This window comes from Haliotis rufescens, unplaced genomic scaffold (assembly GCF_023055435.1).
Source record: "Haliotis rufescens isolate VD_foot unplaced genomic scaffold, xgHalRufe1.0.p SCAF_2, whole genome shotgun sequence".
Lineage (NCBI taxonomy): Eukaryota > Metazoa > Mollusca > Gastropoda > Lepetellida > Haliotidae > Haliotis > Haliotis rufescens.
Genome location: NW_025963890.1, coordinates 33,394,422 through 33,449,261, shown reverse-complemented (window position 1 = coordinate 33,449,261; position 54,840 = coordinate 33,394,422). Strand labels below are relative to the sequence as shown.

At 39.7% G+C, this 54,840-nt stretch overlaps 1 protein-coding gene and 1 long non-coding RNA gene across 3 annotated transcripts; one reads left to right on the top strand and one right to left on the bottom strand.

The window, feature by feature from the left end:
• The first annotated feature begins 5,433 nt into the window (after positions 1–5,433).
• Positions 5,434–51,075, top strand: LOC124117951 (protein SREK1IP1-like). 2 transcript variants are annotated; one of them, XR_006858402.2, is made up of 6 exons: positions 5,434–5,557; positions 15,140–15,208; positions 17,599–17,736; positions 26,469–26,550; positions 49,581–49,701; positions 50,042–51,075. XR_006858402.2 is itself a non-coding variant. In XM_046479977.1 (5 exons), the coding sequence occupies exons 1-5, from the start codon at positions 5,539–5,541 to the stop codon at positions 33,040–33,042; spliced, it is 555 nt and encodes a 184-aa protein (XP_046335933.1). In that variant the 5' UTR covers positions 5,434–5,538; the 3' UTR covers positions 33,043–34,588. The 2 variants fall into 2 exon arrangements, 1 of the variants encoding a protein (XP_046335933.1); XM_046479977.1 differs by lacking the exons at positions 49,581–49,701; positions 50,042–51,075 and adding an exon at positions 32,796–34,588.
• On the bottom strand, positions 50,674–52,106 carry LOC125382056. The gene is made up of 2 exons (XR_007222230.1): positions 51,885–52,106; positions 50,674–50,729 (listed from the first exon to the last, which is right to left on the bottom strand). It is a non-coding gene; the product is annotated as an uncharacterized LOC125382056 (long non-coding RNA).
• Between the last annotated feature and the right edge of the window lie 2,734 nt (positions 52,107–54,840).

Genomic DNA, 54,840 nt, shown 5'->3' with positions numbered 1-54,840 from the left:
TGATATTCCACACCTGCACATCCAGACTCGAGTATTTACAAGACCGCCATCATATAGCTGGAATATTGCTGAGTGCGGCGTTAAACAACAAACAAAATACATCTCACTCTTTGCCCACTCAACAGTAAACACGACAAAGTGATATGTCACTAGTGGGATCCTCCCCAAAGTCTTCCTGATGCCACTGAAAAAAAGGCAACTTAGATCATGGCAAACAGAAACATATCAGACCCGTATCTATATTTCTTTTTCTGTCACTGGTAACCGAATTGGCTGTAATCTTAAGACTCAAGGAATATTCATATAAAAGCTCTGTTTTGACGAATTGCAGCCAGCCTACAGGCAGTACTATGGTACTAAAACTGTCACACGATCACAGATATGGGTGATGGAATGGTACACAGCAGCGCAAGTGCTGCTCAACTTATCACAGTTGCATGGACACAGTTTTTAGCAATCACTGCAGCGCATGTTGGGCCATTTCTCTAAGTTAGTGGCACTGTGCTGTATAGGTAGATGTGTTTCGTCCCTGAAATGAAGATACATCAGAGTTGCTTAATATTCCAGAGTTCTCTTGTAGAAGTAGCTTTATTCAGATTTATACTTCGGGGACTACTCGTATATGTCCATGATGTTAGTCTAGGGTCAGCTCTGTACCTCGTGCGTTTCGTACTCACCACTGATGTCACTGCATAACATAAAGTTCTGGATGCCATTAATCACGCTCCAACTACAGGAAGATAAGACTGAGCCCATCACATTTGGGTCAAAACAACTACGGAAGGATGACAGTGGGAAAATAACACTTGCGGATGCACATGAAGTGCAGTTGGTAAACAATGTGAAGAGGCATATCGACAGCATTTACGTGCAGTTCGAACATCAGTCCTGCTAAGCACACGTACCTAACACCAGTGTTCAGAGAACTCCACTCGCTACCTACGAGAGTAAGAACTGATTTCTTACCCGTCTCAGTGGGTAAGTGAGCATGGTTTTACGCCACTATTAGCAATATCATGACGGGGACACCATAAATGGGCTTCCCACTTTGTACCCATGTGGGGAATCGAATCCGGCTCTTCGTCGTGACAAGCGAACGCTTTAACCACTAGGCTATCCCACCGCCCTGATTTCTAAGTACAGGAGACTCAATGTATTAGGAGCGGTCGGGTAGTCTAGTGGTTAAAGCGTTCGCTCGTCACGCTGAAGATCCGGGTACGATTCCCGACATGGGTACAATGTGTGAAGTCCATTTCTGGTGTCCCCCGCCGAGATATTGCTGGAATATTGCTAAAAGCGGCGTAAAACCAAACTCACTCACTCTTTCACTCACTCAATCAATCAATGTATTGCCTCCCTCGTATGTCACCGAGCGTCACTCTTCTATACCCGCCAACCAACTGTCAAGCTCATAAAAATCAGATCTGTGACCTTACCAACTCACCGTAGCTCCACGTCACACACTCAAGTCATTTAGATATACGCTGTATGGCATGTCATCGCTCAACTCCAGTTCTCCTCAACTTTCTTCTTGCAGTTGACATTTTCAAAAACGGACTTAGACGTGTTTGCGTGCATCTTCCTACCCCGGACAACAAGCACAGTCAAGCCGATGTAATTGTTGTGCCATCGACATGAACATGCTCTCCATTTATATGTGGTAATGCATCTTAAATATTGCTGACTGTGGCATAAGACAACAAATAAACCCAATCGGAAATATTAATTTACTTGGTCCAGAGGACATGTTACCACTGACATCTTACAGTGCGTGCATGTTATCAGCCTCTTGTTCAGCGGTTACTCTCCACGTTGATAGGACGATAGCATCGATGTCATGTATGAGATTAAGATGGAGGTGTTATCAGTCGGTGCAGACCAAAGGCATGTGTGTAGTTGGTGATACGGGTACACATTGCTGTTTCGTGTGTTGTACCCGACCTCAGCAGTTCCGCGTGTTTCGTGGTCAGCCAACACCTGAAATAAAACCTATGACACTAAGTGCTTCCAAACTGAGAGGTGCTTTGCATTGCATTACGTGGTAACAGGCTGTCCAAACACTTCATATATTTTGTGAGAGGGAATTCACCTATTGAACAAGAAGGTCCCAGTTCCAGTAAATTCAGAGACAAACGAACTGTGTTTTGAAATTTGAAGTCGGCTCACTGTAGAGCCGACACCTCTTATGTTTTATTTGGAACCGAACGCTTTAGCCATGACATTGAATCCAATAGGCCATGCTGTGCAAATATGCCACCGGTTGCGATGAAATTAAAACATATAAAGTTGGAAGGTTATTTGACAACTTCTTTTTTGAAAATCCATGTGTTTTAACCCGTTAGTTTGAACTAGTCAAGAATATAAGTATTTCCAAATTGACTTTGAGAAATATGTGTTACATTTATACCTGTGACCCCATTTGAAATGTTCTAAGAAAGAGGACCTATATGTACCCAATACTACCCATGTGTAATTACGTCTTCCAAAAGACTACTGTTAAAGCGTTATTGCCGTCATGGCAGACGGGAGATATACCTACTGTTTTGAAATTTGAGGTCGTCTCACCGTAGAAGCGATACCTCTTAATTTAAACAATCAGAATCAAACATTCTTCGGTGTGACCGCAGAATTCTGGCCTTTTCCGGAAGGGTTTCCCTGAACTTAGCAGACATGGGTGTGACACTATATTTCAGTAACACCAGAAGGGAGCGGTAACACAGGGGTCAGCTCCACCGTCATGGCAATGTGATCCTGAACTGTGCAGTGTTCATAATCCTTGCATAATACTAAACTGACGTCCAAAAGAAACTTTACCAACTGAAAATATAAATTTCAGACAAAGTATTTTATTTTTTTCGATGAAGTCTATCTCAAACACATAACCTAAAAACTATATCCTAATAGTGTATGAAGAAAATGTTAATCGTCTGTTACATGTTTGCGAGATAACACGCGAAAAAGTGAAAAACACGTGCACCACGGACAACTGCAAATGCACGTGCAGGTAAGGGTATAAAACGCTTGCAACAGCAAGTCAGACATCCACAGTGATAAAAAACACACAAAAGAAATGCCACGACTCACAGTCGAACAACGTGAACGAGCCTTGGGTATGGTACAGATGGGAGCCAACCACGCCCATATTGCACGAACCTTCGGTTGCTCCCGTGTTGCCGTTACCAACTTGATGCAACGTTACATACAGACAGGGCGGACCGCTGACAGGCCAAGAACAGGCAGACCCAGGGTGACCACGCCCCATGATGACCGGTACTTGCGTACCTTGCACCTCCGAAATCGCTTCCTGACAGTGACGTCATCGGCGACAAATGCCTTAGGTCACAGGGTTAGTCCACAGACAGTGGCCAGGAGACTCAGGGCTCGTGGAATCAGGGCTTTTAGACCATACAGAGGACAGCTATTGACAGCGCAACATCGTCGTCTGCGATTGAGATAGGCCCGGACTGTACGACGTTGGCAACGACGTGACTGACAGAGGGTTGTCTTCACTGACGAAAGTCGATTCTGTATGTTTAGGGCTGATGGAAGACAACGTGTTTACAGCCGAAGGGGTGAACGAACGGCGGCGTGTTGCGTGCAGGAGGTCGTACCATATGGTGGAGGGAGTGTCATGGTGTGGGGAGGGATCTGTGGGCAGGAGAGGACACCGCTGGTCATCGTTGACGGAAACATGACAGCTCAGCGGTACATAGACAACATTCTACGTCCAGTTGTCCTACCATTTCTCCAACAGCAGCCACGTGGTGTCATTTATCAGCATGACAACGCTAGAGCCCATACAACCAGAATTGTCACTAACTTCCTCGCAGCCAACAACGTCAACGTCCTGCCGTGGCCTGCACGCTCACCCGACATGTCCCCCATAGAACACCTCTGGGACTTGATGGATCGTCGTGTTCGACAACGACCACACTCTCCAGCCAACCGGCAAGAACTGATCTTGGCCCTCCAAGACGAATGGCGTCAAATCCCACGTGACCTCATCTGACGACTTTTTCTGTGCGTCGAAGAGTTTTTGCGTGTATTGAGGCATTTGGTGGTCACACACGCTACTAATGACTTGTTATTGAACGTGAGCGATTGTTTATGTACTCTGCCTATTGTCAATGATTCTGAAAGCTCGAGTTTTGTACCACACCCAACTTTGGGGGGCTCTGACGTCATTCTCGGTCGCGGTTTGATTGTCATTTTCAGTGTTGATTATGTTGATATATTGATCTTCTCAATACACTTTACTTCGTGCATGTATGTTTTGTTGTTTTTGAGCAAGAGTTATTTCAAACTCTGGTAAGTTTCTTTTGGACGTCAGTTTATTTAGATTAGTCACGATGACGTTTTGAACAGCTATTCCAACTTCTGCATCGTCATACTGTTTGCATAATACTCTATCAGATTACTCACGATACTGGAATAAAATGTCTATTATTCCAACTTCTGTGTTTTGTTCTCACTCGTGTGTCCATATACTTAGTAATAACACTGTTAAATCCAGCTGCCTGTGCAAGAGCTGAGAAGGGAACGAGTAGAGGTGTACAGGCTGCTAGAGTTGAGACGGGGACGAGGGGTATAGACTGCAAGAGCTGAGAAGGGGACGAGTAGAGGTGTACAGGCTGCTAGAGTTGAGACGGGGACGAGGGGTATACACTGCAAGAGCTGAGAAGGGAACGAGTAGAGGTGTACAGGCTGCTAGAGTTGAGACGGGGACGAGGGGTATACACTGCAAGAGCTGAGAAGGGGACTAGTAGAGGTGTACAGGCTGCTAGAGTTGAGACGGGGACGAGGGGTATAGACTGCAAGGGCTGAGAAGGGAACGAGTAGAGGTGTACAGGCTGCTAGAGTTGAGACGGGGACGAGGGGTATACACTGCAAGAGCTGAGAAGGGAACGAGTAGAGGTGTACAGGCTGCTAGAGTTGAGACGGGGACGAGGGGTATACACTGCAAGGGCTGAGAAGGGAACGAGTAGAGGTGTACAGGCTGCTAGAGTTGAGACGGGGACGAGGGGTATACACTGCAAGAGCTGAGAAGGGAACGAGTAGAGGTGTACAGGCTGCTAGAGTTGAGACGGGGACGAGGGGTATACACTGCAAGGGCTGAGAAGGGGACGAGTAGAGGTGTACAGGCTGCTAGAGTTGAGACGGGGACGAGGGGTATACACTGCAAGAGCTGAGAAGGGGACTAGTAGAGGTGTACAGGCTGCTAGAGAAGGAGGAGGAGAAATGAGTGTAACGTCGCGTCCACAATTTCCAAGCAGAAGGCGATATTGGTTATCAATAATGTTTTTGTCACTATTTAATTTTTTACATAACATAGGCCTTCTATGTGGGCCCATGATGAAAAAAACAACATATTAATTTCTGGTTTTATTAAAAATCCAGAAATCTTGTTTGTTTTCACGTCAGCCGTGTGAAGCTTTTAGTATAAACCGGTCGCCGTAGTTTTTGTATAAACCAGATTACAGTTCCGCTTCCGAGTAGGTCACAACATCAGAGAACCGTCTTCAGAAAGTTAAAAACAAGATGCAAAGTGACATTCAAGGTATCATTAGTTGGCCCGATCTCAACAAGTGTGGTCTTACTACCGATAGAAGTTTGCTCATACATTTTCAGTTGCGCGGTTCACACAGTTATACATAGTCTATGTGTTGAATGCTGAAATCAAGAATGAACAGATAGAATCATGGACGCTACCCTGAATAAAATATTATAGTGGGCTGTAGACAAAACGGGCTCATGTCAGAACGGCCTCAAAACTCAAAAGTCAAAATGGCCACAAACCCATAGTCAAAACGGCCACAAAAAAAAGTCGTAACGTCCACAAGTAAAAGGTCAAATAATAAATCAACAAAAAAATGAATAGCCTATCTGTGAGCAGGATGTGTACCGAGTACATGTTAGATGTTGTTACGCTATAATCTCTTCCAGTAGAGTTCCATTGTTGTTTTAACCAATCTCATCAAATTACTTTGATCTCTGTACTGACCAGTGTATAGAATCTAGTATGATTCTATATTATCACAGGCTCTATATAATCTATCTAACATTGTCTAATGCAAATCTAAGCATGATAGTCCAACACTTGATCGAATATAGGACCTGTTGCGGTATTTCACAGCTACTCGTAAGTATGTACCTATTTTATGATAGTTTCTGTGATGTTTTTGAAGTGGAATTACCCCTACCTCCATTCAAAATTTATTTGAAAAGAACCCATTTGTTAGGACGAAGTCTCTGGACCCAGCCTAGGTCTTATGCATACTGAGTATGCATAATCCCAAACAGGTAGTGATATAACACAATCCACATGTATCACACCACAAAGTAGCCATACCGTGATAATAGAGAGTTGCCCGCCCTTTAGTCGCTAATGACAGGTACTTTGTTTACCAAACTCGGTAAAGAAAATCAGCATTGGTCAATCCTGATTGATGTGTCATAAACGTTGAACAAAGAACATGAAACATTTTGTGTATGACATATTTAAATGGTCTGTAAGCGTGTGCCATTACAATCCTTTATAAATAAGCTACCGCAATAATATAGCCTACCAATCTGTTGTGAAAACATGAATATATACTGATGGAATAAGGAACACTTAGTTTTAGACAGTAAAATGATGTGCTATCATGCATTCCCAGCCTGGTGGGAAACAACACTCTCAACATTTGATTCCGACAAGTGTAGTGCTGACTGGGTGAACATGGTACCTGTTAAGTACTGTTGTTAATTGTTTTATATATACAATATGTATAACACAAATTATGTGACAATGATTAAGTTTGTCGTCAATATTTTCATTGTGGCCGTTGTGACTTTTTTGGGATGGCTGTTATGACTATGGGTTGTAGCCATTTTGACTTTTGTCTGTGGCCAGTTTGACTTTACCTTTTGGCGGCCGTTTTGACCCGCTCCCAACATACTAGTATTTAGTGTCTATAATCATGAGACCCGTGAAGATTTCAGGGTAGAATAGGTCTTCAGCAACCTATGCATGCCGTAAAAAGTGACTATGCTTGTCGTAAAAGGCATCTAACGGGATCGGGTGGTAAGGCTCATTGGCTTGGTTAATGCATGTCATCGATCCCAAATGCGTGGATTGAAGCTCATGATATTAATCACTGGATTGTCTGGTCCAGACTCAATTACTTACAGACCACCGTCATATAGCTGCAATATTGCTGACTAAGTGCGGTGTTAAACAACCAACGAACCAACTATAATCATGATGATAGAAAGAGAAACTGGATCACATGAAAATACATGACGGCAACAATGCAGTTTACTGGTTGCAGCTTATGTACTGCTCATAGGCACAGGCAGCCGCACTCAGTCGCTTAACAGGTCTTGCGTGCCTCTTCGATCCCCAGGGATAGTTGTGTTTGGTTAGGTTACCCCAAGTTCTATCCTGAGCCATTAGATCCCCTTTCCGAACAAGCACCTTTACAATCATTAGGGTTATGCATCCCTTTACCATGTTTACTATCCTGTGGGTTAGTTGTGAGGAAGGGTATGGATTATCTATATCTCTTAATGAATTAATCCAAAAGACCTACAATTTCAGGAAAATCTGTACCATGTGTACATTTGTCATCAAGTTTCGAGTTTTGCTGAGAAAATGGCTATTGCACATTAGGGCAACAATCATTTGGTAAATGAGCACTAAGTTTTTGTGATAGTGCCCGTATTGCTGTGGTAAAGTGTTGGCTCATTACCCTTGCGTAGCTTTCAACATGAGTTCGAAATCTCCACTTGGTGCTAATTAAAATCCGAAGAAAGTGCACTACTCCCACTAAACTGGTGGTTTCATATGCCTTATGTTGTTTCATATACTTGTTTCATATTCCTGGGTCATACAGTGTCCTATTTCTGCATAAGACAATGTTGCAAATGGATTTAAATCCATCTAGGACAGGAATGTCTGTTAGCACCTGACAATAAATGTTAACATGGTTAGTTTTAGGAGAATATACCAAGTGGTTCACATAATAGTAGGATTAGACATATGCCAAAAAAAAACAGTACCTCTCATTCCTATGTGGAAGTGGATACATGAGAATTGCACTTTTCGGGCACACTGCTTAGTATTACAATTAGCATCTAAGGCTAAGCTAGGCTAATGAGTTAATTAGCCAACACTTTTGTACTTTACCACAAGACCACAGGCACTATGACAAATACTTTGTGCTCATTTACCAAGTGAACAGCACCTGATTGTTACCCTTCATGTACATGCACAGTAGCCATTTTCTCTGCAAACTCAAAATTTGGTAAGAATATACAGATTTTCCTCAAATTACATTTGATTAATTAGTTAAGATAGATATCTAGCCCATACCCTAACTCACAATTGACACAACCGCTCATAAAGGGGTGCCTATTAATCCCTAAGGATTGCACAGGAGTGTTTGATTATCATTGGTGCCAAACCTATGGATTGTGAAGGGGTGTGCAGGTGTTACAAAATACCATTGCCAGACGCCCATGCCAAGTAAGGTTTAGATGTCGGGCGAGATATATATACTGAGCTGCAAAAGAAACATCACCATGGATAGATATATGAGGAACCTTATTTGTCCAAACCCTGAAAACATCCTTTGAAACATATTAAAAAGGTGAAACTTGGCAAAACTTATCATCAAGGTTGAAATTATAGTGTCAAATGTTCTTAAAGTGAAACACAACACTAGTCTCTGAGAAAATGACATCACAAGTCAGTATCTCGTGTGTCGGCCATATGCATTGATGACTGCTGTGCAACGTCAATACATGGAATGGATGAGGCGGTTGATGAAGGCCATAGGCACTGGCGCCCATACTCTGAGGAACGCCTGACGCAGTTCAGCTGCAGTTGTCAGCCTTGGTCGGACGTCATTCAGTCGTCTTTGAATCTCGTCCCACAGGTGCTCAATGGGATTTAAATAGGGACTGATGCTATTCTGATGGAGGAAGTCTCTTGTTGCTCTCGCAGTGTGGGCATGGGTGTTATCATGCTGAAACTCGTGGTTGCGGCGACGTGCCAAATGAGGTCTGGCGTGTGGTCTCAAGACTTGATCAATGTACCGAGCTGCTGTGACACCATTGCCTCTCCCTGGACTGATGTTCTGGAAGACCACAGGGCTGACCCTCTGTGCAAGACCAATTCCACCCCACACCATGATGCTTGGACCATCCCTTGAGTCTCTCTCAACAACACAAGCATCCGAGTAACGTTTCCCACGGCATCGCCAGACTCGCACAATCTGACGATCATGACGTCGGGTGGTGACCCTTGGTCTGCCACTACGTGGTCGGTCATCTGTACTTTGGTGGTCTGGTACCGTTGCTGGAGCCTGTATATGGTCCTTACGTGGACTTGAAATGCATTGGCTACTTGCTGGGCGGTTTGTCCAGCTTGCAATCATCCAAGGGCTTGGTGTTGCTGATTTCTTGTCAGTCTGTGCATGTGGTAGCAATCCAATAACGAATGAATGTTATCTGATTTGGGTGGATTTTTATAGGACAAGAAATGAGGGAATGCATGTGCTTTTCAATTTGCACGGAACTCACGTGCATCGGGTTACCATGGCCGTTGCCGTGATGCGTTTGGGTGATCGGTTTTATCTGCTTTGGGGTTTTTTCATCAAATTTAATTTTTCTGACAAGGTAGTGTTAAATTTTAGAAACTTTGACAAAAAATACCCAGATATCTAAATGACAACTTTTCATGCAATGTTACTTGGGGTGACATTTCTTTTGTGGTTCAGTATACGTTTTCAAGCATGCCCGTGGACAAGAAGAGCACACAAAATGAGCTGAGTCAAGTTTCACAAGAATGTAATCATGTTATGATATTTAATTGGCTAATATTTTGCTGGTGTCCCAGACTTGCAATCTAATTCACACAGTTTCACTAGTTAACCAATACAGTTTGATGTCAGGCAGATCAACAACAGGAACCTGGCTTGTTTCATTGATAAATAGTAGTAACACTTCCATGTATGGCACATGCTTCTTGGAAATTGTATGACTAACAGTTGACTACATTTCTTGGAATTTGTAATGCGAGGTAGGTCTAGCACCAACTTTTGTAACTTGGTTCGGCCTAGCTTTGATGAAATATTTTATTTGAATACACCAGTCACCATCGAGGCTCACACGCTCTTGATCGCGAACACGTTGTTGACACATAAGTCAAACTACAACAAATATGACTTTTAATGAGTCGAATTATGGCATTTATGATATATGTATCCATTCTCTGGCAACTCAAGGCGTCAATCTGACCATGGCTGCTGTAAATAACGGTGAGTTGGTCAATCTACTGATCACTTCAAACATGATTTCGCAGAAATGAATGTAAACAAATATTGAATGAAAATTTGAATAAAATAAATAAAGTATATTACAAACATAAGTCCAGATATACAATGAACACATTTTTAAAACCAGATAGTATGATAATGGGATTCAATTGCATGCTTCAGTTTGACTGGTATTCCCTGTTTTACGTGCTCGCGGTGATCAACTGATAGTGTTTTTTGCGATAGGGAAAAACATCGCGTCAGTGTAAAACTTGAGTTTATTAATTAAGTAAGTAAATTTTGGGAGCCGTGCGCTATAACCGAGTTAGCGCCATATTGAGGGGTGTAATTGAGGGAACACTGTATCTCTGGTTCTCAGTTCTGTAGATGTAACATTTTACTGAGTTTATTAGCTTGATTTTGGGGAAGTACCTTTTAAAATAGGGCAATTAAGAATGTTGGTCATAATTGGCCTTTGTCAAGGGGTGCTTGATTGGAGAGGGAATCCAAGGGCTATGGGTAGAGGTTGTATTACTACATTGTATTAGTAACATATTTTAAACAAAACTTGGCTCCAATTTTAATAAATTCATGTAATATTTTTATGTAAGATTGTTAAGAACAAATATATTTAATATAACTTTGTGGTGCTTAATTCTAAGGTAGGATGATAACACATTAGAAGAGAACTCTTTTTTTTAAATTTTTTTTTTTTATTGTTTTTAGAAACACGCACCTGTTACATAAATGGGCTTCCGCCCAGGGTAGCAGAAAGCCCATGACATAAAGCACAACTTATTAGTACATCTTACTTTGTTGTTTTTTTTACAGAAAATAACATACTTCTCACTCACACATTCACTCTTGTTTATATATCATATTGCAGTTTAGGAAAGTACATGGTCTCAAACATTAAATTCTTAAGTACAAAACTAAAATTAAATTGAAAGCTGCTCCTCATTTTCGAAAAGTTGATAATACAGCATCCAAGCACCATAGAATTTCTGTTGATTACCTGTCTTGAAAGCAATATCTTTTTCAATGTTGTATCGTGAAAAAGCTTCCTTTTTATAAACATGAAAATAAGGTTTTGTATTTTGGAATTTGCATCTATAAATATAGTATTTTGCAATTAGTAAAAGTAAATCAAACACTTTATCTGTTTTTATGTTCTCTTTAACTCCAAAAAGTATCAATTCTGCACAAAATGTCATATTATAAACATGAAAGCACTGGTCGATCCACAATGACACTTCATCCCAAAATTGTTTTATTACATCACATTCCCAAAACAAGTGAGTAATTGTTTCCTTTTCATTGTGACAGAAGGAGCACAAATCATTCTGAGCATAATTGAGTAAATACAGAAAAGTATTAGTGGTGAGAATTCTGTGGGTAATTTTGTATTGAAACCATCGCAGTTTGACATCCTGTGTTGTACTGAAAATTTTATTATAAATATTGTTCCAATTTAAGTTTTCAAATTGTAATTCCCACTTTTCCTGCCCTTTAGTTTTTACTTCTGTAGAAACCAATGAAAAATAAATATGTTTTGAACCGGACTTGGAACTACAAATAGTTTTTACCACACAGCGCTGATCCTCCACAGAATCTGTTGGAACTCTAACTAAATTTAGAGCTCCAAGGTATTGTTTAACGCTGCTAACAACACCATAAAACTCCAAATAGGATGAACAAATACCATACATATCATTAAATTCCTCATATGACAGAAACTCCTTATTGGCCTTGACCAAGTCTATAATTTGGGAGACGCCCTTCTCAAACCAGCATTTCAAGAAAAATGATTTCCTATTAATTTTAATATTAGGGTTATAAAAAATTGGTTCAGTTAAAAAACTACTGAAAGATTCCGGCTTGATTTTCTTATCAAGCACTATAAATGACTGAAAACAACTTTTCCAAAACTCATTACTTATCAAAGATAATTTTCTTTCAAAATACGTCACACCAAACTCACCAAGTTTACACAAATAAGGATATGTAGATTTAAATAGGTGCTTCCATTTTTGATCACCTGAGGACACAAGTCTCCTTATCCATGTGGCCTTAAGAGATGTTACATATGAAAAGATATTCACCATACCTAAGCCCCCTTGCTTAACAGGTTGACAAACTTTAATCCTCTTTACTTTGTCTCGTTTATCACTCCAAAGAAATTTAAAAAGCATAGCATTTAAAGTAACAAGAAAATCATTTGGGGGATCAGGCAGTGATAACAATAGATAACTGAGTTTTGAAATCAACAAGGATTTAATGATTGCCACCCTACCAATTGGTGTAACTATCCGTTTCATCCACCTATTCATAATCTGTTTTAACTCAAATAATTTGTCTTTAAAGTTCAACTGAACCATTTTTTTTCAGATTTGTGCAAAATTTGACACCTAGAATTCTAAACTCTTCTGGATTCCAACCAATAGGCAAATCATCTTTGAACTTTTCCTTACAACCTCTCTTGGAGCCAAGCCAGATAACTTGAGTTTTATTATAGTTAATCTTAAGACCAGATATTTTGGCAAAACAATCAAGAGAGTTAATACATGATACAAAGGAGGACTGACTACCATCAAGTAATATTTCCATATCATCAGCATACTGACTAAGAAGATACTCACTACCGTCCACCAGGATACCTTTGACATCTCTATTAGAGCGGATCATATTGGCTAGTATTTCTGCACAGAGAATAAATATATACGGTGATAATGGGTCACCCTGTCGGCAACCGCGTCTGATATTAAACCAAGATGACAACTGACCATTGATAGACATACAGCTTTTTATATCATTGTAAAATACCGATATATATTTTCTTAAATTTTCACCAAATCCCAAAAAGGATAAAGATTTGTCTATAAATGACCAAGCAATGGAATCAAATGCCTTCTCAAAGTCTATAAGAAGAAGCATACCAGGAATGTTTGATTTTTCTGTACATGAGATGGCATCATAGATTAAGCGAATATTGTCACCAATGTAGCGACCTGTCATAAAGCCAGTCTGATCTTCATTAATGATAAATGGCAATCTTGATTTGATTCTATTTGCTATGCATGAAGATGCCAGCTTATATGAAACATTCAATAATGATATGGGCCTCCAGTTAGTTATGAAGCGTTTAGGCTTGTCCCCCTTTGGAATACAGACAATAACCCCTTGTTTCTGGGTAACAGAGAGTTCACCAGATATTAAACCACAATTCAATGATCGCAATAAAAATTGTCCAATATCTTTCCAAAAGAATTTATAAAATTCAGTGGGAAAGCCATCTGAGCCTGGGCTTTTGTTATTTTGCATATTTTTCAAAGCTTTTGCCAGCTCATCAAGAGTTAATAGATCTTCCATCTCGTCCACATCACTTTTATTTAAAAAAGGAAAGAGAATCTCTGTCCAACAGGGTATTCAAATCACAATCTTGCACCATGTGTTCTTTGCTACTGTATAAATTCTCATAGAAATTGGCAGCTTCAGCAATAATGTCACTTGAATTTAGCAATGTGGTGCCATCGTTTAACTCCAAATGAGTCATAGACTTGCTGACAAAATTCCTGTTCTCAAGGTTACAGAAATAGCTGCTAACTCTTTCACCATCCATAATCCACTTAGTTCTAGATCTTATGGCAATTAGAAGAGAACTCTTTATAACCAGATATATTCATTCAATATTGGCATGTTGTATCTTGATTCCATGTTTAGTATGCCCAGCACTTGTGTATTGACACAATGTGACTATCACTTCATGCATGCTGAGTTAAGTCAGGAATTATTTCCTTCTGCCAGTTTGTAAATCTTGTTGTGAAATTTGAGTGTGTTTGTTTTTTGGGCACTTGAAACAATGTTTCAGTTTTCAGTAATTGTCAGATACAGTCCCACACTTGAGACACTTTCAAAGAAACCAACAGGCATGGTGCTGACGAACCAAGGATCGTAATCAGTGTGAATCTATGACTCAAACCCCACATGATCATGGGATGAACATTAAACATTGTTAAAAGCCATGTGATTGTATTCTCCCAATCTCAGAAATGGGTACTTAATACTAGTTGTCCATCATGTCCATAGCCTTCTATTTGTTATGAAGTGAGCAGTGCAGCGTACAATGGCAGTTATCGTATTTAAAATAGTGTTATTTCTACAAAACTAGTAAGTAAATGTAACTTTCCCACACACTAATTGTACTGGGGTAGATACCATTTGCCATATCCAACTAGTCCACAGCTCATTTCAGACTAGTGGTTTCAGTAAAATAACTAGAGTTTTGGAGACGGCAACTAGTCACTATATTTTCACTTGTTCTGGCTAGTGGCCGTGACAAACTCTGCTGTACCATTGCAGGTTATCTGATTCATCGAATGACACTTGCCAAGAGATCATGTGCATCACATTAGTTATTAAGTGCTTTCTTCATAGTCTTTGTTGTCACATTCATATTATCAGCCAAGATTAATAAGAGATTTGCTATGATAAATAATGAATTAAATTTTATCACTATCTGCTTCACTACCAAACAAACCACTTGACATCAGTCACAGGACGACACACGACACATGACATCCCTAACATGTCTTTTATTTGTAGTTACATATTTTTTATGTTTCCTAGAAAGAAATTTTGTTTGTCCTGTACAGAAATCAGTCCCCCTTCAAAAACGAGCAGAAGTGAAAAGAGTTTTGATCTTTTGCACTCAACGTGTTTGCAATACCTGGTCAGCAGCTAGTGCAGTCAGACGGATGAGTACAACTGTACATGGAAGAGGAAGATGGACACATATACTGCTGATGATATAGCATTTATAGTCACAACTCTTTGTGTTGCAGGGTTGATTGCTAAGTTCACCAACAAGACCAATGAAGGTGTGCGACCAGCTTGTCAGCGGTGTGGCTATGGTAAGTGTGTCCTCAACCAGATGTCTGTTAGATCTCCCCCAGGTGTCAACTAGATCTCCCTGCAGGTGTCAACTGGTCCTCACTCCTGGTGTCAACTAGTCCTTACCCCCAGTGTGAAGTACTCCTCACTCATGGTGTCAACTAGTCTTTGCCCCAGGTGTCAACTAGGCCTTGCCCCAGGTGTCAACTAGTCCTCATCCCTGGTGTCAACTAGTCATCACTCCTGGTGTCAACTAGGCCTTGCCCCTGGTGTCAACTAATCATCACTTCTGGTGTCAACTAGTCCTCAGCCCTGGTGTCAACTAGTCCTTGCCCCTGGTGTCAACTAATCATCACTCCTGGTGTCAACTAGTCCTCACCCCTGGTGTCAACTAGGCCTTGCCCCTGGTGTCAACTAATCATCACTCATGGTGTCAACTAGTCCTCATCCCAGATGTCAACTAGTCCTCACTCCTTGTGTCAACTAGTCCTCACCCCTGGTGTGTAGTAGTCCTCAGCTCTGGTGTCAACTAGTCCTCACTCCTGGTGTCAACTAGTCCTCACTCCTGGTGTCAACTAGTCCTCACCCCTGGTGTCAACTTGTCCTCAACCCTGGTGTAAACTAGTCCTCACCCCAGGTGTCAACTAGTCCTCACCCCTGGTGTCAACTAGCCCTCACCCCTGGTGTCAACTAGTCCTTACTCCTGGTGTCAACTAGTCCTCACCCGTGGTGTCAACTAGTCCTTACTCCTGGTGTCAACTAGTCCTCATCCCTGGTGTCAACTAGTCCTTACCCCTGGTGTCAACTCGTCCTCACTCCTGGTGTCCACTAGTCCTCACCCCTGGTGCAAACTTGATCTCAACCCAGGTGTCAACTTGTCCTCACCCCTGGTGCCAACTAGATCTCACCCCAGGTGTCAACTTGTCCTCACCCCTGGGGCCAACTAGATCTCACCCCAGGTGTCAACTAGTCCTCACCCCAGATGTCAACTAGTCCTCATTCCTGGTGTCAACTTGATCTCACTCCAGGTGTCAACAAGACATCTTGTACACATATTTGAATATTTCTGTCCTTGTTGGAAATGAACTGTGGAAATAATTTCAGAATCAAAGTGGAAGTGGAAGTTTGACTAATATTTCCTTTATGAAATATATTGTTGTATAGACATTTGACTGATGACACACGGCAGTTGAAAGGACACAAGCCATGACAATCTATATATTATGTTTATATAGAGTTTTAACTTTCCACCACTGGTTAGTCAACCATTTCATCACAACCAACCTGACATTGTATTACATGCACACAATACACCCATGAAAAAAATAAAACAGTAACAATAGCTCCGAAAGTGCACAGGCTCAGATAGTTATAAACATTATCCACTCATCAACAGTTTATTCTTGGTAAATACCACAATATGGATTGTATTCATCAGTCTAAGTCATCCAGGTCATTCAAGTATCCACTTTTCTACAAGAGTAAACTGTATTAAATTCAGATTATCATGACCTTGGTACATTCTCTTTAAAATCAGAACTTTTTTCCAATTCGAAACCTCTTGTTATTAAGATCTGACTAACAAAGGAGGTGACACCTGATAAACTTCCTGATCAGCATGGAGACGTCTATGTTCCCTTCCCAGCAAGATAATCATACTTTGCATTTTTTATTTCTGTATCTCAAAACAAATGGGAACTGGCATTTCTGAATAGGGAAAAATCTGCTTTGTATTGGTGTCCAAAATTTTCTTTGAAGCGGGTATAAGGGATTTATTCTGTCTCTCAGAAATACATGTGTAGCTTTTATTACTCATGGTAGGTATAAAAGATTTATCGCCCTGCTGGTAATATATTACCCTCCAAGGCAGCTTACACATTATTTTATCCAGATCACATGGACCAATCAGATCTCATTGTATGATAAAGTTTCTTGTCTTGCTGACCAGTGTCTGACCTCCTCAGTGACCACTAGGGATGTCCTGATTCGATATGTATTGCGATACTTTGTTCATGATATGGGACCCGTGAAGATTCCGGGGTAGAATAGGATCTTTAGCAACCCATGCTTGACGTAAAAGGCGACTAACGGGATCGGGTGGTCAGGCTCGCTGACTTGGTTGATGCATGTCATCGATCCCAATTGCGTGGATCGATGCTCATGATATTTATCACTGGATTGTCTGGTCCAGACTCGATTATTTACAGACCACTGTCATATAGCTGGAATATTGCTGAGTGAGGCGTAAAACAACAAACCAACCAACCAATCATGATATGATATGGATAGTGATGACGCTGTTTTCTTGTTTCAGATAAAAGCGCAGTGTCCACATATGTAGTTTCTATTAGATGTATTTACTGATGTATTGGTGAATCATGACATTCCTACTGACTGACCACTGTTACAGCTGGCCACTTGACCTACCAGTGCCGGAACTTCATCAAGGCTGATCCCAACAAGGATATCCTCCTGGACGTGAGCAGTACCAGCTCTGACTCCAGTGATGAAAACTTTGTGTCACCTCTCACGCAGCTCAAGAAAGCAGGTAACGTTGTCTCCCCGATCACACAGTTTATATTATTTAGGGATAAGTCTTTGAGGACAATGGTGGCAATTGGCCGGCCGCATGGTTTGGCACATCCAGGGGAGATAACCATTCAGATTCCAGGATTGTCATGGTTACACTACATGTTGTAGCAGATGTAGTTAACTATGTCTTTGTCAGCACGTTTTCTGTAAAACTGTATCTGAAACTGCCTACCAATTAGGATTGAAAAAGAAAAACTTCTTATATCTTTAATATATAATAGCATTGATTCCTTTGATTGCCAAAAAGTTGTTTGTTATAGTTGTTCATGAAGTCAAAAGTTTTTTACTGATTGAAAAAAAATTATTCAGTACTTACTAGAGGTGTAGTGTAAATGTTTAGGTTTAACTAGAAAGAGGGTGCCATCAGCCTGATCAGGCAGTACTACATTGTAATTTAACTAGACTGAGAGTGCCATCAGCCTGATCAGCCAGTACTACATTGTAATTTAACTAGGCCGAGACTGCCATCAGCATTATCAGCCAGTACTACATTGTAATTGAACTAGACCGAGAGTGCCATCAGCCTGATCAGGCAGTACTACATTTTAATTGAACTAGACCGAGAGTGCCATCAGCCTGATCAGGCAGTACTACATTGTAATTGAACTAGACCGAGAGTGCCATCAGCCTGATCAGGCAGCACTACATTGAAATTTAACTAGACCGAGAGTGCCATAAGCTTGATCAGGCAGTATTACATTGTAATTGAACTAGACCGAGAGTGCCATCTGTATGATCAGGCAGTACTACATTGTAATTTAACTAGACCGAGAGTGCCATCAGCATGATCAGGCAGTACTACATTGTAATTTAACTAGACCGAGAGTGCCATCAGCATGATCAGGCAGCACTACAATGTAATTTAACTAGACCGAGAGTGCCATCAGCATGATCAAGCAGTACTACATTGTAATTTAACTACACTGAGAGTGCCATCAGCCTGATCAGGCAGCACTAAATTGTAATTTAACTAGACCGAGAGTGCCATCAGCCTGATCAGGCAGTACTACATTTTAATTCAACGAGACCGAGAGTGCCATCAGCCTGATCAGCCAGTACTACATTGTAATTTAACTAGACCGAGAGTGCCATCAGCATGATCAGGCAGTAGTACATTGTAATTGAACTAGACCGAGAGAAACATGAGCATGATCAGGCAGTACTACATTGTAATTTAACTAGACCGAGAGTGCCATCAGCATGATCAGGCAGTAGTACATTGTAATTTAACTAGACCGAGGGTGCCATCAGCCTGATCAGGCAGTACCACATTATAATTTAACTAGACCGAGAGAGACATGAGCATGATCAGGCAGTACTACATTGTAATTTAACTAGACCGAGAGTGCCATCAGCATGATCAGGCAGTAGTACATTGTAATTTAACTAGACCGAGGGTGCCATCAGCCTGATCAGGCAGTACCACATTATAATTTAACTAGACCGAGAGTGCCATTAGAATGAGCAGGCAGTACTACATTGTAATTTAATTAGGCTGAGAGTGCCATCAGCCTGATCAGGCAGTACTAGATTGTAATTTAACTAGACCGAGAGTGACATGAGCATGATCAGGCAGTACTACATTGAAATTTAACTAGACCGAGAGTGCCATCAGCCTGATAAGGCAGTACTACATTATAATTTAACTAGACCGAGAGTGCCATCAGCCTGATTAGGCAGTACTACATTGTAATTGAACTAGACCGAGAGTGCCATCAGCCTGCTCAGGCAGTAATACATTGTAATTTAACTAGACAGAGAGTGTCATCAGCCTGATTAGTCAGCACTACATTATAATTGAACTAGACCAGGAGTCCCATCAGCCTGATCAGGCAGCACTACATTGAAATTTAACTAGACCGAGAGTGCCATAAGCTTGATCAGGCAGTATTACATTGTAATTGAACTAGACCGAGAGTGCCATCAGTATGATCAGGCAGTACTACATTGTAATTTAACTAGACCGAGAGTGCCATCAGCATGATCAGGCAGTACTACATTGTAATTTAACTAGACGGAGAGTGCCATCAGCCTGATTAGGCAGTACTTCATTGTAATTTAACTAGACCGAGAGTGCCATCAGCATGATCAAGCAGTACTACATTGTAATTTAACTAGACCGAGGGTGCCAACAGCCTGATCAGGCAGTACCACATTATAATTTAACTAGACCGAGAGAGACATGAGCATGATCAGGCAGTACTACATTGTAATTTAACTAGACCGAGAGTGCCATCAGCATGATCAGGCAGTAGTACATTGTAATTTAACTAGACCGAGGGTGCCATCAGCCTGATCAGGCAGTACCACATTATAATTTAACTAGACCGAGAGTGCCATTAGAATGAGCAGGCAGTACTACATTGTAATTTAATTAGGCTGAGAGTGCCATCAGCCTGATCAGGCAGTACTAGATTGTAATTTAACTAGACCGAGAGTGACATGAGCATGATCAGGCAGTACTACATTGAAATTTAACTAGACCGAGAGTGCCATCAGCCTGATAAGGCAGTACTACATTATAATTTAACTAGACCGAGAGTGCCATCAGCCTGATTAGGCAGTACTACATTGTAATTGAACTAGACCGAGAGTGCCATCAGCATGCTCAGGCAGTAATACATTGTAATTTAACTAGACAGAGAGTGTCATCAGCCTGATTAGTCAGCACTACATTATAATTGAACTAGACCAGGAGTCCCATCAGCCTGATCAGGCAGCACTACATTGAAATTTAACTAGACCGAGAGTGCCATAAGCTTGATCAGGCAGTATTACATTGTAATTGAACTAGACCGAGAGTGCCATCAGTATGATCAGGCAGTACTACATTGTAATTTAACTAGACCGAGAGTGCCATCAGCATGATCAGGCAGTACTACATTGTAATTTAACTAGACCGAGAGTGCCATCAGCATGATCAGGCAGCACTACAATGTAATTTAACTAGACCGAGAGTGCCATCAGCATGATCAAGCAGTACTACATTGTAATTTAACTACACTGAGAGTGCCATCAGCCTGATCAGGCAGCACTACATTGTAATTGAACTAGACCGAGAGTGCCATCAGCCTGATCAGGCAGTAATACATTGTAATTTAACTAGACCGAGAGTGTCATCAGCCTGATTAGTCAGCACTACATTGTAATTCAACTAGACCGAGAGTGTCATCAGCCTGATCAGGCAGTACTACATTGTAATTGAACTAGACCAAGACTGCCATCAGAATGATCAGGCAGTACTACATTGTAATTTAACTAGACCGAGAGTGCCATCAGCATGATCAGGCAGTAGTACATTGTAATTTAACTAGACCGAGGGTGCCATCAGCCTGATCAGGCAGTACCACATTATAATTTAACTAGACCGAGAGTGCCATTAGAATGAGCAGGCAGTACTACATTGTAATTTAATTAGGCTGAGAGTGCCATCAGCCTGATCAGGCAGTACTAGATTGTAATTTAACTAGACCGAGAGTGACATGAGCATGATCAGGCAGTACTACATTGAAATTTAACTAGACCGAGAGTGCCATCAGCCTGATAAGGCAGTACTACATTATAATTTAACTAGACCGAGAGTGCCATCAGCCTGATTAGGCAGTACTACATTGTAATTGAACTAGACCGAGAGTGCCATCAGCCTGCTCAGGCAGTAATACATTGTAATTTAACTAGACAGAGAGTGTCATCAGCCTGATTAGTCAGCACTACATTATAATTGAACTAGACCAGGAGTCCCATCAGCCTGATCAGGCAGCACTACATTGAAATTTAACTAGACCGAGAGTGCCATAAGCTTGATCAGGCAGTATTACATTGTAATTGAACTAGACCGAGAGTGCCATCAGTATGATCAGGCAGTACTACATTGTAATTTAACTAGACCGAGAGTGCCATCAGCATGATCAGGCAGTACTACATTGTAATTTAACTAGACGGAGAGTGCCATCAGCCTGATTAGGCAGTACTTCATTGTAATTTAACTAGACCGAGAGTGCCATCAGCATGATCAAGCAGTACTACATTGTAATTTAACTAGACCGAGGGTGCCAACAGCCTGATCAGGCAGTACCACATTATAATTTAACTAGACCGAGAGAGACATGAGCATGATCAGGCAGTACTACATTGTAATTTAACTAGACCGAGAGTGCCATCAGCATGATCAGGCAGTAGTACATTGTAATTTAACTAGACCGAGGGTGCCATCAGCCTGATCAGGCAGTACCACATTATAATTTAACTAGACCGAGAGTGCCATTAGAATGAGCAGGCAGTACTACATTGTAATTTAATTAGGCTGAGAGTGCCATCAGCCTGATCAGGCAGTACTAGATTGTAATTTAACTAGACCGAGAGTGACATGAGCATGATCAGGCAGTACTACATTGAAATTTAACTAGACCGAGAGTGCCATCAGCCTGATCAGGCAGTACTACATTATAATTTAACTAGACCGAGAGTGCCATCAGCCTGATTAGGCAGTACTACATTGTAATTGAACTAGACCGAGAGTGCCATCAGCATGCTCAGGCAGTAATACATTGTAATTTAACTAGACAGAGAGTGTCATCAGCCTGATTAGTCAGCACTACATTATAATTGAACTAGACCAGGAGTCCCATCAGCCTGATCAGGCAGCACTACATTGAAATTTAACTAGACCGAGAGTGCCATAAGCTTGATCAGGCAGTATTACATTGTAATTGAACTAGACCGAGAGTGCCATCAGTATGATCAGGCAGTACTACATTGTAATTTAACTAGACCGAGAGTGCCATCAGCATGATCAGGCAGTACTACATTGTAATTTAACTAGACCGAGAGTGCCATCAGCATGATCAGGCAGCACTACAATGTAATTTAACTAGACCGAGAGTGCCATCAGCATGATCAAGCAGTACTACATTGTAATTTAACTACACTGAGAGTGCCATCAGCCTGATCAGGCAGCACTACATTGTAATTGAACTAGACCGAGAGTGCCATCAGCCTGATCAGGCAGTAATACATTGTAATTTAACTAGACCGAGAGTGTCATCAGCCTGATTAGTCAGCACTACATTGTAATTCAACTAGACCGAGAGTGTCATCAGCCTGATCAGGCAGTACTACATTGTAATTGAACTAGACCAAGACTGCCATCAGAATGATCAGGCAGTACTACATTGTAATTTAACTAGACCGAGAGTGCCATCAGCCTGATTAGGCAGTACTTCATTGTAATTTAACTAGACAGAGTGCCATCAGACTGATCAGGCAGTACCACATTATAATTTAACTAGACCGAGAGTGCCATCAGCCTGATCAGGCAGTACTACATTGTAATTGAACTAGACCGAGAGTGCCATCAGCATGATTAGGCAGTTCTACATTGTAATTGAACTAGACCGAGATTGCCATCAGCCTGATCAGCCAGTACTTTATTGTAATTGAACTAGACAGAGACTGCCATCAGCATGATCAGCCAGTACTACATTGTAATTTAACTAGACCGAGAGTGCCATCAGCCTGATCAGGCAGTACTACATTGTAATTTAACTACACTGAGAGTGCCATCAGCCTGATCAGGCAGTACTACATTGTAATTTAACTAGACCGAGAGTGCCATCAGCCTGATCAGGCAGTAATACATTGTAATTTAATTAGACCGAGAGTGTCATCAGCCTGATTAGTCAGCACTACATTGTAATTCAACTAGACCGAGAGTGTCATCAGCCTGATCAGGCAGTACTACATTGTAATTGAACTAGACCAAGACTGCCATCAGAATGATCAGGCAGTACTACATTGTAATTTAACTAGACCGAGAGTGCCATCAGCATGATTAGGCAGTACTTCATTGTAATTTAACTAGACCGAGAGTGCCATCAGCCTGATCAGGCAGTACTACATTGTAATTGAACTAGACCGAGAGTGCCATCAGCATGATTAGGCAGTTCTACATTGTAATTGAACTAGACCGAGATTGCCATCAGCCTGATCAGCCAGTACTTTATTGTAATTGAACTAGACAGAGACTGCCATCAGCATGATCAGCCAGTACTACATTGTAATTTAACTAGACCGAGAGTGCCATCAGCATGATTAGGCAGTTCTACATTGTAATTGAACTAGACCGAGATTGCCATCAGCCTGATCAGCCAGTACTTTATTGTAATTGAACTAGACAGAGACTGCCATCAGCATGATCAGCCAGTACTACATTGTAATTTAACTACACTGAGAGTGCCATCAGCCTGATCAGGCAGTACTACATTGTAATTTAACTAGACCGAGAGTGCCATCAGCCTGATCAGGCAGTAATACATTGTAATTTAATTAGACCGAGAGTGTCATCAGCCTGATTAGTCAGCACTACATTGTAATTCAACTAGACCGAGAGTGTCATCAGCCTGATCAGGCAGTACTACATTGTAATTGAACTAGACCAAGACTGCCATCAGAATGATCAGGCAGTACTACATTGTAATTTAACTAGACCGAGAGTGCCATCAGCATGATTAGGCAGTACTTCATTGTAATTTAACTAGACCGAGAGTGCCATCAGCCTGATCAGGCAGTACTACATTGTAATTGAACTAGACCGAGAGTGCCATCAGCATGATTAGGCAGTTCTACATTGTAATTGAACTAGACCGAGATTGCCATCAGCCTGATCAGCCAGTACTTTATTGTAATTGAACTAGACAGAGACTGCCATCAGCATGATCAGCCAGTACTACATTGTAATTTAACTAGACCGAGAGTGCCATCAGCATGATTAGGCAGTTCTACATTGTAATTGAACTAGACCGAGATTGCCATCAGCCTGATCAGCCAGTACTTTATTGTAATTGAACTAGACAGAGACTGCCATCAGCATGATCAGCCAGTACTACATTGTAATTTAACTAGACCGAGAGTGCCATCAGCCTGATCAAGCAGTACTACATTGTAATTGAACTAGACCGAGAGTGCCATCAGCATGATTAGGCAGTTCTACATTGTAATTGAACTAGACCGAGAGTGCCATCAGCATGATTAGGCAGTACTTCATTGTAATTTAACTAGACCGAGAGTGCCATCAGCCTGATCAGGCAGTACTACATTGTAATTGAACTAGACCGAGAGTGCCATCAGCATGATTAGGCAGTTCTACATTGTAATTGAACTAGACCGAGATTGCCATCAGCCTGATCAGCCAGTACTTTATTGTAATTGAACTAGACAGAGACTGCCATCAGCATGATCAGCCAGTACTACATTGTAATTTAACTAGACCGAGAGTGCCATCAGCCTGATCAAGCAGTACTACATTGTAATTGAACTAGACCGAGAGTGCCATCAGCATGATTAGGCAGTTCTACATTGTAATTGAACTAGACCGAGATTGCCATCAGCCTGATCAGCCAGTACTTTATTGTAATTGAACTAGACAGAGACTGCCATCAGCATGATCAGCCAGTACTACATTATAATTGAACTAGACCGAGAGTGCCATCAGCCTGATCAGGCAGTAATACATTGTAATTTAACTAGACCGAGAGTGCCATCAGCCTGATTAGTCAGCACTACATTGTAATTCAACTAGACTGAGAATGCCATCAGCCTGATCAGGCAGTATTACATTTTAATTTAACTAGACCAAGACTGCCATCAGAATGATCAGGCAGTACTACATTGTAATTTAACTAGACCGAGAGTGCCATCTGCATGATCAGCCAGTACTACATTGTAATTTAACTAGACTGAGAGTGCCATCAGCCTGATCAGGCAGTACTACATTGTAATTTAACTAGACCGAGAGTGCCATCAACCTGATCAGGCAGTACTACATTGTAATTGAACTAGACCTAGAGTGCCATCAGCATGATCAGCCAGTACTATATTGTAGTTGAACTAGACAGAGACTGCCATCAGCATGATCAGCCAGTACTACATTATAATTGAACTAGACCGAGAGTGCCATCAGCCTGATCAAGCAGTACTACATTGTAATTTAACTAGACCGAGAGTGCCATCAGCCTGATCAGGCAGTACTACATTGTAATTGAACTAGACCTAGAGTGCCATCAGCCTGATCAGCCAGTACTATATTGTAGTTGAACTAGACAGAGACTGCCATCAGCATGATCAGCCAGTACTACATTATAATTGAACTAGACCGAGAGTGCCATCAGCATGATCAAGCAGTACTACATTGTAATTTAACTAGACCGAGAGTGCCATCAGCCTGATCAGGCAGTACTACATTATAATTTAACTAGACCGAGAGTGCCATCAGCATGATCAGGCAGTACTACATTTTAATTGAACTAGACCGAGAGTGCCATCAGCATGATCAGGCAATAGTACATTGTAATTGAACTAGACCGAGAGTGACATCAGCATGATCAGGCAGTACTACATTGTAATTTAACTAGACCGAAGGTGACATCAGCCTGATCAGGCAGTACTACATTATAATTTAACTAGACCGAGAGTGCCATCAGCCTGATCAGGCAGTACTACATTGTAATTTAACTAGACCGAGAATGCCATCAGCCTGATCAGGCAGTACTACATTGTAATTTAACTAGACCAAGACTGCCATCAGAATGATCAGGCAGTACTACATTGTAATTTAACTAGACCGAGAGTGCCATCAGAACTACATTGTAATACGTAGATAGTTTGATCAATCATTACACTCATGTGTTTCAGAAGAGAAGAAAACATTGAAGAAGATGAAGAAGCACAAAGTGAAAGAGAAGCATGAGAGACACAAGAAGACAAAGAAGAAGAGGTCAGTGTTTCCGTTAACTCAGCTGTGTAACAGATGATTACATTACTGTGATAATGGCACACTTCACAGTGGAATTACAAAAATGAGCATTTCTGATTAAATGCAATGTTTTTATACTTACCTGACACTACAGTGTGCTTTAGCTTCCCTACCTTATACAAACAGACAGTACTGGAATGAAGACACAGTTTAAACAGAAAAGAGCCTGTGCCAAGGCATCCACGAGTTATCCCCCTTGGCCCCCACTCCTCATATCCTTCACAGGATGACAACAGACGTAGAGTACACAGTGGCGCCAACGGTAAGGCGAAGGAGGAGGACGGAGTCCGGCTGGGCCTATAGGTGTAGCGTCAGGTAAGTATAAAAACATTGCATTTAATCAGAAATGCTCATGTTTTACCTTACCTGATGCTACACAGTGCTTTATTCGACTGATGGAAGGTGGGCTTACCGTGAGAAGCGCCAGGCACACTGAAGAAGCACAACGAAAACAGTCCAGCAGGAAGCCCAGCAGGCGACAGTAAAGTAGCGGCTCTGGGGGCAGCAGGCAAGGGGATAAGATGCAGGTCAAGCCTTCTCGGAACAGAATGGTGGTCTGAAGGTAGAGAGAACAATGCTTGACAGAGGGTAAAAGCAAGGTATTCCATGCTCCAAAAGAGGGGGAAAAACAAGACCAAAACTTTACCACCGTATATGACCGCGTATAAGCCGAATTTTGAGGACCAGAAAAAAGATTCTGTAGAAAGGGGTTGGCTTATCCACGGGATACACTTTCATGATAGTATTTTTCAGATCGTGATCTGTCAGAAATATCGCCTGAATGACGGTCCGATAGATTACAACTTCCCGAAAGTTTGGAAGTTGCCATGACTAGAGCCATAATTGTTATAAATTAACCATAAAGTTATTATTATACACCAATGTTGTCATTATTAAAAAAATGTTATGCATGTTACTACTTCCGATAATAAGTTTTCAATTGAATGTTCAAAGTTTATCGTTCTTCATAAACTCCACAATCTTAACATGTATATATGTAATTCACAGCTATAATATATAATCCCCAGATGAAATCGCCAATAGCTATTACGTACGTTTTGCAAAGTTCATAAATTGATAGTGAACAAGTGTCTACCTTTATTGAAAGAGGCAAATAAACAACTGTATCGGCGAGTTAATCCGTTCGCCATTTGCAAAAACATGTGATCAGCTGTTCCCTGTGACGTCACAAACGGTGACCACTGTGATTGCTTCCTGTTGTTTAAAAAGCAACACGGTAAACAAGGAAATGAGCACTGATAATAACGGGCCGATTGGTATTGTCATGTTGTTTACACAAACATTTTCAAGTTGTGGGTGCTTAGCGATCGTGTTGGGAGTAGGGGGGGCTTTATTCCTTTGTTTTCGAGAGATTAGTTTAATAAACTGGAGAAGCCTGTGAGTAAGTGATGGTCATTCAATGTGTTCATAGTTTATTTAATTCAATTGGATTAACATACAATAGTGATATAAAGGGGGGCATAAAAGTTGGTATATTTTTACTGACTGACATTCTCATCATGAGTTTGAAACGAAAACGCCATGCTTACGATGCTGAATTCAAACTGCGAGTCTTCGCTCCAGCTGATATATTTCATAATTCTATATACACTGATTCACAAAATGGCGCTTCGTTGTTGATGGCAACATATAACGATCATTATGAGATTTTAAAAAAACAAGAGAAACAGCTTCCCACATAATGAAAGTGGATGACTGGTTTGTTAAATCTTTATTAGAAATAATAATGACTTTTTAAATATAATTACAACGTTTTTCATCTTATATTTTTGAATATCTGCGAGTACCGGCACATGTCTTGCAGTCTGACTTCGCAGTGTTTTTTGCCTTAACTTCCTGGTTCGGCTTATCTGCGGGTCATATCATTTTCTTTCGTATTTTAATCGTCAAGTTAACACCTTGGCTTATGTACGGGGTCGGCTTATCCGCGGTCATATACGGTAGGTACCGACATAACAGTACCCAGCAACCCAAGAAGAACAGCACAAGGGATGGTCCCACCTTGGCAATAGACGTCAGCAAGGCCAGTGGGGCCACAGACAGCCATGTTCCTCGGAATCTGCACGGTCAATGGCGTCGGGGGCTGGTCAGCTGCTGGGCCAGGACAAGTGGACCAACGCTATGCGTACCCTCAACGTCCTCCACCGAAATGTTGCAAAGATAATGGCTGGCCAAGACAGGAGTAGATGACCAGAAGCACCCCTCCATGATGGATTGGACGGAGACGTTAGCATGGAGGGCCAGCGAAGAAGACAGGGCACGGATCTCATGTGGATTGGAGGCTGTTGGTGGTGGTAAGTCAGCACGACGATCAGCCCTCAGGATAGCAGAACGAAGCCAAAGGGAGACTGTATTACGAGAGATCTCTGCAGAGCCACGACTGGAAAGAGGGATGAACAGCCTCTGGCGCTGCTTGCGATGTTGCTGAGACACCTGAAGATAACGTCGGAGGGCCCGAACTGGGCAGAGGACGAGCTCCAGGTCATCATCAGGGCCGATGATCTCCGAGAGAGACGGGACGTGAAACTGCCTATCGGGTTGGCCGGGCAGTTGCTTTTTGACGATAAAGTCCCAACAAAGGCCAAGGTGAACCAAACCGTGAGGACGCTGGTCGAACCAGACACGGGTCACATCCAGGGCATGAAGTTCGCTAACCCTGCCAGCTGTTGCAAGGGCCAGGAGAAAGCAAGTCTTTAAGGTGAGATCTTCAAACGAGGCAGATGCAAGTGGCTCATACGGAGCCTGGCGTAAATCCTGCAAAACAACATTGAGATCCCAAGCTGGGGGGCGGAACTTCTTAGTCTGGTCCTCCAGTCGAAAATCTTGGACCATTGCAAAAAGGGCCTGGACCAATGATAGCCTGGAACTTTTAGCGATCTTGAGGACAGAATTGAGCGCAGCAAGATAGGTTGCAATCGTGGAACCAGCCAGGTGACGGGATTGGCAAAGGAAAACCAAAAAATCAGCCACTTGTGGAACGGTGGCCTCCACTGGAAAGATGTGCCTAGACAAGCAGAAAGCCTGGAATGACCGCCACTTGTCATCATATAGGGAGCAAGTAACGGGACGATGAGCTCTGGAAACAGCCGCCGCCTGGAAAATCCTTTAGCGATCAGTGACTTCTGGAGACATGCCAAACGTGCAGACAGTAACCTTCGGGGTCTGGATGCGGTTGTCTGGTGTGAGGATTGAGCAGCAGATTTGGCCATGCCGGGAGATGCAACAGGGTTCTCCTGCGAGCTGAAGGAGCTTTGGAAACCAAAACTGGGACGGCCAGTATGGGCCGCCTTCTGAATGACCTGGGGAGAAGAATTGGGGGGCGGAAAAGCGTACGCGCTTAGGCCGACCCAGGACAGAGCGGGGCCGTGTACCTCCCAAGCAGCTGGGTCCGGGCCCAGAGACACATACACCAGCAATTGGTGGTTCCAGTGACTGCTACACCTTCCACAGCTATCTGGATATGTGACATCAGCTTCTCTAGTTGCCCTTTCCCAGGCACCGCTTCAACTAATGATGATGCCTAAGGACTTGGGATATGGACAACGTGCAAGGAAACAGCACATCAACATCAAGATTATCCTTGCAGTAGCTGGTTATTTTAGTGATGCTTCACTTTGTGTGCAAGGGAGATAATATATGTATGTCTTTACCACTGAAGCATGGTCATCATTGTGTGGGGATTATGTAGGAATGAGTACCTAAGGACTTTATTCTGCATTTTCACACAGGTTTGGTATTTAAGTTTTGGCAGTACCCGATGAGTTTTCGTGATAGCAGATGAAATGAGAAGTTGAGACCTTGTACCAACATGGAGGAGGCTTGTCCAACACCAACAAGTGCCTCCTTATGGTTCCAGTGGTCAGACGACTAAGATACAATCATTGATGCTGTAGGCTCTCAGTAACGACATGTCGGTCAATGGCTGGCAGTGACTGCTAAGATATATGTCAGCGCATGACACAACAAGGAAAGGACGTCTTCAGCCATTGGTCACCTGGGACCACCAAGACCTAATAGTCCCATTGTCAGATGATTTCAAGAGCTGACTGATGTTGTAGACAATCCTGTTGAACATCTGTATCAGAGTATGCCTCCAAGACTTGGTTCCAACTCACCACCTCTTTGTAGACGCATCACTACATGGTTGAGAAGCCCATATGGACCACCTTTCAGTCTCTAGGAGGTTTGCACATCATCATCCTTCTTAGCCATGATACCGCACAGGCCATTGCATGTACATACCTGAATTCCAGTGAAATGTCCTATGACACCAATTTCTTTAATGGCCTAATGCAAAACAGGAGATGGATCCCATCTAGGTGGTGCCTCAGTTCATCACAACTACTTGCTATTTCTGCAAACAGCCAAGACATTACGAGGTGGCACTATGGTCACTTAAGTTGCAGCCATCAACCCAGTCCTAGCACCTCCTAGCTCCAGCACAGCATCTGATATCACAGCCATGCAAAGTGATAGAGCAGACAGTCTTTGACCCAATAGACACATAGCTTTTGTATTGAGGAATTCCATGCCTTGTGACCCAGATAAGGTTCTACAGAGGATCCATGTTCACATAGGCCTTATGTTGGAGGTAGTTGAGGTAGATCAAAGTTTCACCAGATGTTAGCTGACATGAGTACTGAGGCATGATGACACTGCTGACTTCCCATTATGTTCAGTTTGTCAATACTTGGAAGTGACAAGGTCCACCCGGAGGGGTTTTTTGGCTGTTGTATTCAATTTCAGACTACAGTGTACATGTCTTTGGGTGAGTAAGGACATCTCAACAAAACTCTTGACTGATTGTTGAGCTCTTGTTGATATATGATAAGTTCTTAAAGCTGCCACAACAATTCTTGTCAATGCTTTCGCATTCAAGTGTTCAGAGCGTCATTACAAGCTACCACTGAGGTTTACCAGATATTTCCCTTTTGTCATTGTGTCACAATAAATATTCTGATGGATTGTTGGGCTCTTGTTACTCTTCCCTACATCTTGAAGTTCTGATCCTCAGCGTGTTGCATATTGAGAGGTGCAGATGTACTCAATATTAGACTACTTGTCTTTGGGCAAGTGAGTGTGTCACAATTATTGAGGTCTTGTTGATCTACGATACAATTTGATATGCAACCACGTCTTGCATTAAGCATTGAGGTCATCGTTTGCCAGAGAGTGATTCACTTGTGTCACATAGTTTTACAATAAATATTGTGTGGGATCGCAGGGATCTTGTTGCTGTTCACTACAAATTGAAGTTCTGATCAGAAGCAAAAAAGATACTCGACCATGGCGTATAGCCTGACATGTTAGAGTAAGGATGTGACAGGTGATATGGGATTAGTGAAGAGGGCACTTGCTGAGCACAGTCTAATCCAGATGAAATCTGGTGCTGGTTACAATAATGGACAGGACAACCCAGACAAGAGGTTAGTCACGTGATATGTTATTTATTGACAATTACAAGGAAAGTCGCTTGTGCATTTCTAGCTTTCTGACTATGCACACATTATTTGTGACTTTTGTACATTTGAGTCAAGATGAAACTTCAGTCAACTTCAGTGTATACATGATCAGATCGTTTCATACGTGTATCTAAATAGGACTCCAGGACTCCGGTAAAACAATTCCCAGTGAAACATTTTGTAGCTAACCTTGATACCTACGGTGGGTACCAGGGTAGGGTTTGTAATAGGGTACCTGAGTAGTAAATCTGGACTTAATTCCTAGTTGTTCCCTGCTGTAAATAATCCTTGTTTTTTGTGCTTTTGCTGTCCCTGAAGAAACTGGCCATAACTTCTAAGTGAATCTGGAGGCTTTAAACTTCTTGGTTTTGGGAGACCCCGAAGTGTTTCCACTCCATCTACAGTGATGGGTCCAGGTCTCAGTACTTGTCATGTCATATCATGTCATGTCATGTCATACCTGGCCATGATGAAATCTTCTCGGTTGTGATTAGATCTGATTAACAGTTTGAGAGGTGGTGAGTGTATCATTCGCTACATCCAACAGCATTCTAAGAACCTATTGGGCACAAACCTCTTATCTCTTTAGATGTTAATGAAGGATTATTTCTATTGACCATATGAGAAGCATGTGGTCTCTGCTAACTCATGGAGTGTAATGCACCTATTGGTCCATTCAGACAGGGAGGATATATTCATTGTTTTGTCAAATGTATTTTGCAGGTCCAGGTCAAGATCTCCAGTCAGATCTAAGAAGAAGAGTCACAAGAAGGACAAGAAGAGACACAAACACAGGCGGGACACTCGCTCGTACACAGACACTGATTCAGATTCAGACACTGACTCAGACACTGAACCCGACTCTGAGACGCATTGTAGAAAGTCCCACAGCAAGCACAAGAAACATCATAAACACAAACATGGAAAGCATATCCGGAAGTCAGAGAGAGACAGTTCATACAGTGATTGAGTGGGTCAGCATGTCCAGGTGCTACATGCACGTCAGACTGAGTCAGTGTCTCTTGGTGCTATTTACATGTCTGATTGGGGTGGTCAATCCAGGTGATGTGTGTACACCTCTGAGTGGGTCATTGTGTCAAGGTGCTGCGTGTACATCTCTGACTGGGGCACTCAGTCTCTGTCCTAACTTGTTACCTAGTTTTTGGAGGACCAAGGAGAAATACTGCAGTGAGAGTGGAGATTATTAACATAAAATACTTTACAATTACATTGTTTCAAGTTGCAAGGACCAATCATATGTTTTGTATTAGAGATGATATTCACTGCCTCTGAACACTAATGTATGTCTGTCTGTCATGTTAATGTGGAGGGAATTGTACAACATGTTGCTGGCTATTTCACCAATTATTACTAATCACATCTGTGACATGAATGAAGCCTTATGAAGACCAGGGCCTCAGCACTCCTCCCTGTATCAGATGTCTGTTATATGATGGTGTTTGTGAGATAGGCTCACTCAGATGTTACATCTCAGTTATTCACTGTATTGTTACTGAGTATATTTTCTGGTGCATCACCCTGCAAATTTTGTCAAATTTATCTGAAGTGAACCAAAGGTTGTAGTGAGCCTCATGGCATGTTGTCCATACATTTGTCTTGTAGTAAACTTTTCCCTTTACATCTCCTCTAGAACCTAGAAGCCTATGAAGATGAAACTTTTTGCAGGAGATGTAACATGAATTTATCATTTTTGCCCTATATTATGGTTGGCCCAGTCGTCTAGGGGTCTGTAACTCTCTGTGCAGAGTTGTGTCCTTCAGGGTGAGCCAGAAACTTAAGCTCATGGGTTGAAATCCTAGTTGGCCCTAATTATATGTCTGGGTATGCCAGCAGCATACCAATGCTCATGGGTTTCATCGAAGAGGTTGCAAGACCTGTATCACATTCCTCCAACATCAAGCAGATGCACTGTGATAGACATTATATACTGTTCAGAGCAACATTAAGCCAAACTCTCCCGCTAATAGGTTTTGGTACCCTGGGATTTTTATTTTTATGGCATATCATTGTGAAGTATTCATGCTATTTTGTTGTATTGAAAGTACTCTTGATTATCATGGTTATTTTAGACCTAGTTTTACAAATATTCCATGAAACCTTTAAGTGAGCTGCAGAGCCTTGTGGCTCTGTGTTGTTTGACTCCAATGTCTGTTTTCCCAAGTATTGGCCGGGACTCTTTCTTGGGGAAGATTTGACTTTCAGATTATCTTTCCTGAAAGTGACAGGAAATCTTTCCATGATATTGGCTGGCATAAATAGCAGGATCTAAACAAGAAACATTCAGTGAAGGAACATGTTTGTACAATCACTTTCCATGTGTGCTGTTGTAATGTTCTCATGTAGAGTGTTATTTTTGCATTTTAGTTTCATTTTATGATAACATGTCATATATCTGCCAAGGTTTTAGTATGATTTTAGTCAAAACTGTTGATTACAACAGAACTTAATTTTGCCACATATTGACATTTTTCCATGCTACACTTACAGCTTTTAAATAGAAAATTATGTTTTATATGAAATTTGATTGCATCTCTTATCAAATAAACATTTGTCACATATAAACATGAAATTTGTTGTCATTGCAAAGTTTACAGTGGAAGGATTACAGGGATAAATAGTCAAAAGGTAACATGGTGTATTTAGAACATGGTTTGAGAACATACGGGTCCACTTGCACAAAGTGATCTTAGTGCTACAACAATCATAACTCCCTCACACTAACATTGACTTAAGATAGTCCTAGCGCTATGATTGCTTTGTGCAAGTGGGCCCAGGAATGCTTTGTATCTAGTTGTTGATATCAGACATCCAGTGAAACAGCAGGGTGGATCTTCCTTCAACCTAAGGCCTTCGAGGGGTTGGTGGTCAATACAAAGTGGAAAAAAAACATCTCAGAATTTTGATATGCAGCATTTGTGAAATTTTGGGTTAGCTGATATGTTAACCAAGTAAGGAAAATAAACATACCTTAGTGTGTCTCTCACCAATACTCATAACATATTGGTTGAAACCTTCGCTTCTCATGTTGAAGACCATGGTTTGATTTCCAAATGGGTACGATGTGTGAAGTTCATTTCCAATGTCACCTGGTGAAAATTTGCTGGACTATTTGCTAAAAACAACTTAAAAGCTTACTTACTACCAAAAAATAGCCTTGCTGTCATGCTGGGAGTACTTATCTACTGTCATGCATGAATAATCCCACATCCTGTAACAATCGCTTTCCTTGTAAAGCAGGTTTTGAAAAGGTTCATGACAGAGCAAGTTAGATTTCAGGTAAGTACAAACTTTAGGGCTTTAATCTGCCAGTAAGACCAGGGATGACCAAGAAATGCTTCTCATGACCTGAATACTAGTTTTTGATTTTTCTGGTTCAAGTCAAGGACTGGATACAATCTCAAAGTAATAATGAGATTAGTAGGTCAATACTACTACCATTAAGATTTTGTCTATTTTGCAATTACTGGTTGAAAGATGAGAAAATGTTGTGTGTTTGCTGTCAAAACTTTTTCTGAAAGTCACCTTCAATGGAATAATATGGGATGTAAAGACACTTGATGATACATACATCTGTGACGTGTAAGGATGTAAAGACACTTGATGATACATATACTGTGACTTGTAAGGATGTAAAAACACTTGATCATACATAAACTGTGACGTGTAAGGATGTAAAGACACTCGATGATACATATACTGTGACGTGTAAGGATGTAAAGACACTTGATGATACATACATCTGTGACGTGTAAGGATGTAAAGACACTCGATGATACATATACTGTGACGTGTAAGGATGTAAAGACACTTGATGATACATATACTGTGACGTGTAAGGATGTAAAGACACTTGATGATACATATACTGTGACGTGTAAGGATGTAAAGACACTTGATGATACATAAACTGTGACGTGTAAGGATGTAAAGACACTTGATCATACATATACTGTGACGTGTAAGGATGTAAAGACACTTGATCATACATACATCTGTGACGTGTAAGGATGTAAAAACACTTGATGATACATATACTGTGATGTGTAAGGATGTAAAGACACTTGATGATACTTATACTGTGATGTGTAAGGATGTAAAGACACTTGATGATACATATACTGTGATGTGTAAGGATGTAAAAACACTTGATGATAGATACATCTGTGACGTGTAAGGATGTAAAGACACTTGATGATACATATACTGTGATGTGTAAGGATGTAAAGACACTTGATGATACTTATACTGTGATGTGTAAGGATGTAAAGACACTTGATGATACATATACTGTGATGTGTAAGGATGTAAAAACACTTGATGATAGATACATCTGTGACGTGTAAGGATGTAAAGACACTTGATGATACATATACTGTGATGTGTAAGGATGTAAAGACACTTGATGATACTTATACTGTGATGTGTAAGGATGTAAAGACACTTGATGATACTTATACTGTGATGTGTAAGGATGTAAAGACACTTGACGATACATATACTGTGATGTGTAAGGGTGTAAAGACACTTGATGATACATTCATCTGTGACGTGTAAGGATGTAAAGACACTTGATGATACATATGCTGTGATGTGTAAGGATGTAAAGACACTTGATACATTCATCTGTGACGTGTAAGGATGTAAAAACACTTGATCATACATATACTGTGACGTGTAAGGATGTAAAGACACTTGACGATACATATACTGTGATGTGTAAGGGTGTAAAGACACTTGATGATACATTCATCTGTGACGTGTAAGGATGTAAAGACACTTGATGATACATATACTGTGACGTGTAAGGATGTAAAGACACTTGTAGATACTTATACTGTGACATGTAAGGATGTAAAGACACTTGATGATACTTATACTGTGACGTGTAAGGATGTAAAGACACTTGATGATACATATACTGTGACATGTAAGGATGTAAAGACACTTGATGATACATACATCTGTGACGTGTAAGGATGTAAAAACACTTGATGATACATATACTGTGACGTGTAAGGATGTAAAGACACTTGATGATACTTATACTGTGATGTGTAAGTATGTAAAGACACTTGACGATACATATACTGTGATGTGTAAGTATGTAAAGACACTTGACGATACATATACTGTGATGTGTAAGGGTGTAAAGACACTTGACGATACATATACTGTGATGTGTAAGTATGTAAAGACACTTGACGATACATATACTGTGATGTGTAAGTATGTAAAGACACTTGATGATACATACATCTGTGACGTGTAAGGATGTAAAGACACTTGATGATACATACATCTGTGACGTGTAAGGATGTAAAGACACTTGATGATACATATACTGTGATGTGTAAGTATGTAAAGACACTTGACGATACATATACTGTGATGTGTAAGGGTGTAAAGACACTTGATGATACATTCATCTGTGACGTGTAAGGATGTAAAGACACTTGATGATACATATGCTGTGATGTGTAAGGATGTAAAGACACTTGATACATTCATCTGTGACGTGTAAGGATGTAAAGACACTTGATGATACATATACTGTGACGTGTAAGGATGTAAAGACACTTGATGATACTTATACTGTGACGTGTAAGGATGTAAAGACACTTGTAGATACTTATACTGTGACATGTAAGGATGTAAAGACACTTGATGATACTTATACTGTGACGTGTAAGGATGTAAAGACACTTGATGATACATATACTGTGACATGTAAGGATGTAAAGACACTTGATGATACATACATCTGTGACGTGTAAGGATGTAAAGACACTTGATCATACATACATCTGTGACGTGTAAGGATGTAAAGACACTTGACGATACATATACTGTGATGTGTAAGGGTGTAAAGACACTTGATGATACATTCATCTGTGACGTGTAAGGATGTAAAGACACTTGATGATACATATGCTGTGATGTGTAAGGATGTAAAGACACTTGATGATACATATACTGTGACGTGTAAGGATGTAAAGACACTTGATGATACATATACTGTGACGTGTAAGGATGTAAAAACACTTGATCATACATACATCTGTGACGTGTAAGGATGTAAAGACACTTGACGATACATATACTGTGATGTGTAAGGGTGTAAAGACACTTGATGATACATTCATCTGTGACGTGTAAGGATGTAAAGACACTTGATGATACATATACTGTGACGTGTAAGGATGTAAAGACACTTGATGATACATATACTGTGACGTGTAAGGATGTAAAGACACTTGATGATACATTCATCTGTGACGTGTAAGGATGTAAAGACACTTGACGATACATATACTGTGATGTGTAAGGGTGTAAAGACACTTGATGATACATATACTGTGACGTGTAAGGATGTAAAGACACTTGATGATACATATACTGTGATGTGTAAGGATGTAAAAACACTTGATCATACATACATCTGTGACGTGTAAGGATGTAAAGACACTTGATGATACATATACTGTGACATGTAAGGATGTAATGACACTTGATGATACATAAACTGTGACATGTAAGGATGTAAAGACACTTGATGATACATATACTGTGACGTGTAAGGATGTAAAAACACTTGATGATACATATACTGTGACATGTAAGGATGTAAAGACACTTGATGATACATATACTGTGACGTGTAAGGATGTAAAGACACTTAATGATACATATACTGTGACATGTAAGGATGTAAAGACACTTAATGATACATATACTGTGACATGTAAGGATGTAAAGACACTTGATGATACATATACTGTGACGTGTAAGGATGTAAAGACACTTAATGATACATATACTGTGACGTGTAAGGATGTAAAGACACTTGATGATACATATACTGTGACATGTAAGGATGTAAAGACACTTGATGATACATATACTGTGACATGTAAGGATGTAAAGACACTTGATGATACATATACTGTGACGTGTAAGGATGTAAAGACACTTGATGATACATATACTGTGACATGTAAGGATGTAAAGACACTTGATGATACATATACTGTGACATGTAAGGATGTAAAGACACTTGATGATACATATGCTGTGATGTGTAAGGATGTAAAAACACTTGATGATACATATACTGTGACGTGTAAGGATGTAAAGACACTTAATGATACATATACTGTGACATGTAAGGATGTAAAGACACTTGATGATACATATACTGTGACGTGTAAGGATGTAAAGACACTTAATGATACATATACTGTGACATGTAAGGATGTAAAGACACTTGATGATACATATACTGTGACGTGTAAGGATGTAAAGACACTTGATGATACATATACTGTGACGTGTAAGTATGTAAAGACACTTGATGATACATATGCTGTGATGTGTAAGGATGTAAAAACACTTGATGATACATATACTGTGACGTGTAAGGATGTAAAGACACTTAATGATACATATACTGTGACATGTAAGGATGTAAAGACACTTGATGATACATATACTGTGACATGTAAGGATGTAAAGACACTTGATGATACATATACTGTGACGTGTAAGGATGTAAAAACACTTGATCATACATATACTGTGACGTGTAAGGATGTAAAGACACTTGTAGATACTTATACTGTGACATGTAAGGATGTAAAGACACTTGATGATACATCTGTGACGTGTAAGGATGTAAAGACACTTGATGATACATACATCTGTGACGTGTAAGGATGTAAAGACACTTGACGATACATATACTGTGATGTGTAAGGGTGTAAAGACACTTGATGATACATTCATCTGTGACGTGTAAGGATGTAAAGACACTTGATGATACATATGCTGTGATGTGTAAGGATGTAAAGACACTTGATGATACATACATCTGTGACGTGTAAGGATGTAAAGACACTTGATGATACATATGCTGTGACATGTAAGGATGTAAAGACACTTGATGATACATACATCTGTGACGTGTAAGGATGTAAAGACACTTGATGATACATATACTGTGATGTGTAAGGATGTAAAGACACTTGATGATACATATACTGTGACGTGTAAGGATGTAAAAACACTTGATGATACATATACTGTGACATGTAAGGATGTAATGACACTTGATGATACATATACTGTGACGTGTAAGGATGTAAAGACACTTAATGATACATATACTGTGACATGTAAGGATGTAAAGACACTTGATGATACATATACTGTGACGTGTAAGGATGTAAAAACACTTGATCATACATATGCTGTGATGTGTAAGGATGTAAAGACACTTGATGATACATACATCTGTGACATGTAAGGATGTAAAGACACTTGATGATACATATACTGTGACGTGTAAGCATGTAGAGACACTTGATGATACTTATACTGTGATGTGTAAGGATGTAAAAACACTTGATGATACATATACTGTGACGTGTAAGGATGTAAAAACACTTGATGATACATATACTGTGACGTGTAAGGATGTAAAGACACTTAATGATACATATACTGTGACATGTAAGGATGTAATGACACTTGATGATACATATACTGTGACGTGTAAGTATGTAAAGACACTTAATGATACATATACTGTGACGTGTAAGGATGTAAAAACACTTGATCATACATACATCTGTGACATGTTAGGATGTAAAGACACTTGATGATACATATACTGTGATGTGTAAGGATGTAAAGACACTTGATGATACATACATCTGTGACATGTAAGGATGTAAAGACACTTGATGATACATATACTGTGACGTGTAAGGATGTAAAGACACTTGATGATACTTATACTGTGTCATGTAAGTATGTAAAGACACTTGATGATACATATACTGTGACGTGTAAGGATGTAAAAACACTTGATGATACATACATCTGTGACGTGTAAGGATATAAAAACACTTGATGATACATATACTGTGACATGTAAGGATGTAAAAACACTTGATGATACATTCATCTGTGACGTGTAAGGATGTAAAGACACTTGATGATACATATACTGTGACGTGTAAGGATATAAAAACACTTGATGATACATATACTGTGACATGTAAGGATGTAAAGACACTTAATGATACATACATCTGTGACGTGTAAGGATGTAAAGACACTTGATGATACATATACTGTGACGTGTAAGGATGTAAAAACACTTGATCATACATATGCTGTGATGTGTAAGGATGTAAAGACACTTGATGATACATACATCTGTGACATGTAAGGATGTAAAGACACTTGATGATACATATACTGTGACGTGTAAGGATGTAAAGACACTTGATGATACTTATACTGTGTCATGTAAGTATGTAAAGACACTTGATGATACATACATCTGTGACGTGTAAGGATGTAAAGACACTTGATGATACATATACTGTGACATGTAAGGATGTAAAGACACTTGATGATACTTATACTGTGACATGTAAGGATGTAAAGACACTTGATGATACATACATCTGTGACGTGTAAGGATGTAAAGACACTTGATGATACATATACTGTGACGTGTAAGGATGTAAAAACACTTGATGATACATACATCTGTGACGTGTAAGGATATAAAAACACTTGATGATACATACATCTGTGACGTGTAAGGATGTAAAGACACTTGATGATACATATACTGTGACATGTAAGGATGTAAAAACACTTGATGATACATTCATCTGTGACGTGTAAGGATGTAAAGACACTTGATGATACATATACTGTGACGTGTAAGGATATAAAAACACTTGATGATACATATACTGTGACATGTAAGGATGTAAAGACACTTAATGATACATACATCTGTGACGTGTAAGGATGTAAAGACACTTAATGATACATATACTGTGACGTGTAAGGATGTAATGACACTTGATGATACATATACTGTGACATGTAAGGATGTAAAGACACTTGATGATACATATACTGTGACGTGTAAGGATGTAAAGACACTTGATGATACATATACTGTGACATGTAAGGATGTAAAGACACTTGATGATACATATACTGTGACGTGTAGGGATGTAAAGACACTTGATGATACATATACTGTGACATGTAAGGATTTAAAGACACTTGATGATACATACATCTGTGATGTGTAAGGATGTAAAGACACTTGATGATACATATACTGTGACGTGTAAGGATGTAAAGACACTTGAGATACATATACTGTGACGTGTAAGGATGTAAAGACACTTGATGATACATACATCTGTGACGTGTAAGGATGTAAAGATACTTGATGATACATACATCCGTGACGTGTAAGGATGTAATGACACTTGATGATACATATACTGTGACATGTAAGGATGTAAAGACACTTGATGATACATACATCTGTGACGTGTAAGGATGTAAAGACACTTGATGATACATATACTGTGACGTGTAAGGATGTAAAGACACTTGATGATACTTATACTATGACATGTAAGGATGTAAAGACACTTGATGATACTTATACTGTGACATGTAAGGATGTAAAGACACTTGATGATACATACATCTGTGACGTGTAAGGATGTAAAGACACTTGATGATACTTATACTGTGACGTGTAAGGATGTAAAGACACTTGATGATACATATACTGTGACGTGTAAGGATGTAAAGACACTTGATGATACATATACTGTGACATGTAAGGATGTAAAGACACTTGATGATACATATACTGTGACGTGTAAGGATGTAAAGACACTTGATGATACTTATACTGTGACATGTAAGGATGTAAAGACACTTGATGATACATACATCTGTGACGTGTAAGGATGTAAAGACACTTGATGATACATATACTGTGACGTGTAAGGATGTAAAGACACTTGATGATACTTATACTATGACATGTAAGGATGTAAAGACACTTGATGATACTTATACTGTGACATGTAAGGATGTAAAGACACTTGATGATACATACATCTGTGACGTGTAAGGATGTAAAGACACTTGATGATACTTATACTGTGACGTGTAAGGATGTAAAGACACTTGATGATACATATACTGTGACGTGTAAGGATGTAAAGACACTTGATGATACATACATCTGTGACGTGTAAGGATGTAAAAACACTTGATGATACATACATCTGTGACGTGTAAGGATGTAAAGACACTTGATGATACATATACTGTGACGTGTAAGCATGTACAGACACTTGATGATACATATACTGTGACGTGTAAGGATGTAAAGACACTTGATGATACATATACTGTGACGTGTAAGGATGTAAAGACACTTGATGATACATATGCTGTGACGTGTAAGGATGTAAAGACACTCGATGATACATATACTGTGACGTGTAAGGATGTAAAAACACTTGATGATACATGCATCTGTGACATGTAAGGATGTAAAGACACTTGATGATACATATACTGTGACGTGTAAGGATGTAAAGACACTTGAGATACATATACTGTGACGTGTAAGGATGTAAAGACACTTGATGATACATACATCTGTGACGTGTAAGGATGTAAAGATACTTGATGATACATACATCCGTGACGTGTAAGGATGTAATGACACTTGATGATACATATACTGTGACATGTAAGGATGTAAAGACACTTGATGATACATACATCTGTGACGTGTAAGGATGTAAAGACACTTGATGATACATATACTGTGACGTGTAAGGATGTAAAGACACTTGATGATACTTATACTATGACATGTAAGGATGTAAAGACACTTGATGATACTTATACTGTGACATGTAAGGATGTAAAGACACTTGATGATACATACATCTGTGACGTGTAAGGATGTAAAGACACTTGATGATACTTATACTGTGACGTGTAAGGATGTAAAGACACTTGATGATACATATACTGTGACGTGTAAGGATGTAAAGACACTTGATGATACATATACTGTGACATGTAAGGATGTAAAGACACTTGATGATACATATACTGTGACGTGTAAGGATGTAAAGACACTTGATGATACTTATACTGTGACATGTAAGGATGTAAAGACACTTGATGATACATACATCTGTGACGTGTAAGGATGTAAAGACACTTGATGATACATATACTGTGACGTGTAAGGATGTAAAGACACTTGATGATACTTATACTATGACATGTAAGGATGTAAAGACACTTGATGATACTTATACTGTGACATGTAAGGATGTAAAGACACTTGATGATACATACATCTGTGACGTGTAAGGATGTAAAGACACTTGATGATACTTATACTGTGACGTGTAAGGATGTAAAGACACTTGATGATACATATACTGTGACGTGTAAGGATGTAAAGACACTTGATGATACATATACTGTGACATGTAAGGATGTAAAGACACTTGATGATACATATACTGTGACGTGTAAGGATGTAATGACACTTGATGATACATATACTGTGACGTGTAAGGATGTAAAGACACTTGATGATACATATACTGTGACGTGTAAGGATGTAAAGACACTTGATGATACATATACTGTGACATGTAAGGATGTAAAGACACTTGATGATACATATACTGTGACGTGTAAGGATGTAAAGACACTTGATGATACTTATACTGTGACATGTAAGGATGTAAAGACACTTGATGATACATACATCTGACACGTGTAAGGATGTAAAGACACTTGATGATACATATACTGTGACGTGTAAGGATGTAAAGACACTTGATGATACTTATACTATGACATGTAAGGATGTAAAGACACTTGATGATACTTATACTGTGACATGTAAGGATGTAAAGACACTTGATGATACATACATCTGTGACGTGTAAGGATGTAAAGACACTTGATGATACTTATACTGTGACGTGTAAGGATGTAAAGACACTTGATGATACATATACTGTGACGTGTAAGGATGTAAAGACACTTGATGATACATATACTGTGACATGTAAGCATGTACAGACACTTGATGATACATATACTGTGACGTGTAAGGATGTAATGACACTTGATGATACATATACTGTGACGTGTAAGTATGTAAAGACACTTGATGATACATATACTGTGACGTGTAAGCATGTACAGACACTTGATGATACATATACTGTGACGTGTAAGGATGTAAAGACACTTGATGATACATATACTGTGACGTGTAAGGATGTAAAGACACTTGATGATACTTATACTGTGACATGTAAGGATGTAAAGACACTTGATGATACATACATCTGTGACGTGTAAGGATGTAAAGACACTTGATGATACATATACTGTGACGTGTAAGGATGTAAAGACACTTGATGATACTTATACTGTGTCATGTAAGGGGCCAAGTCGGACCAACACTTAAGATAGTGAGAATGTTGAGAGTATGGCAATACGGGCTTCACTTTGTCCAACGTGTTTGCTATAAATATGAAGAACAGTGACGTTATAAAATGGTATTTATTTAAAGTTTACATGTATCTAACTATTACTCTAACATAGAGTTTAAATACAATGATCTGTGACATTATAATGTGGTATCTAATACTACTCTATAGATATGGATACAATTGATGATACATCTGTGAAGTTTAAGGTGATATTGACAGCCTGTTCAAAATCGGGCCCAACACTTGCAACAAAGATTTTCTTGAGAAAGTACAATAAAAGGGGATCACCTTGCTGGACCACTTTTCCTTTAATACAGTGACATTATATAGTGGAATGAATGCAGATTTAAACACTAGTCTAAAGTGTGAATGAACACTTTCCGTGTGATGGGATGTTTTAGTGTGTTTTGCTCATCTGCATAATCTGGAACAAAGGTATTTCTGTTTGATGGGACCATGTTGAGTGTTTTGAAAATAGTAACTCATAATAGAGATTCATAATAACTGAAACTCTGTTGATATCTAGCTGTGTAAAGACCAGAACTGACTATTGTCCATCGATTATCAGCAATCAGAAGACTATTGCCTATGTTCCAGCTGTGGCATTGAAGACACAAGTTGTGAATGTACCTAGATGTACCATGATACCATACCAGAGCTGCTTATCCAAGGCGCAGTCTATGGGAATGAACTTGACTGAGCATGTACTGTCACTCTTATACAAGGAAAATGTGAAGGTCGGTGATCCTATTGCCTGGTCACTGTAGCATGCTTCCCTTCAACCTTCTCTGGATGATCCACCATCGTTCTTTTATGGCAAAGCTGCCACACCAGCCATGCTTAAGTATGGGATGAATGTGATTAGACAGGCTACAGAGTTTATTACCCTGGGTAGATTCCTGTTACTTGCCTTGACCAGCCTTTGTTTGGCCTTTCGAAGTATAGCGGAAATGGCGAAACACTCACAGAGACCAAGTGCATGTTGTCATGTTGGTAGGACTGCACACTGAAATGTCTCTTTGGAAGACAATCGGAAACCGATTAAATGGACCCAGCTGGACAACAGCTCTGATAGAAGGAGATATAGTGCAGATTCATTCCTGAATGCATCACATCTGACCATGACCAGATACTACCACCAAGTTACTCCCTTGGCCCTTCACAACCTGCAGAATGAAGCTTTCCTTCTTTCAGGAAGATCCAGTGATGATCGTACTCTGCAATCCCGAAAAGACGAGAAGTATTGGAACATCATCATGCAACTGGAACCCGCGTTCTTGTCCATCCTGGCTCATAGAGAATAAAATTCCAATTATAGGTGAAAGTCTTGGGACAGTTGACATCTTTGTTCTTTGCCCTCGACCACACCCATTATGCACGATGGACACCCATTCACATAAGAGACATGAAATCCTTACAAGCACCAGTCAGAGAAGAGTTTGAGAAGAATTACCAATCTCCAAAACGAAATCCATTTTCTTCTATACCATTGGATCAGACTCATGAGCAGGAGAACAAGCAACTCAAGGATCCAGGTGGTGCAATTTGATTAACAGAAAACTCAATTGTTTTCAGATGCTGAATGCTGTCAGGGACTGAGCTAGGTAGATTAGTCAAACAGTTTGAAAATGAGAATATCCTTCATGATGATCCAGAAAGGAACTTCCATCATCACGAGCAAGGGCCTTCCGCACAGCAAACATTTCGAAAGGTGGCCAAGAGCCTTTGAGATACGATCGGACAAATGAGAAATCCTTTCTTGGATGTTTTGGCGACCTTATTACTCTTGATAGCCAAAACTGCATGCCAGAACCAGGTGTTACCACAGTAAACACACTGAAGGGTGTTGGAAAGAAGCAACCTAATACATTTCGCAAAAGGGTGATTTTAGATGGGACGTACCCAGTCTATTCATTAACCTCTCAAGAGACATTCTCTGCCACTGTTCAGCTTTCCACCCAGCAAGTCATCTTCTAAATAAGGACTGTGAGAGTGAATTAATGGAATTCTTTGCTCATGAGATCCAGGCATTCCCTCCTTCTCTCTGATTTTGGCTAATTGTGGTTGGTTACCCAGTGCAAAGTCTGACCGTTTTGTATGCTTTGAAAAGTTAAATCAACACGAACCACAGCTTCTGACTTGAAAGCTCTGGGTGGATCAGTTCTTGTCCATACCTTGCCTACTACAGAAATTCGCACATTTGATTACTTTGGTGACAGTGTTTTCATTCCATATCTCATGGGTCAGCTTCAGCATGCAAGTAGCCTTGGAATTCTGTGGGATGCCAGTCAAGTGGATGGATGACCTGTGTGCTTCTCAGGATAGAGAATAATTATTTCAGTTCTTTACTTCAAATGTTGCAGAATAACCATGGCCAGAAGCCAAAGCTGTCTATGAACATCAGGAGCAGCTGTGACATTCAAGGGCAGCGAATCTCTCACCTTCATGACAAATTGTAATCACGAGGAAGCAGACACAAGGATTGTCATTCATTCTGGGCATGGTGCGACTTCACTGTAAATGCGTACAATGGATACAGATGTTTTGTTCATCCTTACTGGAATATTTCATGACCTGATTACACTATAATCCTACGCAGGTATATGGGTTGCCTTTGGAATGGGAAAGACCTTTGGCTACTTTCACATCAATAAAATGTGTTCTTTAGGGAGAACTACACCTCGTGCTCTACCAGTGTTTCATGCCTTTTGTTGGGAAAAAGTAAAAAGTTATTCTGGCAAGCTTTGTGGGTTCTAGATGAAGTCATGGAAACCTTTGTGCAACTAGCCCACCATTCATTTCAAGTGCTGAACATAGATTCTGGTCACTTCCAAATGCTTCAGCGTTTTACTGTTGTCATATTCGAGAAGACATGTCCTCTGCAATAAGCTGAGAATGGATATCTTCTCCAACAAAATTCTACCGATGGACAAGCTTCTTCCAACTTAAGAAGCCTTGCTACACGATACAATTTCCATCCCCTGAAGGTTTTGGGTGGACCAAAGTTGGCACAACATGAAAACCAGTTTGGATGGATGGAACTCACACAATGTACATGCAAACCTAAATAATTAAGTTTTAATATTGTATTGTAAAAAATTAAGCCACGCCCACCGAATCAGACTACTTGTATTAATACGGAATGTCAGGGAATCCCTATATTACAGTCGATGGAATTCCCTTTCTGCTCACGTGTATCGTCATGCACATGACATTCAGCAAAATCCATGCATGTGCATTGTCAAAACTACCCTTTGAGACCGAAGGCCGAGAAGGAATGAAACAGCAAACGTGCAGGCTAGCTCGCCTGGGTTCCACAAATCCCATGTCTTCGGGATTCATTTCACACCCCATTTTTCCAACTTCCCATTCTCAGGGAACTAATGTTTGAATCTGGCGGTAACTGACCATGTCATTTGAAACAGCCGCCTTTCGTTACAGTCTGACTGCTGCAGTTCTTCTTGCCCTGATTGACATGCCCTATGGGCATTGTTTTGATCTCACTCTCCGTTGATTGGCTACTGACTTTGTGGGTGTGTGAAAAATTATGTGCACAAATTAAACAATCACCTACTTCATCTCACGCTACAGTATGAATTCCTACACCTACAGTATGAATTCCTACACCTAGAATTTTTATCAATCGCGTCATTTTCGTCTGCTTTGATATAATGCATCTCAAAAGAAACTGTTTTTGGTTAAACTATTCACATGTGCGTTGTCGAATTTAATCATTATTCCTGCATCCTGCAAACTGTGAATGAAGTCATACCTCAATGAACCGAAACAAATCCACAGTAAATCCTTAAATGCATTACTTTTAAATACTTTCGGGCTTATTTGGATTGCATACCACTTTGCAGATGCAAATGTTCTGAAATGTAGTCATAAACTTGTGCTTCCTTAAAGGGCAAGTTCACACGAAAATAAACCTATTTTTCTTGTACTTTTTCATCATGAAAAGTATTTACCTGGTAGTTTCGGAGGCAAAACAATTTACAGCACATTTATACATGAAAAAAATCAAGTTACCATTTTATATTTTGTGATAGTGAGATATAGATGACAAAAGTGTTATGTTTCTATGTTGTATCTTTCAAATATGAAGTTTCGAGCCAAGCCATGCCAGACACCGATGCCCAGAAAGTACAGGTCCCCAGTCCATCATGGTGTAAAGAAGCTGTCCAATGTACACCAGAAGCATGGCACACCGTGCTTCACAGTATGAGGTACAAAATAATATTTTGACAATGAATAATCACACAATGTAAATACTATATGCAAATAATTTCTGTATTGAACTATTTTGTGTATCTATTATATTCTATTTTGTTGTCTTTTGTTGTAAAAGTGTAGTGTGGATGACAAATGAACGTATACTGTGAATGACATAAAAAAGTTTAGATCTGATACATTTTGTACACAGTTAACTGATGATTTTTGTATTCAGGCACCCAGTGACATGCCTGACACTGCAGCAGATTATTACCACCTTCTTTTACAATTATTTAGTCAGTGTACATATTATTTGGACAAATCTATGTTAAAATTATTTTTTATATTTTTCAGGTCCCACAATGATATGGAAGAGTATAAATGCGACAAAACCCTTTCCATATTCATATGAAATCTCTGTAAAAAACAGTTGATGGTACGATTCTGTCTAAATCATGAGCACGTGTTAATGAATCGCTATCAAATAGTGATAATACCAGGTGTTCGCAAAAGGTGAGAGTATCCTGCCCCAACGGTGTCACAAGAAATCCCTGGTGTTGAGATCCATTTTCATTGTGTGCAAATTGTGATTATTTTCATGCAGAGTTACAAGTCATAAAATATTAGAGCATCTTGTGAGGTACAGTGCTTCAGACAACAAGAGAGCTGTACTTTTGAAATAGTCAACCAGTGCACTAACAAGTTGCCACTGAGCATTAAGCCAGTGCTTGTGATATTTTCTTCAGTCTTTTCCCCGGCCTTCGCCCTTGCCCAAAACTACCTGATCCAGCATCAGCCATCCTGTATTACAGAAACTTATCAAATGAAACAGCAAAGGCTGATTGTTGTCAGAGACCATAAAACAAGATTTCAATTAAAAAAGTTTATTTTAATGAGCATAGAGAAAAACATTACATACATCAGATGGAAATCTTTCATGAATCACCTCGACAACACAAGATGGAATAACTTTTCTCTGATTCTTCAACTATTTCTGCAAATCCCCAAAGTGAACCTCTTGTTTAGGAGGTGTAGATAGATTCTGAAATGAAAAAGTGTCTTTTATTAGTCAAGCTATGCACAACATTACAAAAAAATATCATACCATTTACATATATATTTTTGTCATTAAATCTGGAGGGATGCTTATATAAGAAGTAACTTGTATTAATGATATATGCATAATTTTTATTACATATTAATAATTCAATAAATACCAAAACAGTTTATAGTTCTATCATGTTGACATGATGTGTTTATTACTGTAGGTTTGAATACTTCTTGAAATATTGTGGGCATGTTTCAATATCACTGATGTAATTTAATAACCTTACAAGTTACATATGCTTTCACAACTTGCTGGCAAATAAACATTTATGGTACTCGAATCTCTTATTTTACTTGTCAGATTTGTTTGTTGTGCATGATAGATCTTAAAATGCATAATAAAATAAATTGATGACAGTAAATCATATTGTATGTTTTCTCAACTTTATTTCAGGTGTTAATATAAAAAAAAGGATGGTGGGGTAGCCTTGTGGTGAAAGCGTTCGATCGTCACACTGAAGACCAAAGTTCGATTGCCCACATGGGCACAACATGTGAAGCCCTTTTCTGGTGTCCCCCAGTTGTGATATTGCTGGAATATTGCTAAAAGCGGGGTAAAACCCTACTCACTCACTCATATAATAAAATGATTGCATATTTCATTTGCATTTTAGTAGGTGGTTGTTACACACGTTTTGCTCAAAAGGTCAGGTTGGGAGGCCCAAATTTCCAAACAAATATTTACAATTTCAAATATTTTTCACTAATATTCAACAAGTTTTACTTATAGTTTCTTAGATAATTTATATCTATTGATTGTGACAGTAAATGAGCTTTTTGTAAACATTTTACATATATCTGGTCCACTCAGTTAAACAACCCACTGTTTTTAATAATTAATTAGAATCTATATATTAGATATTTCTTCTTTTTTATAGTTTCTAAACATTTTTTAAAATCTGGCCCCATAATAGATGATAAATAGTTTCCCTGCAAAGTTGCAATGCATTTTCTATGAATGGTTGTCAGAACAAACCAATAACCAATTATCTATTAAATAGAATAAGATACTGTAGGCCTAGGCTACTGCAGCTGAATTAGGTGATATGGGTCTTCTCTTGTTTCCATTTTATTTTCATCGTTTCCATACCGCGAAGCTTGCTTGTTTTGGTTCAAAATCGTATGGTTTTGCGATTTCTTGAAGGGTCAAGGGAACTTCTTCGGACCAGGCAAGGTATCGGATGCCATGTTGTCTCACCATAAACTGGTACTTGATATCTTTTGCGTTGTGACAAGACAGGGACCCAGTTAAATTGGCACCAATTACGTCATAATCTAAGGGGGATAACTCAGGCCTGTTTAGCTCGGAAAACGAAGGCCTCATAAAGGCATGACATTTTCACACTTATTGTGAGCTCGCTACATTGACTGCGAGAAAAATGAATGTATATTTTCAAACACTGATACTAACTAATTCTAAAATTCCGTTTTGTTTAAAATAAGAAAGAAAGTGATTTTTGCGTGTACAAATGTATGACATCGTCTGTCTCCATTAGTTTTAATTTTATTTGGTCTTTTTTACATTTTCTTTTTCCTCCTTTCATGAATGTGAATCATAATCCCATTATGAGTCAGAGTATGACAGGACCTTTTATTTGATATATAACATGTCACAATTGTGAGTAAGATTAAAGTCTTCATTAATCTTTACATTGCCGGGAAAGTGATTTGGCAGCCATTTTGGATTGTAGTGGCTACTGGAAGTTACAGATATATTTTAAGGTGGTTCCTACCACAAAACTATTCAGTATGGGTGGCTGTATCAGTGTGTCAAATTTGATGCTTTTATCCACCTTGTAACCAAACCTTGGTTAAGCCCCTTGATTAATAAGCATTCACCGCTCTAGCCATCAGTTTGGTGAGGGCTCTTTTTTTTAGACATGTTGGTCATGTGACTCTACCAGCTTGACACTCGCTTCCGCTGTGTTGCATCTGTCTGATTTAAGTGTAATGACATATCCGGTTGAAACTAAAAGATCTCATTGAAGATAAATGTTCAGAGGATATTATATTGACGAAATATACAGTTTTAAATGGCGGAAATAATACTGACCTTATGAATCACATTATATTTGCTGGTAAAAAATATATTCATGTATCAAGTATTTAGAAAAGTTAGTTTTATTAAGATATTATGTGGTATATTCAAGACAGAAATATGTATTGCCAATAGAAATCATTGTACTTAAATTGTGTGTAGGTGTATAAACTCAGTAGTGTTCATTCATATGATACTCAATACATATTGACATAGCCAGAAGTCTACAGTGAGACGTGTACAACTGAAACAGCTAATTCTCTATGTATACAGTGTTATTTTGCTTGGCATTAAAAATGTTCAGGTATATGTTTTTCAATTGACGAGTATGCATCTAATTTTGTTTCAATAGACATTCAAGTGAGAACTATTTGCATAATTTTGTTTTTGTTGTAATGCAAAATATTCCCTGAATATGCTTAAACATATACCTATGAATTAAGCTGTGTTTTCTCAGTTAGAGCAAATCCCTGCTTTAGTTGCAAGATATGTAAAAATTGTTCACAGTGTGTACTGTGTCATATAAAGCTTTACATCTGACAAAAAAAAAGAAAAAAAGAAAGAAGAATGGTTGTCATAACACTGTGTCACTCCTGCCCAGGACACCACACCTCATGCTAAGGACACACAAAGACATATCAAAGAATACACATAGCATCAACTGCTTCTCCTACGGGGACTCTCGGTATTTCGTCAGAGTTATCACTATGTTATATTGTCGTGTATACAGTTAGATTTAAACTCAATTCCTTTGAGCCAAAATATACTTCCGAAATGCTCAGATACGCAAGTTTCGTTCCATGTTTTGTATTACCCGCCGTTCCCTCTTTTAGGCAATCCCGCATTCGATTTATAGTCGGCCTTTTGTGACCAAATCTGAGATGGTCAGTTTAACTTTCCTTTCACATGATTATGAGTTTGTTTTGGAAACGGCAACTCATTTTGTAGGATAACAAGGCTGTAGTTCTTCAGGGTAGACTGGCTTTTTCGTTTGTTTATTTTGAATGCCGACGTCAGTGAAGGGTGTCCCTTTTATAGTGTTGAGTTGTTCGCACAACACCGGGTGTTATAAACAAGATCGAGCATGACTCAATGCCGTTACCCAGCCTGGATTTTTTTTAATAGAAAACACTTTTATTTGAATCATGAAAATACAGGTTGGGGACAAGTGATACTTGTACAAATATTTGCATCCCCTTTGTTGTCCTGTTTGCAAGGCGTGTGGTTCGACGTTTTATCACCGTGCACAAATCGTCAATGATCACCTCCAGCAGCAGAACATGCATAGAATGCCATGGCCAGTAATGAGCCCAGACCTTTCCCCCATTGAACACGTGTGAGTCAACGTCATAGTCCTCCAACCACGTTGGTCAGGCGCTGCAATAGGAGTGGGACAGACTCCATCAAATCGTTATTGGGAGACTCATACATACGCACTATGCCTGGTCGAGTGAATGCATGTTTGACAAATCGTGGCAGTATTATTTACTACTGATCCAAAAACATCATTTTGAAATTTCCCATCTTACCTCAATAACAACTGGTCATACTTCATTACCTGCTGTAATGTGTTCCCAATTCGTTCATTATTGTCATACAACTTTTACTAGAAACTAATATTTCTTACATTTTTGGACATTTTAAGTTTTTCTAGAAAACTATGATCTTCATATTGTAGACAATATAATAAAACATGCCTTTCATATACTATAATTTCATCCGTACATAACGGTCAGGTTCTCTCTGCAACTCTAAGAGGTGCTACACCACATATAGAACTTGAAAGGGCCTTTCTTTGAGTTCTAGCAAGGCTTTTGTTTGTTCTTTAACGCTGCACTCGGCAGTACTCCAGCTAGGTTTTGCAGAGCATGTGTACCGTCAAATTGGCGTCCACAGATATTTTTTTCCAAATATTTTCATGTTTTTTTTTATATTAAAGTGCAATTGATTCGATGCACTTCGCGAGAAAAGAACTCTTTTATAATGAGCTTGATTATCCATCAGATAG

Coding starts and splice junctions, on each gene's coding strand:
- LOC124117951 (XM_046479977.1), top strand. Junction 17,737..26,468: donor CACGCAGCTCAAGAAAGCAG/GTAACGTTGTCT, acceptor CATGTGTTTCAG/AAGAGAAGAAAACATTGAAG. Junction 26,551..32,795: donor AAGAAGACAAAGAAGAAGAG/GTCAGTGTTTCC, acceptor TGTATTTTGCAG/GTCCAGGTCAAGATCTCCAG.